The sequence below is a fragment of the Aegilops tauschii genome, chromosome 3 (genome assembly GCF_002575655.3).
Source record: "Aegilops tauschii subsp. strangulata cultivar AL8/78 chromosome 3, Aet v6.0, whole genome shotgun sequence".
In the NCBI taxonomy this organism is placed as follows: domain Eukaryota; kingdom Viridiplantae; phylum Streptophyta; class Magnoliopsida; order Poales; family Poaceae; genus Aegilops; species Aegilops tauschii.
Genome location: NC_053037.3, coordinates 463,519,937 through 463,592,025, shown reverse-complemented (window position 1 = coordinate 463,592,025; position 72,089 = coordinate 463,519,937). Strand labels below are relative to the sequence as shown.

The window sequence follows — 72,089 nt, the reverse complement described above, 5'->3', positions numbered from 1 at the left end:
GTGTAAGTACGAAACGAAATTCTTTATTTAACGTACCAGTGAAGAAAACTACTACTCCCTCTGTTCCTAAATATTTTTCTTTCTAGAGATTTCAAAAAATGACTACATACGGAGCAAAATGAGTGAATCTACACTGTAAAAAATGTCTATATACATCCGTATGTGGTAGTCCATTGCAAACCACTTGAAAGACAAATATTTAGGAATGGGGGGAGTAATTCCGATGAACTAACGATCCACACGTCCTGGTCGCACTTCCTGTCCTTCACGTGCGGTACACTACCCTCCCTTAAGTGAACAACCACACATGCGCCAAATTATCGGAAACGTGTGAGAGTGTGTACAAATAAAGAATTTTAATTTCAATTATCGGAAAGGTTTGAGAGTATGTACAGTTTACCCTCTCTAATAATTATGGTTTGTTGTGTTCGACCTAAACTTGGTCAAACTTTACAAAGTTTGACTTCAGTCAAATCTAATATGCGGAGTAAATAAAAATGGAGGGCTACTACGTCCATCCGGGTTTTTAGTCCACACCATTTTTTTAATCAAAGTTAATAGCTGGACAAATAAAATTACAGGGGAGCTGGAGACAAAGTTGTGAGAAGGCTTAGAAATCAATACAAAACTTATGCTCTTAGTACCAACGTTGATCCTTCTTCAAGGAAACATTTGGTTCACAGCCAATTGTGTGATAAAATTGCACCAACGTGAAAGACGACTGCGTCTCCAACGCAACCAAGGTGAACTGACGAAGGACATCATCTTTGTGGGTAACAAGCAAAGAGCACTGATGGAAGACAACTTGTTTTTCATTGAAAATCGATCAGCTTCACCAGCCCACGCAACCATGAGGCGCAACCATGAGCATCGATAGGTCATCGTGGTGATGCATCATCCATTTGGCATCAAGTTTGGGTGAGGCACCTATGAAGTTCGACAAACCCTCACTGTGGTCTGTTTCTTCTCAGTAGTCAAGATCGAGGAAGGAAGAACCACGTGACAGAGGACAGTGAGGCGGAACAACAATGGCCATCCAATTTTGTGCAGTTCCACTAAAATTGGGGAAGACATGCGCGGGTATGGAGATACGCATCGCTGTTTCCAAAAATATAAAAAAGGGATATAGTGTTGTTACTTTGTTTTACAAGATTAACAACGACATCTCAATTGTCAATAATAATTATGAAAAGTACACCAACAAACAGAAGCATCATGATTATCTTGATGGGAACTAAACCAGGATACCCGAGAAAAAAAGCATTTCTTCATTTAACCAGTGATAGTATTAGATTAGCAGCAACAATAGGAGCATATGGACAATGACCGCACAACCACCATGTACTTTTTGTCAAAACAAAATGTATACCTCCACCGAGGCATAAATCAGGACAACTTTTCGAATGGCATTTCCTCTATAATAGTAGGTGATGTTGGACCAGTCGACGAACCCTAGCTACTACACATGGGGAGCTGGGGAGTAGTCGCATAGAAGAAAACCCGCATGCAACGACCTGGGGAGCTGGACCAGTACAAGAAGTTATACCTCAGGTGGGCGAGATGTCTCTTAGGCGGGCGTGCGGGATCTGCCCACACGACGACAGCGAACAAGGGCGCGGAGGACCTTCGTCCACACCAGCGCCAGCTCCGAGAGGACGGTGCGCATCGGCTTCCTCCATCGCCGACGGTGACAATGTCAACGCTGCACCTCCTCACCTCCCGCAGCGGACGGGATTCGGCCGGATCTGTGACCACCGGTGAGGAGAGAGATAGTGTGGACACTGTCATCTTGTTTTGATATGGAGTAAAACAATCTCTCCATAGCAGTGGTTTTAAATAGAATACGCGCGTTCCCGGAAAAAAGAAATGAAAACTGGCGGACAATTTTTTAACGTACCAAGAAAGAAAACTCGATCAAAAACACGCCCCCGCTTCCAGGTCATGAGAGTCGTCGCGCACACACACATAGACATAGACATGCATATCCGTGTTTACGTAAAATTCCATTTTCATCTCCATCTCCAATCATATTTGTCCAACTGGCACATTATTTACGTTGTTAATTATATACGCGGCAATATTAACATACATCATCTCTTGTTTGCGGGCGTCCGGACCGCTGCCACGGCCGCTCCTGACCAACCCGAACCCTCTTCATCACCCGCGCGTGCTTCCCGCCCGAAACGGTCAGTGCCGCGTTCATGCCCGGCCAGAGCGGACGCGACCTCTCACTGGCGCCGGCATTGAAGTGGCGCGCCGGCCGAGAGAGCGTCGCCCGCCGCTTCCTGGTGCACGCGACTTCTCCGCGTTAAAAGGTCGCAATAGCCGGCCACAACATGCATGTAAAAAGTTCTTGGGAGTCCGTGCTACAGCTAGCTGTCCTCCCCCAACTCGTCAATCTCTTCCAGTAGTACTAGTACTCCATGGCGCAATCCATCGACAAGCAGGCGGGAAAGTTATCGTATACTCGGTTTGCGGTGAGTGGCATGCCGAGCGACCGTGTGGGGTAGAGCCGTGGAGGAGGGTGAGACACGAACGCGACAGACGTGATTTAAACATTGGTTTTTCTCGATGGCGCGATCCAATGAAACGAAACGTTGGTTTCTCTCCGTTTCCATTTTTTCTCCGGAAAAACGGGAACTTTCCACTCCATTTTCATTCCTACTCCAAGGTTGCCCCATTAAAACATTCCATCAAATACAAAGGAAAACTAACACGCATGCTGATGCATCTCAATGATTCACAGATCATAGCCAATATTTACTTCACAACTAAAGACAAAAGTTGTGAGAGCGTGTACGAAAGAAAAACTACTGATGGGGTCACTACGACTTAAACCCTAAACCCTAAACAGGATTTAATTTCCTGGCCAGGTAGAACCTGGCGAAGGAAAGACGGCTAGCACCCTCGGATCATACGATGCTTTTGTGCAGTTCCACTAAAATTGAGCTGAGCATCCCTGATGGCAAAGATATTGAAGAAGTGTGATTAGAATAATAGTACTGGCACTAGTTCATGAGACATAAACTCATCACAAGTAGAAGCCGGTAGAAGTAGAGAAAGATCGACATGGAGATGGAGCTACGTGGGGAGCTACGGCAGTGGAGCAAGCCGGCTCCAAAAGGAAGATGGACTACCTGGGACGTCGGGCTGTAGCTAGAAGGGCGGTCGGCACGCGGCATCGGCGCATACCGTGGTGACCCCCGATTGGGACGCACCGACTGTGGATTTTCTCCCTCGCCGATGTCGACCGCGTCTAGCAGAACATTGTTCCCTTCCCCTAGCCGCGGGATCAGGCCGGATATGTGACCAGTGGTGTGGCCATCGTCGTTCTATGCTTGTGAAGAGAGCAACCCAAGTAAGAAGGCTTGTAGCTTAGGCTCCTGCTAGTGTATATATAGTGGGTTTTTTTTTCTGTCCATATCAACCATTTTATATTGCGTACGTGTCATTGAAGAGTGAAATGATGGTTGCTTCTTCCGACTAACTTACTGTGTGATTTGACTGCTCCTTTAGTGGCCCCTACACGTACTCCCCCTACGTGTATGCAACAGTCACACGTACACATGGACGCAAAAACACGCGCGACGCCCTAATGCATGCATGTCCGAGCACACGACGGAACACACACGGTCACGCTCAAGTGCTCAACTTACACGTGCATGCACACACATACTTAGCCAGGGTGAGCTAGTGACCGTATAAACACCGGAAAAATGTATATATTGAGCGCAATGAGCGTATTATGAAGTCCACTGACCGTATTTTTACAATTATACAGTGACAGACAGTGTATTTATCTCGTTTGAAATTAAGCCTTTTTAACCGGAGAGGAGGCAGTATGGACTAGCATTACTTTGCTGTGTCCCGTCAACTTGCCGAACGAGGAGAAGCTTGCAGGACGGGAGAAGCTTGCGCGCGGTGGCTCGCAGGACAAGGAGAAACTTTTGACTAATGCAAGCTGTCCTTCGCTCAGGCGGTGGACGTGCAACAGTTAATTCGGTGTCAGATTGCCAGAAGCATACACTATACTAGTACTATTATTGTTGCACTTCCCGAAGAGGCGAACAGCCAAGCGCACAGTTTACTAGTACTAGTACTACTGTATAGTCTATAGAGGTACTATACTAGTACTAGGAACCGGATGGAGGAGCGTCTGCACTCTTATTATATTTTTAAAATGTGATAAAGCAATCTTCAACACATTTGGTTCTCTTCGAGGGTTCTCACATGTGATAATGGAAGTTGATTGCATGGAACACTCGCCACAATTCTCGCTTAATTCTGGCTCATATCCTGTTACAAATAGGAGCGCTCGGTAATATTTCCTCTTTTTTTGTTATTCAGCATGTAAACAGGTCAGCAAACCTTGCGGCGCATCTTTGTGCGAACCGTGCTTGCTGCACTTTGAATGTGGCCGAGAGCTGGCTTGATGAAACACCTCGCTTCCTACTTCTTTTTTTGCGGGGTACCTCGTTTCCTAGTGACTAGTGTCTTGGCTGATCGTCCTAAGAATGCTTATATATGAATAAAGCTCTCTCATTTACCCGCAAAAAAGATTAAGCCATATTAACCGGAAAGGAGGGAGTATGGACTAGCACTACTTGTTGGTGTGTCCCGTCAACTCGCAGAACGAGGAGAAGCTTGCAGGACAAGGTGAAGCTCGCTTATGCCTTTTGACTAATGCAACGTACCCTCGCCCAGGCGGTGGACATGCATCAGTTCATTCAGTGTCTGATTGCCAGAGGCATACACTGTAGTACCGAACATGCGGAGTACCATCATTGTTCGACTTCACGAAGAGGCGAAGAGCCAAGCGCAAGGTTTAGTAGTACGAGTAGTACTACTACTAGAACCGCATGGTGGAGCCTCTGTACTCTTATTTTTCTTAATCTCTGATAAAGTACACATTTATTCCGGAGAAGGGCGGAAAACGGCAGCCCAACATGTAATGATGATATCGATCAACCATGCTCGAATATATCTTGGCCTCCGTGCGAGCCCGTCTGTGTGTTCTCACTCCTCGCCTCTCTCAAGGAACGGCGGGTTGGCCATTTTGCCGTCAATTGAGATCGGTTTGCTCACACTCCGGTCCCACATGTCAGTGATATGCCAAGAGGAGGTGCGTTGACCGACTGGCCATACGCGTACTTGGTTTTGCACCTTCATACTACTCCTCCCTCCGTCACAGTTTACAGGGCGCGCTTCATTATGATGCATTTCTCTCAATGCATTTCCACCACCAGAGAGACTTTAGACGCGTTTGGTTTAATGCTCAATTAATTAGGGCGTGGTAACCGCAATTTTCTCTCGATGTAGTACTACGGAGTGGAGTAAGTGCATGCATGTGTGTACCCAGGGTGGAAGCACTGCATGCATGTGTGTACGCATTATTTCCTCTAGTAATAGACGCCATGCAATAACTACCAATGCTATTTTTCAGGCCGATCGCTAGTCGCCTTGGTCCCAGAGATTTTCTCTTTTTCTGAAGCGCGCTCTATAAACAATGACGGATGGAGTAGTATGAGCGGATTCAAAGAAGAGCGTATTGATGGTTGCTTCTTCCGAGCAACTTACAGTGGGAAAGGTGGGGCTTATGATTTGACTGCTCATTACTCACTATTAATGCGGCGCAACGACCGGTCTGAGTCTCCCATGCGGCTGTGCACTACCTCCTCGGTTCTTAAATATACTCCGGAGTATTGGTCTTTCTAGAGATTTCAACGAGTGACTACTCAAATATTTCTCTTTTTAGAGATTCAAATGGACTACTACATACAGATGTATATAGACATATTTTAGAGTGTAGATCCACTCATTTTGCTCCGTATGTAGTCACTTGTTGAAATCTCTAGAAAGACAAATATTTAGGAACAGAGGGAGTAACATACGAAGCAAAATGAGTGAATCTACACTCTAAAATATGCCCATTTGAAATTTGTAAAAAGACAAATATTTAGGAACGAAGGAGTATAATTTTGTGCATGGCACATGGACCCGGATGCCAAAGAGGCTTCTGGCAATGCTATCAAGCTTCCAGCATTTGTTTACATAATTGACGTACTATACAAATAATTTTCCAGCGACATGAAATTGTACAATGGTGTGAGCTTTCAGCTTTTGTTTTGTGTGTCTTGCCATTGATGCTCTTTCGGAAACAATAAAAAACTAACTTCCTGGCTAATCAGAGCTAATATTTACACCACAACTGAAGACAAAGTTGTGAGAAGGTGTTAAATTAAAATTGATCCATGCTTTCATTGGCAGCAACGTCCCCCCAGCTCTATCTAAATCAACAAGGCATGTTGGGAAAAAAGTAGCTGTCTAGAGCATGCAACATTCCGATCATTTTGTGCAGTTCCACTAAAATAGAGCTGAGCGTCCCTGTTCCAAAGATATTAAGTGTGATTACGATAATAGAGGACTGCTGATGAAACAATAAACACACAAATAGAAGCCGGTCACCTTTGCAGTCTCTCTTAAGACTAACTAGTTGGAGAAGATTAGGCTCGGAGTTGGATGAGGAGGATAGAGCAAAACCAATCTCCCTTTGTGCTGTCGCACTGAAATGTAGAGACGTTGCCCGTGTGACATTTTGGTAGAACTGCACAAAACACTCTTAAGAAAAAAGTGATTTGTGCAGTTCACCAAAAGGTCGCAATAGCAACGAGGTGAAATGGATAGCCCTGTTTGCAAAAAAGAGGTAGAAAGGAAACAATTACTGGCCAATAACAGTTGATGACACATGCGACGACAAAAAAGAAGCATATTCCTTGTCCTAAGGGAAGATAACAACATGGTTGTGTTTGTCTAAAACGGTGTGAGGACGAGATTTCAATATGGAAAGTACGCCGGACAAGCTACGTTTTGGGCAAAGAACTATGGAAGATCCACATGCAGCGACGTGGGAAGACAGGCAGTGGAGCAAGGCCGGAGGGGATACCTGGAGGTCGTCGGGGTGTAACTAGGTGAGCGGCGGTGGGCGGAATCTGCCGCAGGTGGCGTAGGCCCTACCACGCCAGAGCTTGGTCAGAGAGAACGGCGTGTACTGCAGATCGGGACGTGCTGCCTCGGCGCCGTCGAACGGAGAAACGATGCACGTCCTCCCTTTCCGCCGGCGGACGGGATGCGGCCGGATCAGTGACCAACGGTGAGAGAGAGAGAGAGGCCACTGCAACCTTGTGTGAGATACTCTGAAGAGAGACAAACCAGGCAGGCAGGCTCCATTGTATATAGTGGAGCGGAATACCTTTTTCTCCATAAAAATCATTTTATATTCTGTGTACGTGCCATTGAGCGATATAACTTTATTTAAAAATAACGCGCCAATGCATCAAGTCGAACTTTGTTTCGTGCACGCGTGGTACACAACCTCCGTAGGTAAACAACCGCTACGCGCGTTAGCACGTGGGCTGCCATTTCGTACAGAAATGAGCTCCACCATGTACCCGCGCGGGTGTGGCTGGGCACGAAGTGTGAGTACGTGCACGGTGCACCTATTCTCTTCTTGTATACGTACACCACCTACGTGGGGTTGCGTGAGAGAGATACAAACGTAGAGAGATATAGTGTGTGGGTTCGTGAGAGTTTTTTGGGGGGGGGGGTGGGGTCAATCAAAAAATGTAACATATGCAATGTGTGTGAAATAGAGTCCTGGATATATCATATATATAGCGGAGGCGATCCACGAGAAGAGAGTGGAGGTATCATCGGCTTGAGGTGTCCATAGAATCGAAGAGAGGGATGATGTGTGTGTGTGTGTGCGCGCGCGATCGATAAAGAGTGCCATCGAATTTGTGTGTGCCCACGTCAAAGATATAGAGTGGCTGGCCTACTGGAACGTGAGAGGGGACAGGTGCAGTTTGTCTCTGTGGCATGGATACCTACCTACAGTGCTCGACTATCGGTGTGTGGTGGGGGGGGAGGGAGGCCTAATTAACTATAGAGGTACAATGGTTGGTATATGTGTGGAGGAGGAGAGAGGCCTACCTCATGTATTAAGGGAGATCGATCTACCTCATGTATTAAGGGAGATTGATCGGCATCCATGCATACGTGTAGGAGAGGAATAAGGTTGGGAGAGAGATAGAGCTAGAGTATTGGAGGGGGTGGTAGTGGAGTTGCTTCTAACAAATGGTGGGATAGGCTTGCTAGACAACCGGAGGGCACGCCTGCAATATCAATAAGAGAGGGGATGGCTGCCTGTCTGTGCACGTGCGTGTGAGAGACGAGTCAGGAGGCATGCACGAATGATGAGGGGGGCGATATGACTGTGGTAAGCAGACATAACTACATAGGAAGATCAATCGTCCTTTGTCAGAGAAAGGAGAGACATAACTTGTGAGGTACGTCGATCGATGGGGGGGAATAGTTAAAGTCGACCTAGGTATATGTTGGGAGATCGATAGGTATACATGCATGTGTGTGTTAGAAGCAAATGAGGCACGGGGAGAAGGATAGAGAGAGAGAGGGATGCATCTAGGAGGTGGTGCGAGAGTCATACTATATCGAGAGGGGAGGAGTGTGCGAGTACGAGATCGATGAAAAGAATGGTGGGAGTGAGGCATGGACGGTGATAAGAGAAGAGGGGAAGCTTGTGTTTTGTGCTAGGCACACCTGGCTAGAGAGGCATATCGATCGATGTGTGCCATAAAGAAGGAGCTGGGGGGGGGCCTACACACACCGTGGGTGAACGACCTAAAGTGAAAAGATGAATTTGCGCGATGGAGCTAGAGAATGCTGAGGGAGGGTGAGAGGGATGCGAGCATCTGCATGCACGAGAGAAAGTTAGCGCTAGCTAGCTACAAAGATAAGAGAATTGTGTGGGTGTAAAAGACGAATAGAGATCATACTTCATTATAAAAAGTGAATTCGGATATTTGAAGAATTTATCATAGTGTTTTAAACCGACGCATGTATGAATATATATAATAGTGATACACATGGTGTGGTTATGATCATGTTATACTACATATAATATATTTTATCTCTACTCTTATAAAAACAGAGTTGTTGATGATGGTGCCATCCTGCAATATAGGCCGTCTGATTTATATCTGACGGATAGGAAGGAAACTATGGCAATTTTGAAAGAAGATACCCACACCCCTCTCCATATTTGCAAATTATGCCTCCCCTTGATCATGTTGATGTTCTGTGGAACGCATGGGCATCTTGCTAGTACTATGTATAACATATAGAACATTGATCATAATTTGGGCTAATGTGTGGCTTTTGCAGCTCAGGTCTAAATACTTGTCATAATGTAGGGGGCGGGGCACTATACTATGTGTGATAAACACGGTGTACATGTATGGAACATGGTTTACATTATGAATATATAGTTAGTACATCAAATGTACTATTATTTGGAATCAACATCAAGTGTATTCAAAAAATAGAATTCGAGTTCATGTAGTACACATAGTTCATATCTATCTCTATAGTAATCATGTGGTGTGTTATTAAGGTAATACGTGAGTGATGGTTGAAGTTGGCAACAATCATGATTGTAGATTCTTATTGAAATAGAGAAACGAATTCAAATTCAGTTCGAATTGCAGCGGTAGTATAGACATTTGGAATGCACTAAAATGTTGGTATGAGTAGGTTACATGCATTATACAGCAAGCAAAAAAATTTAATTGGACATAACATGGATTCATACTCCCTCCTTCCATCTATATAGGGCGTAATGCGTTTTTAAGACCGCCTTTGACTATTGACAAGATTAATAGTACATGACATGCACAATGTGAAAATTATATCATTGAAAGAACCTTTCACAGACGAATTTAACGGTGTGCTTTGTGTAAGTTGCATGTCATATATTATTGCTCTAATATTTGGTCAAAGTTAGCACTGAAAAACGCATTAGGCCCTATATAGATGGAAGGAGGGAGTAGCTTTGAATAGCATTTTTTATAGTAAAACGGGGCAAGACTCTCTCTTTGTGCGGTGTGAATAGTTTTATTTTTTTCGTTTTCTTTTTGGTTGAGGGAAGTGCGAATTGATTTGGTACGTACAAGTACAATATTACACGTTAGACTTGTCCCTAAAATTCAACCCGCTCCTTGTTATATCCCGAAAATTCAGATATCGTGCTCCCAAAACTGGCACCTTCACAACCCGCGCCTTGCTATCCCGAAATTACAATGCGCGCGAAAACTCCCTCCAGCTGCCAAATCCTGACACGCGAAATCCCCCTTCTAACCCTGAGCCGAAAGGGCCGCTAGTTCAAATCGGTGGGGGGTACTTTTGTAACACACCCTACATTTTGGACAAGTGCGTCCCTAAGTCATGGTTCCCCCTCCCATCGCCTCCTTTTTGCCATTCGAAATCCCAGGCCGCCATAACCTCTCCGCTCCAGCCACGAAACCCCACCCTCCTCCATCTGCCACCTCACCGCTGCCCAGCCGGAGCTTCTTCCCCGACGACGTCGTCCACCGCAACAGCTCGACGTCCCTCGTCCACCTCCCCGGATGAGGATCCGTCGTCCATCTCGTCATCCCGCCGGTTCAGCCGCCCCGTCCTCCACCTCCAAGGAGCTGCTCCGACGATCGCCTCGTCTATCGCGGCTGCTCCATCCCCACAGCACCGCCTTAACCCGCTCCACCAGAACCGCAACATCCTCACCGACTCCTTGGATGAAGCCGAGGCCTACTCGGCGCCACCAAAGAGGTTGTACACTCATCGCATCGCACCTTCTCCTTAGCTCGACCTCCCGGCACCGACGGTGCTCCATCCCGCACCCCCATGGAGCGGCTACCTTGAAGCCAGCGCCATAGGTGACATCTCCATGGCGGCTCTCCCCTAGTGTGAGGCCCCTTCGGCGGCGGCGGCTGTCGGTGTCAAAACCGATGGATCTGGAGTAGGGGGTCCCGAACTGTGCGTCTAGGATCGATGGTAATAGGAGGCGGGGGACACGATGTTTACCCAGGTTCGGGCCCTCTCTATGGAGGTAATACCCTACTTCCTGCTTGATTGATCTTGATGAATATGAGAGTTACAAGAGTTGATCTACCACGAGATCGTAATGGCTAAACCCTAGAAGTCTAGCCTATGAGTATATGGTAATGAATCTCTCCTATCCGGACTATGCTCTCCGGTTTATATATACACCGGAGAGATCTAGGGTTACATGAGGTCGGTTACATAAGAGGGAATCTTCATAATCGATCGCCTAGCTTGCCTTCCACGCCAAGGAGAGTCCAATCCGGACACGGGTATAGTCTTCGGTCTTCATGTCTTCACAGCCCATCAGTCCGGCCCAATGAGTAACAGGCCGGACACCCGAGGACCCCTTAGTCCAGGACTCCCTTAGTACCCCGTGAACCTGACTTCAATGACGAGGAGTCCAGCGCGCAGATTGTCTTCGGCATTGCAAGGCAGGTTCCCCTTCTTCCAAACTCCAAGATAGTCTTCGTATGCGATGATTGTATCCGAACCTGCAACGCATTCCACACACAACCGCAGAGAGAATATAATATTTGCACGAGTCTAATCTGCTGGCAGTTTTTATGACGCTACGCCTGTCCGGTTATAATCTTGAACCATTTTCATCTGCCACCCCATGTTGCGAGACGCGGTTGCTATTGGCACGTCTTGTCGAAGCAGAGATCGTGTCCCCTTATTGCGGAATTCTCATCAATGCGGGCATGGGTAACCCAACCGCACCACTTGCACGCCCATTGGGAATAGGCGAATCTTAAGGCGATCGAGGAGGCATTTAATGTTTGCTGCCTTTATAAGAGGATAAGGATCCCCTCTTCCTCTTCTCACGCTTTCTCTTTGTCTCCGCCTTCCCGATCTCGAGCTCCAGCGCCCAAGTTCCAATCTCCTTTCCACCCCAGCAACCATGTCCGGATCCGGTGGTCAGGGCAAGTGGATGGTCTCCTCCGTCACGGAGGAGGACATTGCTGAGCTCCGGGCGGCCGGATATTTGGCGAAGGAGATCGCCCATCGTATGCCGGCCGAGGACAGACCGTCCCCACGCCGGAGCCCACCGAGAGGGTGGTATTCATCCCCCATTTCTTCCGCGGGATAGGGTTTCCACTTCACCCCTTCGTCCGCGGGCTAATGCATTATTACGGGGTAGATTTCCATGATCTGTCCCCGAATTCCTTCCTCAACATTTCGGCGTTTATCGTCGTATGCGAGGCCTTCCTCCGCATCCACCCCCACTTCGGACTGTGGCTCAAAGTCTTCAACGTGAAGCCGAAGGTGGTAGATGGCCAGCACGCAGAGTGCGGAGGGGCAATGGTGAGTAAATTGTCCAACGTCTCTTGGCCCAAAGGCACCTTTGTGGATACGGTAAAGGAGTGGCAGAAGCAGTGGTTCTACGTCACAGAACCACGCGGCACCACCTGGGCCGCGGCTGCTGAATTCCGCTCCGGCGCTCCTGTGCAACTCACCTCCTGGGTCGAGAAGAGTCCAGACTGGTGTTCTCCTGACAAGCTGATAGCGCTGCAAACGCGTGTTCAGAGCATGGTAACCAAGAGCGTCAAGCTCGTTGATGTGATCCAGGTGATGTTAGTTCGCCGGATCCTTCCATGCCAGCGCCGAAGCCGCCCGCTGTGGGAGTTCAATCCAAAGAAGCACCGGACCCTGGTGAGGCTCTTCAAGACTACGCACGAGGGTGCATGGAAATTTCTCTTCAAGGGCAATGAGAAAGCAACGGCCACGATTCGGACCATGGTCACGATTGTACACACCCCGCCAGCAAGGTATGTTGTTTCGAACGAGTCCCCAACCTAATTGTTTCGAGGATAATGTCTGAGCCTTTGTTATTTCTCTTTCAGGACTGGATGGAGAGGGCAAAGCGGATCCAGTGTCCGGCTCCGCTGCCTGAGGAACCAGTCATCCCGCGTCTAGCGGAGATGCTGGTACCGGTGCCGTATAAGGCGCCGGAGAAGAAGGCCAAGAAGAAGGCAAAGGGGGCCAAGAGCGGCCTCCGTTGTAAGGGTACTTCGGATGGCGTCCGAGGACGACGAAACTCATTCCTCTGTCCCTGAGGACAATGACAGGGAAGAGGAGGAGGAGGAAGAAAACAATTCTCACCCCGAGGAGAGGAAGAAGAAGAGGGCGGCTCCGGCGCATCTGGAGGCGGAGGCGCCCAAAAAGGGGAAGGGCGTTACCGCGGTCAACACCGCGTGGGACGTTGACAGCAGTCCGGAACGACGCCCCTACACTAAGCCCCAGGCCGCGTCGTAAGTGACATGGCTTATTTATGCGCACATCCATCCCTTTCTCTTCATTATCTTGACGTGGTTAACCGTACCATTGCAGTCCAGCCCGCGACCTGATCCAGCGATCCTCGTATGGAAGTTCGTTGGCCCCGTCGGAGATGGCGAGCCAGTCGCCACCGCCCGCTTATTCCCCCGGGGCCGGGGAGGACACCGAAGTGCTGTCCCGGGGGGCCGATCCGAACCGGGGAGGAACCCAGGACGCTGTCCGGGAGGCGCCACGAGGCGAAGCCTCCACTGCCGGACATATGGAGGGGACGATCCCCATGGAGACTGGCGAAGAGGTCCGCATCCAGCTTGGCCCTCAGCCGAATACGATTCCAGAGGCCCATATGGCTCCGGAGTCGGGCGGGCAGCCCCCTTTGAAGGAGGGGGGTGCACCGCTTCCGCCGGTGGTCCCTGTCCATCCAGGGGCACCGGATAACCTGATGGAGGCGCTACGAGGCACCTCCGTTATGGAAGAGCATCGTGTCCTTATGGGCACGGTGATTGAGAAGGTTCAGTCTGCCAAGAGTGGACTGAACGAAGCCTGCAGCAACCTGTTGACAGGTTTCGAGGTAAGTGACATAGAAAGAGAAAAACCCCATGTAGTCCGTAGCCTCTGAGACACTGTCCGGTGTTCGGCGACAAGAACCGGACAGAGGATCAATCTTTTATTGTAGGAGACTAACGTGATATGTATGCATAAGCAGGCGTCGCTGTTGGCCGCAACCTCGCATGCTGCCGAAGTCTCTGAACTGAAGCAGAGGTTGGAGCAGACCGAGAACGATCTCGGCGAGGTGACAATTCGGCTCCGGGAGAAGCAAGGTCAATGATGACGTGTTGTGTGTTCGAAAATAACAAGCGTTGTATACTGACCGTAGTGTCGTAATATGTGCAGGAGCCGCAACCGAGGTGGAGGCCCTAAAAAAGGCCTTGGCCGAAGCCGAAGGGAAGGCCGTTGAGCAGCAAGCTGCCCGAAAAAAGCTCGAGGCCCGAGTCAAGGAGGTCCAACAGGAGCTCCAAGACGCGGTGAAAAATGTGAGATCTTGGAGAATGATGCTTCGGCTCAAAAGGCCAAACTCTCCAAGGCTCGTCAGAACGCGGAGACCGCACGGAATGAGGCCCGGGCCGCCCTCCAGGAGATCCAGGAGGCTAGGAAGATCACGGCGGGTAAGGCTTTTAAGATGCAAAGCAAGTATGCGGAGAAGCAATACCTTTTACGAACCCGGGTTCGGAGTTCCCCAGGGGCTTTTGCGGATTTACCACGTAGCGTATCAGACGCTGCAGAGTTCTACCAAGCCGAAGGAGGAGGTTCGACGGAGAAGTTATTCTGGATGCAGTATGCGACGCCAGAGCCTCCCGTGTCCTTCACCGATCAGCTGAAGCAGCTGGTGGAGCTGCACAGGGTGGCCGAACTAGCCATGAAGGATTTAACAATCCGGCTATGGCTAGCCGAAGCTATGCCCGACAGCTACTTCGGACTTGTGAGGCGGCTAGTGGAAGCCTGTCCGCGGCTGGATGTCATCAAGTGCTCTGTATGTATTGAAGGTGCCCGTATGGCCTTCGCTCGCTGCAAGATGTGGTGGGCGAAGATGACCGCTGTTGAAGTGGCCGGCGGGCCGCCAGAGGGCAAGGAGCACCGCACACCCGAAAAGTATTTTGTGGATGTCCTAGAAGGGTCGCGACTTGTGGCAGCTCAATGTTCGAAGGACATTATTCTCGAATGAATACATTCATGTTGTCCTTTGCCTTGTATTATAAAGACAAAGCTTGTTTTGTAATGTAGTTTCGTTTATGCTTCAAATTGTTTCCTCCTGTGCGGCCGTGTTATATGCAATCTGAGGGTTGGCCAGTCGTCGGCTTCTGCCCTCATGTAATTAGTACGGAGGTGTTCGGGATGGGATCTAAACAATCTTGATCCAATTATATGGTCCTTGAAGGAGTTGTTTAGCGCAACGAACAAGGCAATCAGACTATACGGCTTAAACACCCTCACTTAGCCATAGGAGTTGTATAATTAAGCAAGTGCGTAGCCCCTGGTCCAAGCTAGGGTGCTGTCAGCATCTGATCGGGAAGTGCCGACCCTTCGTGTGACGCGGAAAAAATCTCCAACGATTTTGTAACCCTCGAACAGCTGACCGGCTCTCGCCGTATCATGACAGTCAGTTTTCGGCTTTCTCTACTGAGGTGCTCATCCGGTCAAGGCCAGGGCACAATCGCAGTAGTTCTCCCTTTACTACCCTAGCCGATAGAGCGGAACGTAGGGTAGCAAGCACAGGAGCCGGGCAACCCAACTATTGACCAAAGACATGATTCGGAGCCAATGCATATAATGCTAAATTTCGGGGTGCCGAATTTTTATACAAGAAGTGTTCAGACTTTGTTGCCGTGTTATGGGGCGATAAGCAGCCCCTAGCGAATATGAAATGTACAAAAGAGTACCGATGTAGCTGATAAGCAGATCGAAATAAAATGAAGTAAGAAGCGAAAACCACAGAAACTGGGCCGCAAATCATTTTTATTATAACTGAATGTATACGTCAAGGCGTATCTTATACAAATAGTGCGTTAAGCACCCGGGCTATTTAACATGTCGGGATCAAAAAGGGGCAGCGTGCGGGTCCTGGGAAATAAGTAAAAATACCGTCAAGAAGAACGTATGGAGGTTACCCTACGCACCTATGCTGCATGCCCCCTTTGTATGCCGATCCTTCGAAGGGGCTGGTGATCAGGCTCGCGAGAAAAGGAACCTGAAACGGAAAGCAAAAAGTGTGTCCGGGGTCATTCTAGCCGAACTGGAGATCCCGGGTTAGCTTGTGCCTCCGTCGATGTCCATGGAATTTCAAGTGCGTAATTATGTAGGCGTGGTACGAATGCCACTACTTCATCGGGACTCGGACGGAGGCCAAATTGCTAGTCAAGCTCTTGACGAGCCTTGCTGTCCTGCTGCAGTGTAGTTCGGAACTTCTTTATGGTGTCCAGGGGCTCGGCAGCCGCACTATGGTGCTGCTTGAGAAGGCCGCTCTGTACCTCTGCTGCTAGGGCGGCGGTGTGCTCCTCTGTTCGGAGGGATCATTCCGTGTTGCCATTGACTGTTATGACGCCGCGTGGGCCGGGCATCTTGAGCTTGAGATAAGCGTAGTGTGGCACTGCGTTGAATCTAGCTAACGCTGTTCGTCCGAGCAGTGCGTGGTAGCCGCTATGGAATGGGGCGATGTCGAAGATTAACTCCTCGCTTCAGAAATTGTCCGGAGAACCGAAGACCACTTCCAGCGTGATTGAGCCCGTACAGCGGGCCTCGATGCCTGGTATGACTCCTTTGAAGGTAGTCTTTGTTGGTTTGATTCGTGAGGGGTCAATGCCCATCGTCCGCACCGTGTCTTGATAGAGCAGGTTGATGCTGCTACCACCGTCCATCAGGACTCGTGTTAGGTGAAATCCGTCGACGATTGGGTCGAGGATCAATGCGGCCGAACCGCCATGACGGATACTGGTTGGGTGGTCTCGACGATCAAAGGTGATCGGAAATGACGACCATGGATTGAAAAATTTGGGGGCGACTGGCTCTACCGCGTAGACGTCCCTGAGTGCACGCTTACGCTCCCTTTTGGGGATGTGTGTAGCGTATATCATATTCACCGTTTTGACCTGAGGGGGAACTTTCTTCTGCCCCCCAGTGTTCGGCTGCCGGGGCTCTTCGTCGACGTCCTCACTTTGTGATCCCTTTTCTTTGTTTTCGGCGTTTAACTTGCCAGCCTGCTTGAAAACCCAACAATCCCTGTTGGTATGATTGGCTTGCTTGTCCGGGGTGCCGTGTATCTGGCACGGACGGTCGAGTATGCGGTCCAGGCTGGAAGGTCCTTCATTATTTCTTTTATAGGGCTTCTTCCGCTGGCCGGACTTGGAGCCAGCGAATCCGACGTTGACTGTGGCGTCGTCGGTGTTGTTGTCGTTGCTTCGGCGTTTGTGTCTGTTGCGCGGGAGCTTGCCAGTGCTATTCTTGGCCTCCGAGGGGCTGTCTCGCTGGCTGTGTTGTTACTATGGGCCAGCCAACTGTCCTCTCCCGCGCAAAAGCGGGTCATTAGTGCCGTGAGGGCTGCCATGGACTTCGGCTTTTCTTGGCCGAGGTGGCGTGCCAGCCATTCGTCACGAATGCTATGTTTAAAGGCTACTAAGGCCTCGGCATCCGGACAGTCAACGATCTGGTTCTTTTTGGTTAGGAACCTAGTCCAGAATTTTCTGGCTGATTCTCCAGGTTGTTGAACTATGTGGCTTAAGTCATCGGCGTCTGGTGGCCGGACATAAGTCCCTTGGAAGTTGTCTAGGAAAGCCTCCTCCAAGTCCTCCCAGCTGCCGATAGAATTTTCAGGCAGGCTGTTAAGCCAGTGCCGAGCTGGCCCTTTGAGCTTTAGTGGGAGGTATTTGATGGCGTGGAGGTCATCTCCTCGAGCCATATGTATGTGGAGAATGAAATCCTTGATCCATACTGCGGGATCGGTTGTGCCGTCGTATGATTCGATGTTGACGGGCTTGAACCCCTCGGGGAATTCATGGTCCAGTACTTCATCTGTGAAGCAGAGAGGGTGTGCGGCGCCTCTATATCGGGCCGAGTCATGGCGTAGCTCTGATGGAGTCCGTCTGCGCTATTCGGCCCGGGCGTGGTTAGATTTATCACGTCCGAATAGGTAGCCTTCTTCGTGCCTCGAGGCACGCCCTCGCGATCCATAGATCGATCTTGTGTGTCATGTTCTATCGTCCAGGATTTGCCGGAGGTCGTATGTGTGACCCCGAACTCTTCCGTCTCTATTTTTACGAGGTGGTGGGGCAGGCTGCTGTTCGGCCTGAGTTGCCACTTTGTCCCGGCCGCGGGGTGGCCGGTCAGCCGCCCTGTCTCGACCACGCGGTGGTCGTTCCGCATTACGCGAGGGAGATGTGTCCTCCGATGCCTCCTCATCGAATTGAGGTAGCAGTCTGCGTTTCGGGTAGCTCTTGGCTGGGCGCTTGAGGCCGTATTCTTTCGCTGTCAGGACGTCAGTCCATCTGTCGACGAGCAGATCTTGTTCAGCTTGAAGCTGCTGCTGTTTCTTTTTCAGGCTCCTTGCAGTGGCTATGATTTGAAGCTTAAAGCGCTCCTGTTCCAGAGGGTCCTCAGGCACGATGAAATCTTTGCCGAGGCTTGTTTCCTCTTCGGTAGGTGGACGATAACTATCGTCCCCCGAGTCATCTTCTATGGCCTGCTCATCAGGGTTGTCTTGCCTGTCGACATGTTCCTCCTGTTCAGATGCAGCACCGACAGGGTCTTCATTGTTTTTGGCATCGCCCGGAGTGCTATTTTCTCCGGTGCCAGTGTTGTTGTCTTTTCAGCGGCGAGCTTAGAACGGCGTTTGGGGCGCCGGCGCTTGGACTGCGTCTCAGAAGGTTTATTCTTATCTGGCTCTTCTTTGTCGTCGCCAGATCCCTTGGGTGTATCAACCATGTACACGTCGTACGAAGTGGTGGCCGTCCAGCGTCCAGTGAATGGCGGGTCTTGGCCTTGCTCATTGTCGGCATCGTCGTCCATACCAATGATGTCTTCGGAGCCATAGTCAAGCACGTCAGTTAAGTCATCGACGGTGGCTATGAAGTGGGTGGCGGGTGGGAAGCAAAATTCCTCATCATCCGTCTCTAGCTCGAACCGGACATAGTTCGGCTGTGAGTCCTCCACCAAGGATAATTTCTTCAAAGAGTTTAGTACGTCACCCAAAGGCGAATGCTGGAAGATGTCTGCGGCGCTAAATTTGAAAATCGATAACCGATCCAGCTCGGTGTCCGCAGGTGCATCTGGTCCGGAACATATGGCCGGATACAAGTCCGGAGTCCCATTGGCGCAAGCATTGCAGGGTGTCGAGTCCGTGTGCGGCTCCAACGCCGTAGGCTTCGTGGCTTTGAAGGGCACAATCTGCTTCGGTTCTGAAGTCGTTGCAGCAACAGGATCCGTCTTCTGGACGTAGTACGATAACAGATTTAAGTCATGTTCCTCGGTGCACGGGGAAGCAACTGCCGCGGTCTCGAATCCATTGAAGATCAAGTCTCCACGGATATCTGCGACGTAGTTCAAGCTTCCAAACCTGACCTGGTGGTCAGGGGCGTAGCTATCGATCTGCTCTAGACGGCCAAGCGAGTTGGCCCGCAGTACGAAGCCGCCGAACACAAAGATTTGTCCAGGGAGAGAGGTTTCTCCCTGGACGGCGTCATTACTGACGATCGAAGGGGCCATCGAATCCTTTCGTCGACGGCACAGTGGAACTCTCAATGAAAGCACCAATGTCGGTGTCAAAACCGGCGGATCTCGGGTAGGGGGCCCCAAACTGTGCGTCTAGGATCGATGGTAACAGGAGGCGGGGGACACGATGTTTACCCAGGTTCGGGCCCTCTCTATGGAGGTAATACCCTACTTCCTGCTTGATTGATCTTGATGAATATGAGTGTTACAAGAGTTGATCTACCACGAGATCCTAATGGCTAAATCCTAGAAGTCTAGCCTATGAGTATATGGTAATGAATCTGTCCTATCCGGACTATGCTCTCCGGTTTATATAGACACCGGAGAGATCTAGGGTTACATGAGGTCGGTTACATAAGACGGAATCTTCATAATCGATCGCCTAGCTTGCCTTCAACGCCAAGGAGAGTCCAATCCAGACACGGGCATAGTCTTCGGTCTTCATGTCTTCACAGCCCATCAGTCTGACCCAATGAGTAACAGGCCGGACACCCGAGGACCCCGTCCAGGACTCCCTCAGCGGCCATACCAGCCGGATCTGCTGCCACTGCTCCGGCTCTCGCTCGCTCGCTCTACTGCTGCTGCTCCGGCTCTCGCTCGCTCGCTCGCGCTGCTGCTGCTACTCTCTCCCTCGCTCGTGTTGCTGCTCTGCTCTGATTTAGCTACACTTCAGTTGATTGAATCGACTTTTGGGTCAGTCGATTTTTAGGGGGTGGGGGGGGGGTTCGCCGGAGTTAAGGAAGAACCACCTGCAGTGGGGACGGGGGCTCGCCGGAGAGGTACCCCACTATCTATCTTAGGGTTCAGGGAGGGGGCAGGGGGCCTATAGGGCTGGCCGGGGCGGCGGCGGACCGGCGGTGGGGAGTTGTTTTGGGGCGGCGAGGCGGCGCTGGGGCCGGCGGTTCGTCCGGTGGTGGTTGGCGGCTCAGGGGGTGCAGGTTGAAGATGAACTGCAGGCCCTCCCTAAACTACATGTCAAGTGCCTCTCTGCTACCATTGCGTTTAGTTTCGACAGTAACATTCAGATTCCACAGTAAATTTCAGTTTCGACAGTTAAGTTCGGAGTCAACAGTTTTTACCTCATCTGTTGTAGTCAGGTGGTTTTTGGGGATGGAAAATTTACATCTATTTTACATCATATATTGGAGATGCTATTAGAATCCCACTTGAGATTGACGATGTCTGTCTTGTGCTGCTTCAGCCTTGACGTCTTACGGCTCACCAAGGCTGCTCCAACGACAGAACGATCCATCACAACAGAGCAGTGCCCTGGATGCCATCTACAGATTCCTCAGATCTTCCTCCACACCTCCGACAACCACCTCTGCCTCAACTGCTTCAGCGACCAACCCAATGATGCCGAGGTCGACACGGCTACGGCAAAGAGGTTGTACACTTGTTGGATCACTTATTACTATACATTCATGTCGATCCATTAGTGCTATTTTGGTTCGACGGAAAAACATAGCAATAGGGAATTTTCCAATGGCACTCTACTATTCAATTATTCATGCATTTTGTTGAAAGGAATGAAGCAAAACATCCACCTAGACCTACTTTTCAAAATCCTATGCATGAAAACAAGACCAAGTGCATTAGTGGCAGAATAACATTCTAACTGTACACACTTTCATATGGTTTCACTTTATTTTGGCCATGTTTCTTTGCATTCCTCTGCTCTTCCAATTCCTGTAAACCAAACACCCAAGTTGACAGAAATCCTGTGTTTACAAATGCTCTGTTTACCATGTGCATTCCTATCCTATTCCGGTGTTTTTCCTATCCCCGCGTTTTTAGAATCATGCAAGCCAAATGAGCCCTTACATAATTACTTCAGTTACAGGTAGGTGTCGAAGGGAACTTTGTGTGGTTTGTCCTGCTCCTGCCGCGACGTTGTCCACCTCACCTGAGGTGCTCCATCGACAGAAACATCCACCAAACTAGACATCACGACTCCTGACCATCTTTCGCCGCCTCAGATCTCCTTCCCTGCCGCCGGCACCCACTGCAACGGCATCACCATCATCGACTCAGCAGATGAACCTGAAGAGTACACGGGTCCACAAGAGAGGTCGCACTCTTTTGATTCTGCTTATGTTATGCATTGCTTAAAATTACCTGCTACTTTATCGTCCTGTTCACCTCTTGGACTCCAAGTCAGGTCCAAATTAATGTTCAAACTTGAGTTCTAAATTAGTTGTGGGGCACATATCGAGGAAGCAATGAATAGTATCTCTCTCTAATATCTGGTTCACCTAGGGTATGCCTATGTTGTTCATCTTGGGTGGGAAACAAATAGTAAGCAATCATCATCTGTCTTTTTATTAAATTAAAGCAATCATCAGCCTGCTATCATTATTTTTGGATCCATCCACTGGTTGTTACCATCACTCTAAATTTCTGCATGCTCTCCTTACATAATCTCACCATATTTTTTTCGTATGCATGTCAGATATTGTACACAGTCATGCTGAACATGTAGAGAAAAAGAGAAGAGTTTTGCGCGGCAATACAATGTCATGCAGACATCGCTCCATGGTGGGTTCAATGGCAAACCCTCCCCACCCCTCTCCAGATTGTAATCCAGAGGAAGATATCTGTTCTGAGGCGGATTCAGACGCCGCTGACCACTCCTATTTACCCCCAAGGTGTTTCCTCTACCTTGGCATGATGATGTTAGTCATATCATGCATATGTTGCCTTGCAGTGCCTACTTTTGACATCATATATGTCATCTGCTTAGTTTAGACATGTTCTGTCACCACCTGTTTAGTTTCTATATCATATATGGGAATTATGCAGTCTCATGTCTTTTAGCCAGCCATAATATATGTGAAATGTGCAATGCCATCCTGTTTAACCAGGCATCATATATTTGAATGATATCTTGCCCATCCTTTTCTTCATTACATTTCCATTTGTCGACAATGTTTGTACATTAAACTACTCTTCCTGTGAATCAGCCATTTGGGTGGGAGATTGAAAAATCTGGAGTGAAAATAAGGCCTTCAGAGCAGACAGTGCTACCTGTCGAAGCAGATCTCTTGTTGGGTCCTGATAGCTCCTCAGAGATGGATTCAGAGACAGATGACCAGTCCTATTCCCCCACCGAGGTGTATGCTCTAACTTGGCACGACGTTTTAGTTATTCATCATATCTTTGAATTATGTTATGCTATGCTATCCAGTTTAGATAGACATCATATATGTGAAATTAAGTCATGCTATCCGTTTTAGTTAAACAATATACATGTCAACTATTTCATGTCCTCTTTTTTCCACACTATCTATTGCATCTGTCTCTCATACAATGTCTGTACATTCAACTATGTTTCCTGTTTATCAGCCATTTGAATTGGAGCGGGTGATGCCAGCATCTAGCGGACTAAAAACACGGTCTTCAAATAAAATAGTGCTACCTCTTGGTGGAGATAGCACCCCGGTTGTACATGCACGAGAACCAGCCCTACCACACATAACCCAAACTCTCGCAGATTGTACCCCTACTGCGATGGACAGAGAACCAGCTTCACCCAATCTAACCCCAACCCCAGCAGATAGTAACCCAGTTCCTATTGACACAGCACCATCTCCACCACAGAGCTCCCAAACAAGAGCAGTTAGTAAGGCAGCTCCAGTGCCCAAAGGGCCAGTACTACCACGGCGAACCCCAACTCCACCAGTTAGTACGCCTATTTTTGTGGAGGAAGCACAACCAGCTAGTCGTAGTTTAGCATCTATCGCATTTGATGTTGTTAAATCGTATGTGCGTATCTTCCCATCTTGGAAATATTATACTGAAGATGAAGGAAAATGCTAGTTGCAGGTGTTTGTCCAGGAGTTATGTGTAAGTAATGTTATTCATGGCAATTACTTTGCTTTGTTCCATACATCCTACCTCCATGATGGTTATAATACAACAAATTTTCCCATTTTTCTATATAGAGAAGGACCGATTTGGAAACTCGGGATGAGGTAACCTGTGCTAATACCTCTGCTATCTTCAAGAATGCTTGGTGGCAGTATCGGAATTACCTGAAGAAAACGTACTTCACCGGCAAAGAAACTCATCAAATTCCCTTACGTTCTCCTGAGACACATTTACTGGACGATGACTGGGAACGCCTTGTTCTGTACTAGTCCCGAACCAAGAATGTGGTAAGGTCTATGAGCTCATTTTCTATTTTTAAGTACTATATTCTTGTGTCTTACTGTACTCTGTTCATGTAGAACAAGTGCCTAAACCTGAAGAACAACTGTTCTAATTTAAGATTACATTGCTATCATAGTTCCAAAAAGCGCTAGGCGTTAATTGTGTGTTTTGCCACCGCCTTGCGCTTTACTGACCAAAGCGCATGCTTATGCGCATTTATGCACAGATTAAGCGTAGTTATGCGCAATGCGTTTCGCCAATGCCTAGAGCCTAGGCGCACTTAAGCGCTCGCTTAGGCGCGCCTTTTTTAACTATGATTGCTATCGTGCATACTGCTTTGCTCTTGTATCACTGTATTTACTCATACAAACTTATTTTTAAATTGAAGGATCCAATCGAAACTCCAATGGCACAACAGGTATGTTCACGCATGTTTCTTTAACAGGCTTGCTCTTATCAATAGCTCTGTTGATTTCAATTTCAATTGTGTATACAGTTGACTTCTCATATCATGCACATTACTAGCATCACAACAGAACAAATAGTGTTGTTGTACATGTAGACCCGTGGTACCCATCTGAAATCTTGTTGTGCCGTGTAGTTTCCCACGCTTTGTATTCTTTCACTGCTGCTTTGTCTTGAACTGATATGATTTGAACCGTGTCTCTATTTTGATTTGGCAAGAGAATGCAGTGACCATAGGACATAGATATATGTTTGTTTGATGCTTTTATTATGTACTAGTACTTGGCAATAGAAGACTTGGTAGTTTAATCCTGTCCACCTTACTAATGAACTGGTTCACCGAAATGAGTTTCATATACTAGTACATGCTAAACCTGTTATGTGTCTGCTTGTTTCTTCTTTCAGAATGCTGATAGACTATTGGGGAAGAGTGCCTTATTAAGCAATGGTAAAGGAAGTAATGCAGATAAGGTTCAGGATAGTGACACATCCTTGTTGGTCTCCAACAAAGCTGATAAAACAGCTAAGGAAGACTATCTTGATGATAGTGAGACAACCCCAAAGTCCTGTCTTGGTTTAGTGTTCGAGTTACTGGCCACTACCGCTTGCACAAGCTATTCAAACTCACTGTCTGAATCAGTTCGGTTTCTTGAGTCTCAACTACAAGCTGAAAGACATCGATCAGTTGTGCTGCGACAAGAAGCGGAAGGACTACGGAAGTCCCTGGAGCATTCAGATGCATACTTTCTGGTGCAACAACAAGCGTTGGAGGATTTTAGCGCCAAACAGGACAAAGCTAATAAGCTTGCTAAGCTTACTGCCAGCATGGTGGATACCACGTTTCTTGAGCTCTTCTGAAGTTGTTTCAGTTATGCTCTTGTTTTGCTGCCGCGTTTATTTGCACTAGTGGCCCATTTTGACGGCCAGTGTATGTAATATGCTGCTTTGTTCCCTATATTTGCACTGGTGGCGAACTTTGATGCCCAGTGGATGTAATATGTGTAATAGCGGTAATAGGCTAGCGTTAATTGCTTGCTTATTTATTTCCTTATTGTCTTGTTTAGTTGTTTGCTTGTAGTCACTACAGTTCTTTTTCTGTGTTTTTCTAGTGGCCACAATAACCTATCTTTGGAAACTAGGCCAAAATAATCACGGCAACACACAGACGGTTGTAACCATGGGCCTCCTGCGGGCCGTATGATCCATGGGCCTTCTATGGGCCGTAGGATCCATTGGCCTTCTATACGGGCCGTACGATTCATGGGCCTTTTACGGGCCGTAGGATCCATGGGCCTTCTACGGGGCGTATCATCATTTTGCCAATCATGGGTCGTACTATTCGTGGACAATAATGGGTCGTTAATAGGCCGTATTTGATAACTCTATGAAAACAACCCAACGGGTTTTTTTGACATGAAAACGGCCCAACGTATTAACGGGCCACAAATGGGCCGACTGTAACCACGGGCTGAATTTGGCCCACAAGCAGAAAATGACAGTAATGGGCCGTAAGTAAACGAATGTGGAAATGAGACCAAGAATAAATGGGCCCCGAGAAGGCCGAAAGATAACATGGGCTGGAAATGGCCCAACGGAATAATGGGCCGTTAATGGGTATAAAGTGATACACTGTTCATTATGGCCCAGTTTCACCACGTGCCGTTAATGGATATATAGTGATACACTGTTCATTACAGGCCAGTTTTACCACGGGCCGTTAATGGGCCGAGAGTAATAAGGGCCTCATATGGGCCGAAAGATGTCATGGGCCATACATGGGCCGGAAGTTAAAACGGGCTGGAATTATATTGGACGGCCCAAATGACGCTACTGGGCCTAATTCGGATAGGCCGTAAACGGGCCTTGGGTTAGCGGGCTTTAAATGGGCTATATGCGAACAGGTCGTTCACAGGCTTGCCGTGGGCCGGCACGCCACCTTTTGACCAAGTCAAACGGGCCGGCTTTTCACAGGAATGGGCCTCTGTTGGGCCGTGCCATGTGTCAACGTATCATAGGCGCTTTGGGTCCAATGAGTGGATGACATCTGTCCCAACAGTGAGCCGACACGTGTTTCCTCCAGCCAATGATGATTTTACACATGGAAATCCCCATTGGTCGGGGTTGTTAACGGGTTATCGGATCCAAAATCGGACCCGATAGCTTAACGGTGTTCCGTTATGGTGGGTGCCACGTGTCGGTCACCCTTGACGAAAGCACTTCTGTGACGCGCGATTTATCGTCATGGAAGTGGACACTTCCGTGATGATAATTTTGGTAATGTTATGGAACACTTCTACGACAGCACATGTATGACTATCTTGATTCTGTCATAAATTTGTCATGGATGTACATGCATGATAGAAAACGTGACCTACTGTGACAAACACGTATCATCACAGAAGTGTATTTTTTTTGTAGTGGCTTATCATGATGTGCATTACCGAGAGGGCCCAGAGATACCTCTCCGATACTCAGAGTGACAAATCCTAATCTCGATCTATGCCAACCCAACAAACACCTTCGGAGATACCTGTAGAGCATCTTTATAATCATCCAGTTACGTTGTGACGTTTGATAGCACACAAGGTATTCCTCCGGTATCCGGGAGTTGCATAATCTCATAGTCAGAGGAAAATGTATAAGTCATGAAGAAATCAATAGCAATAAAACTTAACGATCATTATGCTAAGCTCAGGGGTGGGTCTTGTCCATCACATCATTCTCCTAATTATGTGACCCCGTTCATCAAATGACAACACATGTCTATGGTTAGGAAACTTAACCATTTTTGATTAACGAGCTAGTCTAGTAGAGGCTTACTAGGGACACTGTGTTTTTGTCTATGTATCCACACATGTATCAAGTTTCTAGTTAATACAATTCTAGCATGAATAATACAAATTTATCATGATATAAGGAAATATAAATAACAACTTTATTATTGCCTCTAGGTCATATTTCCTTCACCTCTTGTATCTTCTTGTGTTGGAATTGGACCTTTGTATCTCTCTTTGTGTGATTGGATCTAGCACATGTGTGATTGGATCAAGTCAATTTGAGGTTCCTCTTATGTTCCCCCTTTGTGTTCTTCTTGTTCTTGGGGATTTCCCCTCCAATTCGTGAAAGATCTCCATCTAGGGTTCCACCCTACCACACCCCCTCTGGTATTTCTTTTCTCCATTATTTTTTATATATTTCAAACTAAATCTCCGTAAAATTTCAGCTCATTTGGAGATGTGCAGAATATGTATCTCTGACATAGCTTTTTCAGGTCCATAATTCCAGGTGCCGACAATTTCCCTCTTCGTGTAAACCTTGCATATTATGAGAGAAAAGGCATTAGAATTACTACACTAGGTGTTATATTGGTTAAAAACACTATGAATAATAGTAGGAAAATATGATGCAAAATGGATGTATCACTCCCAAGTTAAGAGTATTTGGACATCGTTTTGTCTCATCGAGCAAATTGGTCCGATGAATCTAAATTCATGTGTTTGTTTGACTAATGCAGGTGCAATTCCTCAAGCATACTAGCTGGTCACCAAAGGCTAAATGAGAAATTATTCAACCTATTCATTGATCTGGTAAAGTATTCTATTCGTAAATGTATTTGGTGTGCTTTCAGCTCTATCCACATTTTTACCCTTCCTTGTTTTTTTTTCTGTCATGCAATTTCTATCATGTGATATTTTCGTGATGCTTTGAACATGTAAATCTACTTTAGTTTTGGCATGGCTAGCTTTTTTAGATAGCTATATATCTTTGTCAATTATTGGAGGCCAGGTGTTTGACAAATTTGTTTTTACCATCCATGGTGTTGTTGGATGGCTTGGACATAGGTTAATTTGTGAATTTTGTAATTATTAATAACATATACCAAGAAATGTTGCAAGTTACCATTCAATGGGAACAATGGGTATAATGTGCAGCAGAATCTAAATTGTTGGTAGGTAATTATAAAAAGCAAGCATCCATATTTTATTGCCATGGGATAGAAACAACATATGAAGAATCATTGGACAACTTTATCACACAAGCTTCCTAGAAGTGCTTTGATTTGTAAAATAATACTATTTCATATTTTTGTATAGGGATCTACTCTCTATATTCCCGGTCTTGTGTTCTTCTTTGTTAGATCATTAGTGGTTCTCCAAGAAAACCCATGCACATAGCTGCATATTTTATGGATTATTTGGAGCGACTAATTTTCATCACTGTTGTCAATTCACTCAATAGTAGTGTCATTTCAATTAGTATTGTGTTAGTTGTTACAATTACATATTTTTTTACGTAAGGCCTTTCCCAAGTTACTTTTCCCTCACAACATTATTGAGAGTGTCGGAGAGGGTGTGATCGAGCTCATGACAAGTGATTATGTCCTGCCAATGTTCACTGGCCAGTGCAAGGAGTGTGCTGACTGTAACCTTGGTGACCTCCTTAGGATAAATATCAACCAGGGCATGCTGATCGACGATGGGCCATCCCGCTTCACCATCAGCTGGAAACTGGTATTCGTCTTCGTCCGGACCTCTAGCTTCAGTGATTGTCCTGATGCTGTTATTTCCTATCGAAACACCATATTTAGATTTAGAATGCCTCGTGAAACCAACAAAAGGTTTGACTGTGGTGATTTTCGGCCTTGGAGTTGTAAGCCTTGTTGTAAGTGAGACAGGATATTTTATCTTCCACAATATACTATTAGAGGTTGATGAGAATTATTCCTATGACCATCAGTAATTGTTGTATATCTTTTTCACATGATCAGGCTATGGAAGGGGCGAGGGTGGATAGGGCATCTATTATTATCAGTGTGGACTTGAACCCTACAAAATAAGAACAAGGTACAATCTATAGTTATCTTTAGAAAGAAAAAATACATTTCGATAAATGTTTATGGACACACACTGAACTTTTGAAAAGAAAAAACCAGCTAAGAAACCAGCTAAGGATCACACCAAGCCAGTGCAAGAGTTCTTTGCCTGTGCATACATTAATCCCTTTATTTGTCCATGTGATGCAATATTGGATCAAATGCTCGCAATTGAATTATGCTTCCCGTGCATGTCGAGATGACAAACAGTGGACTCAAGAAAGTCGTGGCTCGCACTTGTGCCATGTCGACGCCATGATATCTTCCTTTGAATGCATTCATGATTTATGTTCTCAACACACTTGTAATTTGATCACTATGAGCATTGATGTGTCTTCTGCTTTGAACTGAATCATGAAGTCTGAGTGCAGGGGTGGGGCGTGGTCAGGCTGGTGGGTGTCCCGCGCAAGGATGCGACGTACAATACCCACCTGATGAACTTCCTCAATGAGAAGACCTTGAAAGGTGCCTTCTTTGGAAACTACAATGCACCGACCTCCCAGACATCGTCAAGATGTACATGAGGAAGGAGCTGGATCTGGAGCTGGAGAAGTTCATCATGCACATTGGACCTTTATAACAGATCAACTTGCGTTCATCATTCTAGAGAGGAGGGACTGTGCCGCTTCACGTGGATGGATGAGTAGATCGAGCTTCTTCATGTCCCTTGCTGCTTTTAAATTTGGTGCTTGAGAAACATAAGAAAAATGCTTATAAGATGGTAGGGGCCATATGGCCGAATTTTGGTTATAAGAACTTCTGTCATGTCCCTTGCTACTTTTAGTGCTGAGACACCATGTGTTGAGCTTTTTTTCACAAAGGACGAACAATGTATTGTGTTGTCGTACAGTTTGGTCTTTATTTTAAGTGTGTCTTTAGCCAGCAATCTATAGTTAATTTGTAAATGAACGTTTTGGACAGTAATGGTCTACAGTTTCTCTTGTTTATTTTTTTGCACAACAACTTCTCTATTAATGTCGATGTTTTCCTTTTTGAACTGAATACTGGCGTCTCCATTTCACATTGCAGATCAGTTATGATGTTTTGTCATCTTTTTGTTTGCAGGAAGCCATTCTTTTACTCACCAATCGTAAAAATTAGTAGATATTCGAAGTCCAAATTCTACTGGCAAAGTGGTGATCATAAGAAAAAACCATATCTAGCTAGCCAAGTGGAGTGTCCTTTGTAGTCGTAAAGTTCAAGAGGATCTTGAGAAAAAATAGCCTCTTGCTCCTTGCAAATGGCATTTGGTCTATTGTAATGACCATCTTATGCGACAAATGCGAACAAAAATATCACAATAAACTGTACATATACTTCAATGTTTAGGTAAAATAAATAGTACTACATAATTACATACCAGAGCAATGATATGGCTCATACTTGCATATAGTACTATTATTTGGGTTGTTGAATTGGCTTGATTGGTAGGTGTGTGAGCATTGAATGAGGCTGTGGCTATTTGCCACTTTCGATATCGGGCTTTGCAATACTGCCACTCTCAAAATTGGTTTCGTAAAAATGCAACCTAGCTCACGTGCACTTTGATTACCATGCCATTTTTTCTTTTTTCATTACTTCTCCTTTTCTTTTTAATTTTATGTCACATGACAGGACCAAAGTACCCTTGCCTCTTTCTCGCTCAGGCGTGGACAAGCTAGGTTGGCGAGTTAGGGTAGCTCGCGCAGGAATCAATGCCGTATGGCGGGGATCAACCATGATGACATTGGATAAGGTAGAAAGAGGCGTGATGGCACTAGCCGCTGGAGGTGGAGATGGATGCGTGTGAAGTTCTGAAGATGTTGAATGCAAGCAACATGTAAGTGATGTTTGCTGTAATTTTTACTTGATGTTGGATGCAATTTGGCAATTACATCAAGAATAGCATGTCATGTTTAGTTTCACGTCCAGAATCAACTGAGCAACAATACGACAAATAAATAATGCCGCAAATTTCAGCCATAAGATACTTGCTGCAATATCTTCTTTTGCATTTACTGTAGCTTATTCAGAGATAAGAAATGGAATTGTGTCTAGAAAAAAGTATGTAAACCTCAAATTTTAGTACATGAGCAAGGGGGGAGACATATAGACACTTCAACCATGATTGATAGATGAATATGAAATGAGTTCACTTCTCACAAAATAAAGTGGTGAGTTCACATAATAAGTTCACAGCTCAAAAAATATATGAGCTCACAGCTGAGAGAAATTGGAGAAATTGAGTTCACATAGAAGAAAACTACTTGTGGAGTTTGTTAGAAGGGAGAGAGGGATTGGTGGCATATGATGGATTGTATTGCTTGAGCCTCATGGGCATATATATAGGAGTGCATGATCTACTTGGAGTACAAGACAAGCCAGAAATACTTTCCTAGTCTATCCTATGTATCCAATACAATCACGTTACTCAACACCCCCCCGCAGTCACAACGGTAGCGACGCAGATGGTGAGACTGAGAAGAATCCGAAGGCAAACCGACGGACACCCCCCCCACAGTCGTAACAGTCGATGCGTCGTGTAAGTCGTGGCTGGAGTGGAAACCCGACGAGGTTGCTCAAGCAAGGCGGTAGCCCTTTGTGCCGTTTATCGAAGTAGCCGAGAGCGTAGGTGGTGTAGCCGTGGTCGAGGTCGCCGTGCGAAGAACGCCGTGGTCGATGTCGAGTCGGGGTAGCCAGGATCGAGGAAGTCGCCGTGGAGCCGCAGGCGCAAGGGGGCGCCGAGTTAGCATGGGCGTGCTACCTCTTGATCACTGTGTTGGTTTTTTCCTTGAAGAGGAAAGGGTGATGCAGTAAATTAGCATAAGTATTTCCCTCAGTTTTTGAGAACCAAGGTATCAATCCAGTAGGAGGCCACGCTCGAGTCCCACGCACCTTACACAAACAAATAAGAACCTCGCAACCAACGCGATAAAGGGGTCGTCAATCCCTTCACGGTCACTTACGAGAGTGAGATTTGATAGAGATGATAAGATAATGTTTTTGGTATTTTTATGGTAAAGAGTAAAAGTAAAGAAAGCAAAATAAACGGCGCCAGAAATAGCTTGTTGACGGGAGATTAATATGATGGAAAATAGACCCGGGGGCCATAGGTTTCACTAGTGGCTTCTCTCAAGATAGCATAAGTATTACGGTGGGTAAACGAATTACTGTCGAGCAATTGATATAATTGAGCATAGTTACGAGAATATCTAGGTATGATCATGTATATAGGCATCACGTCCGTGACAAGTAGACCGACTCCTGCCTGCATGTACTACTATTACTCCACACATCGACCGCTATCCAGCATGCATCTAGAGTATTAAGTTCATAAGAACGGAGTAACGCTTTAAGCAAGATGACATGATGTAGACGGATAAACTCATGCAATATGATATAAACCCCATCTTTTTATCCTCGATGGCGACAATACAATATGTGTCGTTTCCCCTACTGTCACTGGGATCGAGCACCGCAAGATTGAACCCAAAGCTAAGCACTTCTCCCATTGCAAGAAAGATTAATCTAGTAGGCCAAACCAAACTGATAATTCGAAGAGACTTGCAAAGATAACCAATCATACATAAAAGAATTTAGAGGAGATTCAAATTTTGTTCATAGATAATCTTGATCATAAACCCACAATTCATCGGATCTCGACAAACACACTGCAAAAGAAGAGTTACATCAAATAGATCTCCAAGAGAATCGAGGAGAACTTTGTATTGAGATCCAAAGAGAGAGAAGAAGCCATCTAGCTAATAACTATGGACCCGAAGGTCTGAGGTAAACTACTCACACATCATCGGAGAGGCTATGGTGTTGATGTAGAAGCCCTCCGTGATCGATGCCCCCTCCGGCGGAGCGCCGGAAAAGGCCCCAAGATGGGATCTCACGGGTACAGAAGGTTGCGGTGGTGGAAATAGGGTTTTGGCTCCGTCTCTGATGGTTTGAGGGTATGTAGGTATATATAGGAGGAAGAAGTAGGTCGGTGGAGCTACGAGAGGCCCACGAGGGTGGAGGGCGCGCCCAGGGGGTAGGTGCGCCCCCTTGCCTCGTGGCCTCCTCATTCGTTTCTTGATGTCCACTCCAAGTCCTCTGAATCACGTTTGTTCCGAAAATCACGTTCCCGAAGGTTTCATTCCGTTTGGACTCCGTTTGATATTCCTTTCCTTCGAAACACTGAAATAGGCAGAAAACAGCAATTTGGGCTGGGCCTCCGGTTAATAGGTTAGTCCCAACAATAATATAAAAGTGTATAATAAAGCCTATTAAACGCCCAAAACAGAATATAATATAGCATGGAACAATAAAAAATTATAGATAAGTTGGAGACGTATCAAGCATCCCCAAGCTTAATTCCTGCTCGTCCTCGAGTAGGTAAATGATAAAAACATAATTTTTGATGTGAAATGCTACTTAGCATAATTTTCAATGTAATTCTCTTATTTGTGGCATGAATGTTCAGATCCGAAAGATTCAAGATAAGAGTTTAATATTGACATAAAAATAATAATACTTCAAGCATACTAACAAAGCAATCATTTCTTCTCAAAATAACATGGCCAAAGAAAGTTCATCCCTACAAAATCATATAGTCTGGCTATGCTCTATCTTCATCACACAAAGTATTTAATCATGCACAACCTCGATGACAAGCCAAGCAATTGTTTCATACTTTTGATGTTCTCAAACTTTTTCAATCTTCACGCAATACATGAGCGTGAGCCATGGACATAGCACTATATGTGGAATAGAATGGTGGTTGTGGAGAAGACAAAAAAGAAGAAGATAGTCTCACATCAACTAGGCGTATCAATGGGCTATGGAGATGCCCATCAATAGATATCAATGTGAGTGAGTAGGGATTGCCATGCAACGGATGCACTAGAGCTACAAGTGTATGAAGCTCAACAAAAAAAACTAAGTGGGTGTGCATTCAACTCGCTTGCTCACGAAGACCTAGGGCATTTTGAGGAAGCCCATCAGTGGAATATACAAGCCAAGTTCTATAATGTAAAATTCCCACTAGTATATGAAAGTGACAACATAGGAGACTCTCTATCATGAAGATCATGGTGCTACTTTGAAGCACAAGTGTGGTAAAAGGATAGTAACATTGTCCCTTCTCTCTTTTTCTCTCATTTTTTTATTTGGGCCTTTTCTCTTCCTTTTTTATGGCCTCTTTTTTTTCGTCCGGAGTCTCATCCCGACTTGTGGGGGAATCATAGTCTCCATCATCCTTTCCTCACTTGGGACAATGCTCTAATAATGATGATCATCACACTTTCATTTACTTACAACTCAAGAATTACAACTCAATACAAAAATATGACTCTATGTGAATGCCTCCGGTGGAGTACCGGGATATGCAATGAATCAAGAGTGACATGTATGAAATTTTTGAACGGTGGCTTTGCCACAAATACGATGTCAACTTCATAATCATTCAAAGCAATATGACAATGATGGAATGTGCCATAGTAAACAGAATGGTGGTAAGTTGCATGGCAATATATCTCGGAATGGCTATGGAAATGCCATAATAGGTAGGTATGGTGGCTGTTTTGAGGAAGGTAATGTTTGGTATATGGTACCGGCGAAATTTGCGCGATACTAGAGAGGCTAGCAATGGTGGAAGGGTGAGAGTACGTATAATCAATGGACTCAACATTAGTCATAAAGAACTCACATACTTATTGCAAAAATCTATTAGTTATTGAAGCAAAGTACTACGCGCATGCTCCTAGGGGGATAGATTGGTAGGAAAATACCATCGCTCGTCCCCGACCGCCACTCGTAAGGAAGACAATCAATAAATAAATCATGCTCCGACTTCATCACATAACGGTTCACCATACGTGCATGCTACGGGAATCACAAACTTTAACACAAGTGTTTCTCAAATTCACAACTACTCAACTAGCATGACTCTAATATCACCATCTTCATATCTCAAAACAATTATCAAGCATCAAGCTTCTCTTAGTATTCAACGCACTTATAAGAAAGTTTTTACTAATCTTGAATGCCTATCATATTAGGACTAATTTCACAATTAAAGCAAACTACCATGCTGTTTTGTAGGACTCTCAAAATAATATAAGTGAAGAATGAGAGAACACCAATTTCTATAAAATAAAACCACCACCGTGCTCTAAAAGATATAAGTGAAGCACTAGAGCAAAAACTATATAGCTCAAAAGATATAAGTGAAGCACATAGAGTGTTCTAATAAATTCCGAATCATGTGTGTCTCTCTCAAAAGGTGTGTACAACGAGGATGATTGTGGTAAACAAAAAGAAAATACTCAAATCATACAATACGCTCCAAGCAAAATACATATCATGTGGTGAATAAAAATATAGCTCCAAGTAAAGTTACCGATGGACGAAGACGAAAGAGGGGATGCCTTCCGGGGCATCCCCAAGCTTTGCCTTTTTGGTGTCCTTGGATTTACCTTGGGTGCCTTGGGCATCCCCAAGCTTAGGCTCTTGCCACTCCTTGTTCCATAATCCATCAAATCCTTACCCAAAACTTGAAAACTTCACAACACAAAACTTAACAGAAAATCTCGTGAGCTCCGTTAGCGAAAGAAAACAAAAAACCACTTCAAGGTACTGTATTTAACTCATTCTTTATTTATATTGGTGTTAAACTTACTGTATTTCAACTTCTCTATCATTTATAAACTATTTTACTAACCATAGACTCATCAAAATAAGCAAACAACACACGAAAAACAGAATCTGTCAAAAACAGAACAGTCTGTAGTAATCTGTAACTAACACAAACTTTTGGAACTCAGAAAAATCTACCAAAATAGGACGACCTAAATAATTTGTTTATTGATCTGGTTCAATTGGAATCAATATTTTATCACGTTCTGGTGATTTTAAACAATTGTTTTCGTGAACAGAAAGTTTCTAGAATTTTCAGCAAGATCAAATAACTATCATCCAAGAAGATCCTATAGGTTTAACTTGGCACAAACACTAACTAAAACATAAAAACACATCTAACCAGAGGCTAGATCAATGATTTATTACTAACCAGAAATAAAAATCAAGAAAATTAAAATAAAATTGGGTTGCCTCCCAACAAGCGCTATCGTTTAACGCCCCTAGCTAGGCATAAAAACAAGGATAGATCTAGGTATTGCCATCTTTGGTAGGCAATTCTTCAATAAGACACCTATAACCCCTAGGAGTCTCTTTCTTTTTATTAATTATCAAACTCCTGGGCACAAAATCAAGCAAATCATTTGTAGCAAAAGGTTCCTTAAGGATAGCAAGAAAGATGGGGTGAACACTTATGGATTTGAGGTCCGCATTCCCCTTACTAGAAGTTTCACCCTTATTTTTAGGAACATACAATAATTTGGCAATCTTAGCACTAGAAGGAGTGTTTTTCACGGAAGAAAAGCAGACCCTAGGTTGGTAATAATATCCTCAATTTTATCAATTCTAGTGGAATCTTGATCTATCTTTTCATTAACCATAGGTTCCTTTTCTTTAAAAAATTTAAGAGCAACTCCTACCTTAGATCCGTATTGGGTAACTTGGTTGTGGATCTTTCTATCCAAATTTTCAATCAACTCTACGGTAGCAACTTTATTTTCAATAATTCCAAAGTTAAAGTAGTTCCATTAACCAAAAGAGGTGGTGGGCCAAACAAATCTATCATAGCATTGTAAGAATCAAAAGTATGGCTACCCAAGAAATTTCCTCCGGTAATGGTATCAAGAATATATCTATTCCAAGGAGTGATGCCTACATAAAAAATGTGAAGAAGAACGGAAGTAGATTGCTTCCTAGTAGATCTATTTTGCGCATTGCAAATTATGTACCAAGCATCTTTTAGATTTTCTCCCTCCCTTTGTTTAAAATTAAGAACTTCATTCTTGGGAGACAAAGGAGTAGATAAAGGACTAGCCATGACGGTGAAGCAAGCGAAAAAGAAGTGGACGGAAAAGAGGGCGAATAAAACGGCAAGGGTGAAGTGGGGGAGAGGAAAACGAGAGGCAAATGGCAAATAATGTAATGCGGGGGATAAGAGTTTGTGATGGGTACTTGGTATGTCTTGACTTGTCGTAGACTCCCCGGCAACGGCGCCAGAAATGGCTAGTTGCTGGGAGTCAAATCTTGACTTGACTTGGCGTAAGCCTCCCCGGCAACGGCGCCAGAAATCCTTCTTGCTACCTCTTGAGCACTGCGTTGGTTTTCCCTTGAAGAGGAAAGGGTGATGCAGTAAAGTAGCATAAGTATTTCCCTCAGTTTTTGAGAACCAAGGTATCAATCCAGTAGGAGGCCACGCTCGAGTCCCACGCACCTACACAAACAAATAAGAACCTCGCAACCAACGCGATAAAGGGGTTGTCAATCCCTTCACGGTCACTTACGAGAGTGAGATTTGATAGAGATGATAATATAATATTTTTGGTATTTTTATGGTAAAGAGTAAAATTAAAGAAAGCAAAATAAACGGCGCCAGAAATAGCTTGTTGACGGGAGATTAATATGATGGAAAATAGACCCGGGGGCCATAGGTTTCACTAGTGGCTTCTCTCAAGATAGCATAAGTATTACGGTGGGTAAACGAATTTCTGTCGAGCAATTGATAGAATTGAGCATAGTTACGAGAATATCTAGGTATGATCATGTATATAGGCATCACGTCCGTGACAAGTAGACCGACTCCTGCCTGCATCTACTACTATTACTCCACATATCGACCGCTATCCAGCATGCATCTAGAGTATTAAGTTCATAAGGACGGAGTAACGCTTTAAGCAAGATGACATGATGTAGAGGGATAAACTCATGCAATATGATATAAACCCCATCTTTTTACCTCGATGGAAACAATACAATACGTGTCGTTTCCCCTACTGTCACTGGGATCGAGCACCGCAAGATGGAACCCAAAGCTAAGCACTTCTCCCATTGCAAGAAAGATCAATCTAGTAGGCCAAACCAAACTGATAGTTCGAAGAGACTTGCAAAGATAACCAATCATACATAAAAGAATTCAGATGAGATTCAATATTGTTCATAGATAATCTTGATCATAAACCCACAATTCACCGGATCTCGACAAACACACCGCAAAAGAAGAGTTACATCAAATAGATCTCCAAGAGAATCAAGGAGAACTTTGTATTGAGATACAAAGAGAGAGAAGAAGCCATCTAGCTAATAACTATGGACCCGAAGGTCTGAGGTAAACTACTCACACATCATCGGAGAGGCTATGGCGTTGATGTAGAAGCCCTCCGTGATCGATGCCCCTTCCGGCGCAGCGCCGGAAAAGGCCCCAAGATGGGATCTCGCGGGTACAGAAGGTTGCGGTGGTGGAAATAGGGTTTTGGCTCCGTCTCTGATGGTTTGAGGGTACGTAGGTATATATAGGAGGAAGAAGTAGGTCGGTGGAGCTACAAGGGGCCCACGAGGGTGGAGGGCGCGCCCAGGGGGGTAGGCGCGCCCCCTGCCTCGTGGCCTCCTTGTTCGTTTCTTGACGTCCACTCCAAGTCCTCTGGATCACGTTTGTTCCGAAAATCACGTTCCCGAAGGTTTCATTCCGTTTGGACTTCGTTTGATATTCCTTTCCTTCGAAACACTGAAATAGGCAAAAAACAACAATTTGGGTTGGGCCTCCGGTTAATAGGTTAGTCCAAAAAATAATATAAAAATGTATAATAAAGCCCATTAAACGTCCAAAACAGAATATAATATAACATGGAACAATTAAAAATTATAGATACGTTGGAGACGTATCAGGGCGCAGAGGTCTTGAGTTCAAGACCCGGCTGGCGCAATTAAATTGCAACCCACTTTCGGTCCATGTTTAGGCCTGAGGGAGCCACACGTGAGGGGGAGTGTTGACGTATAATGTGCTGCCTAGTCTCTCCATCAGATTGGTCTTTTGGTTGCATTGGCTAGAGCATGCACTTCTACAGAGTTCACATCTCACATAACTATAACATTTATTTTATAGAGATCATTCATCCAATTTGTAGCTTCCTCTTTGGAGTCAGCTTCTTTGCTGGAGCTGCAGTGGGCATCCTCCCTAGAGTCAGCTTCTTTGCTGGAGCTGCAGTGGGCATGTTTGCTGGAGTCAGCTTCTTTGCTGGAGCTGCAGTGGGCATGTTTGCTGGAGTAGTTGTGGTTTGTAAAGTACCCTCTCCCAGCAAGAAAGCAAGTCGACTGCACGTATATATGTTATTACATTGGGATTAATATTTTGCTTCTCATTTTTCCATTGTAGAACGAATAACTATTTGTCATTGCTGATTACATTCTAGTGACCATGCCTGGGTTGTCTTGTACTCCCTCCGTCCCATAATGTAAGACACTTTTTGACATCAAAAAGTGTCTTACATTATGGGATGGAGGGAGTAGTATTTGTTCTCTAGTTGGCCTTTAAGGGGTGCTAGCTTCAGCTGGCCTAGCTTTCGTAACATTCTTTCTAGGCTTCCTCTTCCCGCAATTAAACAAAAAAGTTTATTTTCGGCATGAGTTGATAATTTGAGATTTGATTGAAAGAATAACACTTGTCTTTTTTGGGTTCAATTCTACCTTCATCATCATGTGTCTCTATTATCTGTAAGTTATCCCAGTCAACTTCAAGGATAGGTGGTGTTGGTTGTACAGTTGAAGAATCCTCAACCAATAAATCCGGATTATCAGTACTAGTACTGCTGCCAAGCGCGACCTCCGAATCATGCCTATTCCAAACAATTAGGAAAACATGAACACAAGACTGAGTTAGTGATCAAATTTCTACAATGCATGTATCTAGCTCAATATGTGTAATCATCCTCTAGTTCCTCAACATAATTTACTACTTCGCATCTTAATTAAGTTTACATTATGAACACTGCTTCTGTTGTAAATTGACATCCTATCACTGCCACCAGGATAACAATGAAAAAACTACCTCTATTTAATTAATCCTTACATCCTGAGCGCTACTTCTGTTGTAAATTCCTTCTCAATAAGATGGTGTCGGGGATATACCCCGCGGTGTGACCTGGCCGGAAGTATGACCCGACCGGATTTGGCGATTCACTGGTGACCCGCCCTGAATTGGTGACTCACTGATGACCTACCCGGATCTCTCCACTCACTGATGACCCGTCAGAGCCAGGTGACTCATTGGTGACCCGGCAGGCGGGTCAGAGGACCGGCAAGACCCAGAGGCCCAGAAGGCTCAAGGCCCAGAAGGCCGGCTTGCGTTATGATAGGCCGGCTTAAGATGAAAGGCATAAGGAATATTCTCCTACAAAGGAAGTAAGACTAGGACTCCACTTGTAATAGAATAATCCTAATCCTACTAGGACTAGTCATGTAACCCGCCCCTCCAACTTATATAAGGAGGGCCAGGGCACCCCAAGAGGGAGGAGTTTTCACAAGTTAGGTTTAGACAGACAAGTCAATAGCTCTCGAGATAGAGCACCCTTGTAATCGTGATCATCATCATCAATATCAATGAAGCAGGATGTAGGCTTTTACCTCCACCATGAGGGACCGAACCTGGGTAAAACTTTGCGTCTCTCGTCCCACTCAACCCCTCTCAAGCTACCACATAGATGCGTTGGCCTCGCGACTAAGTACTGACACTAAGGACATCTGCCGTGACATATCCACGACAGCTGGTATATCATAGTTCGGATTTATACATCAAGCGAAACTCATACATCAATGTGTATCAAGGGAGGAGATCAAGGATGATGACTGTACTTCCCATGGATTCCATACGTCACATGAGGAGCTTTGTTGAACTGGAATCAAACGAACAAACCAAGGGAAAGGTAAAACATAATACCATCCAGAAAGATTGGGTTCCATGTCGCCACTGCGGTACTAGGCGACAGGCAGCATGGGACATCGAGGAGATTGGCGGTAAGCGGCGTCAAGGAGATCAGCGACGTCATGACGTCCAGGAGATGGGGATGGCATCGGCAGCGTCACGACGTTCCGGAGATGGGGGCGCCAGCGGTGGTGTCACAACGTCGAGGAGATGGGGGCGGCGTCATGACGTCCAGGCGATCAGAGATGCGGCAAGCACGGTATTCTCGGCTGCTAGCATGCAATTGCCCGCTTCAAGTGTTGATCTGATGCCCAAGTAGGTGAAGATAGCATCTGAAGGAAATATGACCTAGAGGCAATAATAAAGTTGTTATTTATATTTTCTTATATCATGATAAATATTTATTATTCATGCTAGAATTGTATTAACCGGAAACTTGATACATGTGTGAATACATAGACAAAACACAGTGTCCCTAGTATGCCTCTACTAGACTAGCTCGTTAATCAAAGATGGTTAAGTTTCCTCACCATAGACATGTGTTGTCATTTGATGAACGGGATCACATCATTAGGAGAATGATGTGATGGACAAGACCCATCCATTAGCTTAGCATAATGATCGTTAAGTTTTATTGCTATTGCTTTCTTCATGACTTATATGTATTCCTTTGACTATGAGATTATGCAACTCCCGAATACCGGAGGAACACCTTGTGTGCTACCAAATGTCACAACGTAACTGGGTGATTATAAAGATGCTCTATAGGTATCTCTGAAGGTGTTTGTTGGGTTGGCATAGATCGAGATTAGGATTTGTCACTCCGAGTATCGGAGAGGTATCTTTGGGCCCTCTCGGTAATACACATCATGATAAGCCTTGCAAGCAATGTGACTAATGAGTTAGTTGTGGGATGATGTATTACAGAACGAGTAAAGAGACTTGCCGGTAACGAGATTGAAGTAGGTATGAAGATACCAATGATCGAATCTCGGGCAAGTAACATACCGATGACAAAGGGAATGACGTATGTTGTCATTGCAGTTTGAACGATAAAGATCTTCGTAGAATATGTAGGAACCAATATGAGCATCTAGGTTCCGCTGTTGGTTATTGACCGGAGATGTGTCTTGGTCATGTATACATAGTTCTCGAACCCATAGGGTCCGCACGCTTAATGTTCGATGACGATTTGTATTATGAGTTATGTGTTTTGGTGACCGAAGATTGTTCGGAGTCCCGGATGAGATCACTGATACGTCTCCAACGTATCTATAATTTTTGATTGTTCCATGCTATATTATATTCTGTTTTGGACATTACTGGGATTTATTATACACTTTTATATTATTTTTGAGACTAACCTATTAACCGGAGGCCCAACCCAAAATTGCTGTTTTTTGCCTATTTCAGAGTTTCGCAGAAAAAGAATATCAAACGGAGTCCAAACGGAATGAAACCTTCGGGAACGTGATTTTCGGAACGAACATGATCCATAGGACTTGGACCCTATGTCAAGGAAGCTACCAGGAAGCCACGAGGTAGGGGGCGCGCCTACCCCCCCAGGCGCGGCCTCCACCCTCGTGGGCCCCACGTTGCTCCACCGACATACTCCTTCCTCCTATATATACCTACGCACCCCCAAACGATCAGATACGAAGCCAAAAACCTAATTCCACCGCCACAACCTTCTGTACCCACGAGATCCCATCTTGGGGCCTGTTCCGGAGCTCCGCCGGAGGGGGCATCGATCACGGAGGGCTTCTACATCAACACCATAGCCTCTCCGATGATGTGTGAGTAGTTTACCTCAGACCTTCGGGTCCATAGTTATTAGCTAGATGGCTTCTTCTCTCTTTTTGGATCTCAATACAATGTTCTCCCCCTCTCTCATGGAGATCTATTCGATGTAATCTTCTTTTGCGGTGTGTTTGTTGAGACCGATGAATTGTGGGTTTATGATCAAGTTTATCTATGAACAATATTTGAATCTTCTGAATTCTTTTATGTATGATTGGTTATCTTTGCAAGTCTCTTCGAATTATTAGTTTGGTTTGGCCTACTAGATTGATCTTTCTTGCAATGGGAGAAGTGCTTAGCTTTGGGTTCAATCTTGCGGTGTCCTTTCCCAGTGACAGTAGGGGCAGCAAGGCACGTATTGTATTGTTGCCATCGAGGATAACAAGATGGGGTTTATATCATATTGCATGAATTTATCCCTCTACATCATGTCATCTTGCTTAAGGCGTTACTCTGTTCTTATGAACTTAATACTCTAGATGCATGCTGGATAGCGGTCGATGTGTGGAGTAATAGTAGTAGATGCAGGCAGGAGTCGGTCTACTTGTCTCGGACGTGATGCCTATATACATGATCATACCTAGATATTCTCATAACTATGCTCAATTCTGTCAATTGCTCAACAGTAATTTGTTCACCCACCGTAAAATACTTATGCTCTTGAGAGAAGCCACTAGTGAAACCTATGGCCCCCGGGTCTATTTCCCATCTTATTAATCTTCCAACACTTAGTTATTTCCATTGCTTTTTTACTTTGCTTTGCATCTTTATCATAAAAATACCAAAATATTATCTTATCATATCTATCAGATCTCACTCTCATAAGTGACCGTGTAGGGATTGACAACCCCTTATTGCGTTGGTTGTGAGGATTTATTTGTTTGTGTAGGTGCGAGGGACTCGCGCGTAGCCTCCTACTGGATTGATACCTTGGTTCTCAAAAACTGAGGGAAATACTTAAGCTACTTTGCTGCATCACCCTTTCCTCTTCAAGGGAAAACCAACGCAGTGCTCAAGAGGTAGCAATCACGGACATGACGAGGAGTCTCTAAATGGTTGAGAGGTAAAGATTGATATATTGGACGATATTATTTGGACACCGGAAGGGTTTTAGAATATATCGGGTACATATCGGAGTAACAGGGGGTTACCGGAACCCCCCGGGGGAAATATATGGGTCATATGAGCCATAGGAGGGAGGCAAGGCAGCCCACAAGGGGTGGCGCCCCCCCATGGGGAGTCCGAATTGGACTAGGGGAGGGGGCGCGGCCCCCCTTTCCTTCTCCTCCTCCCTCTCCTTCCTCCTTTCCCCTTCCGGTAAAAAGAGGGGGGGGGGGCGAATTGGGCTAGGGGTCCAAGTGGGACTCCTCCCACTTGGCGCGCCCTAGGCCGGCCTCCTCCCCTCTCCCTCCTTTATATACGGGGGCAGGGGGCACCTCTAAGGCACAACAATTGTTCTTAGCCATGTGCGGTGCCCCCTCCACCTTTTACTCCTCCGGTCATATTGTCGTAGTGCCTAGGCGAAGCCCTGCACGGATCACTTCACCATCACCGTCACCACGCCGTCGTGCTGACGAAACTTTCCCTCGACACTTTGCTGAATCAAGAGTTCGAGGGATCATCGAGTTGAACTTGTGCTGAACTCGGAGGTGCCATACGTTTGGTACTTGATCGGTTGAATCGCGAAGACGTTCGACTACATCAACCGCGTTAAACTAATGCTTCTGCTTTTGGTCTACGAGGGTACGTGGACACACTCTCCCCCTCTCATTGCTATGCATCTCCTAGATAGATCTTGCGTGATCGTAGGAAATGTTTTGAAATTGCATGCTACGTTTCCCAACAGTGGCATCCGAGCCAGGTCTATGCATAGATGATATGCACGAGTAGAACACAAATAGTTGTGGGCGATGATAGTCATACTGCTTACCACCAACGTCTTATTTTGATTCAGCGGTATTATTGGATGAAACGGCCCAGACCAACCTTACATGACCACGTTCATGAGACTGGTTCCACCGACAGACATGCAACTTGTTTTGCATAAAGGTGGCTGGCGGGTGTCTGTTTCTCCAACTTTAGTTGAATTGAATATGACTACGACCGGTACTTGTTGAAGGTTAAACAAAAAACTTGACAAAACATCATTGTGGTTTTGATGCGTAGGTAAGAACGGTTCTTACTAGAAGCCCGTAGCAGCCACGTAAAACTTGCAACAACAAAGTAGAGGATGTCTAACTTGTTTTTGCAGGGCATGTTGTGATGTGATATGGTCAAGACATGATGTGATATACGTTATTGGATGAGATGATCATGTTTTGTAAAAGTTATCGGCAACTGGCAGGAGCCTTATGGTTGTCGCTTTATTGTATGAAATGCAATTGCCATGTAATTGCTTTACTTTATCACTATGCGTTAGCGATAGTTGTAGAAGCAATAGTTGGCAAAACGACAATGATGCTACGATGGAGATCAAGGTGTCAAGCCGGTGACGATGGAGATCATGACGGTGCTTTGGAGATGTAGATTAAAGGCACAAGATGATGATGGCCATATCATGTCACATATTTTGATTGCATGTGATGCTTATCTTTTATGCATCTTATTTTGCTTAGTACGACGGTAGCATTATAAGATGATCCCTCACTAAAATTTCAAGGTATAAGTGTTCTCCCTGAGTATGCACCGTTGCGACAGTTCGTCATGCTGAGACACCACGTGATGATCGGGTGTGATAAGCTCTACGTTCACATACAACGGGTGCAAGACAGTTTTGCACGTGCGGAATACTCAGGTTAAACTTGACGAGCCTAGCATATGCAGACATGGCCTCGGAACACTGAGACCGAAAGGTGGAACGTGAATCATATAGTAGATATGATCAACATAGAGATGTTCACCATTGAAAACTACTCCATCTCACGTGATGATCGGACATGGTTTAGTTGATATGGATCACGTGATCATTTAGATGATCGAGGGATGCCTATCTAAGTGGGAGTTCTTTAGTAATATGATTAATTGAACTTAATTTATCATGAACTTAGTCCTGATAGTTTTTGCATATCTATGTTGTAGATCAATGTCCCGTGCTACCGTTTCCTTGAATTTTAATGCGTTCCTAGAGAAATCTAAGTTGAAAGATGATGATAGCAACTACACAGTCTGGGTCTGTAACTTGAGGATTATCCTCATTGTTGCACGGAAGAATTATGTCCTTGATGCACCGCTAGGTGAAAATTCCCCTCCTGCTAATGTAGACGCTTTGAACGTTTGGCAGACGCGGTCTGATGACTACTCTATAGTTCAGTGTGCCATGCTCTACGACTTAGAATCGGGACTTCAAAGACATTTTAACGTCATGGACCATATGAGATGTTCCAGGAGTTGAAGTTAATATTTCTAGCAAATGCCCGAGTTGAGAGATATGAAGTCTCCAACAAGTTCTATAGCTGCAAGATGGAGGAGAACAGTTCTGCCAGTGAACACATACTTAGAATGTCTGGGTACCAAAACCACTTGACTCAACTGGGAGTTAATATTCCAGATGATAGTGTTATTGACAGAGTTGTTCAATCACTGCCACCAAGCTACAAAGGCTTAGTGATTAACTATAATATGAAAGGGATGGATAAGACAATTCCCGAGCTCTTCGCTATGCTCAAAGCTACGGAGGTAGAAATAAAGAAAGAGCATCAAGTGTTGATGGTTAACAAGACCACTGGTTTCAAGAAAAGGGCAAAGGAAAGAAGGGGAACTTCAAGAAGAATGGCAAGCAAGTTGCCACTCCTGGGAAGAAGCCCAAGTCTAGACCTAAGCCTGAAACTGAGTGCTTCTACTGCAAAGGTACTGGACACTGGAAGCGGAACTGCCCCAAGTATTTGGCGGATAAGAAGGATGGCAAAGTGAACAAAGGAATATTTGATATACATGTTATTGATGTGTACCTTACTAATGCTTGTAGTAGCGCTTGGGTATTTGATACTGGTTCTGTTGCTCATATTTGCAACTCGAAACAGGGGCTACAGATTAAACGAAGATTGGCTAAAGACGAGGTGACGATGCGCGTCGGGAATGGTTCCAAGGTCGATGTGATCGCCGTCGGCACGCTACCTCTACATCTACCTTCGGGATTAGCTTTAGACCTGAATAATGGTTATTTGGTGCCAGCGTTGAGCATGAACATTATATCTGGATCTTGTTTGATGTGAGACGGTTATTCATTTAAATCAGAGAATAATGGTTGTTCTACTTATATGAGTAATATCTTTTATGGTCATGCACCCTTGAAGAGTGGTCTATTTTTGTTGAATCTCGATCGTGGTGATACACATATTCATAATATTGATGCCAAAAGATGCAAAGTTGATAATGATAGTGCAACATATTTGTGGCACTGCCGTTTAGGTCATATTGGTGTAAAGTGCATGAAGACACTACATGCATATGGACTTTTGGAATCACTTGATTATGAATCATTTGATGCTTGCGAACCATGCCTCATGGGCAAGATGACTAAGACTCCATTCTCCGGAACAATGGAGCGAGCCACTGACTTATTGGAAATAATACATACCGATGTATGCGGTCCAATGAGTGTTGAGGCTCGCGGCGGGTATCGTTATTTTCTGACCTTCACAGATGATTTGAGCAGATATGGGTATGTCTACTTAATGAAACACAAGTCTGAAAAATTTGAAAAGTTCAAAGAATTTCAGAGTGAAGTGGAAAATCATCGTAACAAGAAAATAAAGTTTCTACGATCTGATCGCGGAGGCAAATATTTGAGTTACGAGTTTGGCCTTCATTTAAAACAATGTGGAATAATTTCACAACTCACGCCACCTGGAACACCACAGCGTAAGAGCATCTCCAGTCGTGTTGCGCTCCTGAGGAGGCATTTTTTCGCCGCTTGGGGGGCTGCCGGCAAATTTTTTGGCCTGGGTGCGGAAAAATCTCCACTCGTTGCGCCCCCGGAGCAGGTGCGCGCCCGCGCCCACGGCCATCTTGTGCTCATCGCCGTGCTTCGCCTGCAACCCAGTGGAGTCGCCACCAGAAGCAGCGACGGCCGCCATGATTCCTTCGTAGTGCGGCAGCGCCTTCGTCGACCATCCGCCCGGAGGCGACGGCGCCAGGGAGCGGGCAGGAGAGGAGCGCGAACACGCGCTCCGGCAGTAGGCAGCTCGCCGCCCTTGGACTGCAGCCGCGGGGCGATGAAGAAAGGCGAGCCAGTAGGCGAGGAGGCCGAGCCGGCACAGCTCGTCATCCTCGCGGATTTGGCAGAGCCGCTAGAGTCGTCCGTGGAGGGCTTGAGCATCTTCTCGTCGGCTCCGGGCACGTCGAGCGACAGTTTCTGGCCCTTGCGGCAGCGGCCTGGGGCAGCGCTGGTGAAGTAGGCCCGCCCGGGCTTGGTGAGGTTGAAGACGGAGTTGCCGTCCTCTAGCTTGAGAAGCGGGCCAGAGACGTCGCAAGCGGCGAAGGCCTTGGCAGTGACCTGGACGGCGCTGTCCTGGCTGGGCGGGTAGAGGAAGAAGAGGGCATCGCCGAGCTTGACGGGGACGGACATGGCCCACCGCATGTACACGTTCGGTTTGGTGGATGGCGAGATCCCCCCACGCATCCAGCCCACCCACCTTGTACTGCGTTGCTAAGCAATTGGACAAGGAGGACATGGAGACGCACAGCAGCAGCAGCGCCAGAGCCGCTAGAGTCGCCGTCGGCATGCCCATCGTCCTCTGCTTGCTTCTCACACTTTGCCCAAGCTCAAGCTCGGGTTGGAATTGGATGCTGCTCTGCCCTGCTAGGGGCTTTGTACCGAATTGGGTGTGGCCAGATGTGGAGGAGGAGGAGCTCAGCAGCACAGGTTGACAGCGGCCGTGGAGGCCGCGATGGCGACGCCCGCGGCGCGGAGGACGGGCGCGGAAGGTGGTGGCCTCCTCGGCCGCCGCCTTGGCGTCGGGCACGAGCAGGTCTCTGGCGTCAACGAGGACCAACGACGATGCTGAGGCATGCTAGGCGGCAGCGACAGGAGCGGTGGAGTTCGGTGCCCGTGTGTGTGTGGAGGGAAAGAGAGAGGAGGGAGCACGTGGGTGGGCCAGTGCCCACAAAAGTGAGTTAACATGAGAGAGACGCTGGCTGGTGGGCCAGCGCCCACAAAAAGGCGAGATTAGGCCTCCCAGGAGCCCCCCGGTGCGCTGGGTGTGGTATGGGGTCGCCGGCGCGAATTTTTGCTCTTATCGGCGAAAAACAACGAGTTGGGGTCCTGACTGGGGCGGTTTTTGCCCGCCGGCGCCCAAAAAGTGGCTTGGGGAGGCTTCTTGGGGGACTAGTGGAGATGCTCTAATGGTGTGTCCGAACGTCGTAACCATACTTTATTAGATATGGTGCGATCTATGATGTCTCTTACCAATTTACCACTATGTTTTGGGGTTATGCATTAGAGACTGTCGGCGTTCTAGGAACGGGGGTCCCCAGACTTGCCGGCCTGCGGCCCACAGCGTGGCCAAGCAGCAGGCCATACGGCCCATCTTCGTCAACAAGGCACCCAAGACCCTCGCGAGGGTCCAAGCCTCGCGAGGCGGACAACGCAAGACCTCCTCTGGAGTGGCCTAGCCAGGTAGGCTCACGAGGAGCGGAGATATCAAGGAAAGGAAAACCTCATGAGGCTCTCGTGACGTGAGCCATGACGAACGGTACCAGGCGAGTGCCAGGCGGGCGCCAGTGCGCGCAGCGTCCCTATTTCCTCTTCGGTGCTAAGGAGGCCAGCGCAGGCGAAGAGTACCGAGGCATCAGGCAAATGTTGCCATATTGGTGCAATGAGACCAAGACCAGGAGGACGGCAAGGCGGAGGTCATTGTGGAGCCCAAGACAGCGTCACCCCAGAGCTTTTCGCAGGCGAAGACCGCTTTTGTCAGGATAGCTTGTACTAGCTGCCCCCTTCAAATTTGCCCGCCGTTGTTGGATCCCTTCCCGCTCGATATTTGGGAAGAGGACCAAGGACTCTATAAATAGGACTAGCCACCACAGTAGGAGGCAACTAATCCCGAACTGATCCCGAACTGCTTCAGATCATCCTCAACTACACAAGCACAAGAACACCCCAACCTCAGGAGGCTGTTCTTCCCTTGTACTATTCATCATCAGCCCAAGAGGCAATCCACCACCACCACACTGGAGTAGGGTATTACACCACAATGGTGGCCCGAACCAGTATAAACCTCGTGTCTTTCTGTGTTGCGAGTTCGTCGAGTTCGTCCGCGAGATCTTAGCGAGCTAGAGCGTAGATCGGTAGGAGGGAGAGACTTCGTGCGCACCCCAGTGTTCGAACCTTAAGGTTTTGCCGGAACCCCACATCCGACATTTGGCGCGCCAGGTAGGGGTGCACCGTAGTTTCCCTTCCATCAGTTCGTTGATCCATCGCTCTGTCGTTTCCATGGCAGACACTCGTCGTGCTCGAGCTGAGCGTCGGGCTGCCCTCTCCGCCCGCGTCGCTCAGACGGCCCCTGTAGGCGGGCCACCTCGTCGTTCTCCGTCTCCCGCCGCCAACGCTGCCACCGGCCCGGCGGGGAACGAGCAGCAGGCGTCCTCGCTGCATCCTTCGGTGCGGCAAGACGGCCACACCGCTACTCCATCACTTACCCCTGCCGGTTCTTCGTCTCACGCGCACCGCACTCTCATGGAGGCACGGGCCGCGCTCATCGCGGCGAACGAGCTCCTGTGTTACCGCCCCGTGGATGACCTCTATGAGGAGTGGCTCGACCGTGTCGCCGAGCTCGTCCGCGCCGCAGGGGGCTCTCCGGCGCCGTCCCACTCTCTGCCTCCCCCTCAACCAGCCGCGGGCGATGGGGCTCATGGCATGCCTCCACCACCTCAACCCCAGGACGGTGCCTTGGCACCAAGGCGCGCGCCTCCGCGGCGTGATCCACCGCGCCCGGCGCCCGCGCGTGAAGAAAGAAGCTGCCAAGAAATCCCGTGGCCGCGAGAAGCTGCACCGGCGCTCCTCGTGCCACCTCGTCAAGACCGCGTGCCGCCTGCAGTGGCGCAGCGCGGACCTCGCCAAGACAAAGCTCCACCTCAGAAGCGGGCCCCGGCGACCACGGCCGGCTGCCGCGCCTTCACCCCCGAACTGTGTAGCGTCGCCTGGCCAGGCAAGTTCAAGTCAGATCTGCCTCCTCGCTACGACGGCACCGCCGACCCCGCGGAGTTCCTGCAGCTCTATGAGCTGAGCATCGAAGCGGCCAACGGCGATGAAAAAGTCATGGCGAACTGGTTTCCCATGGCTCTCAAGGATGGGGCCCGCTCCTGGCTCCTGAACCTGCAGCACGGCTCGATCTCCTCCTGGGACGAGATGCGCGACCGCTTCGTCACAAACTTCCAGGGCACTCGTGACCGCCCACCGGCAGCGGGTGATCTACGCCGCATCAAGCAACAACCAGGAGAGACCCTCCAGAAGTACATCTAGCGCTTCAACAACACCCGCCTCAAGATCCCCAAGGTCACGGACGAAGCCATCATCTCCGCATTCTCGGACAGTGTCCGTGACGTCAAGATGAAGGAAGAGCTCGCTATCCACGAGGAGCTCTGCACATCTCAGGAGCTGTTCAACCTGGCGACCAAGTGCGCAAGAGCTGAGGAGGGGCACCTCTCTCTCCTTAAGCTGCCAGCTGCAGGAGCGGAGGAGAAGAAGGCCAAGGCCAAGGCCAAGGACGTGAAGCGCAAAGAGGCAGTAGTGCTCGCAGCGGAGCCCGACACCAAGCGAGGCAGAGATCAGCCCAAGTCATCCAAGAACGACCGACCGTTCTGCGCCTTCCACAACCTGAACACCCAGAACACCAGCGACTGTCAAGAGCTCAGAGCCATACGGGAAGGACGCTACGGTCGACGCCCCGAGCGCAACGACCGGGGCTACGGCCGCGGAGGCGGACGCTGGGACGACCGTGGCCCGCGCCAGGAGTGGCGCGACCGGCCTCGTGAGGACCGCTGGCAGGACCAACCTCGTGAGGGCGCCTGGAGGGACCCGCCTCGTGAGGATCGCCCCCAGGGCAACACCGGTCTTCCCCCGCTGCCGCCACCAAGAAGGAACGACGACCACCACCAGGACGAGGGGGCTGGGGGCTTCCAGGAGCCGCGTGCGATCGCCTGCATCTTGGGCGGTGCCCAGGCCCCAGCCTCTCAGCGCATCTTCAAACAGTTCGCTCGCGAGGTGAACGTGGTGCTCCCCAAGCTCGAGGCCACACGCCCGCTCAGGTGGTCCCAATGTGCCATCACCTTCAACTCGGCAGATCAGCTCAAGTGCGCAGCCACCGCTGGTGCCCTCCCTATGCTGTGCTCCCCCATCATCAGCAATGTGCAAGTCACCAAGACTCTTATCGACGGCAGCGCAGGGCTCAACGTCTTGTCCATCGACACGTTCGACAACCTCCAAGTGCCATATGAGCAGCTCCAGCCAACCAAGCCTTTCTCAGGAGTGACCGACGGTTCCACCATACCAATAGGGCAGGTCCGCCTGCCTGTCACCTTCGGGGAGCGCAAGAACTATCACACCGAGCTCATCGACTTCGACGTCGCGCACATCCGCCTGCCGTACAATGCCATCCTCGGGTATCCAGCCCTGGCCAAGTTCATGGCAGTCACGCATCACGGCTACAACGTTCTCAAGATGCCAGGAAGCGGAGGGATCATCACGGTCCCGTGTGAAGAGAGGGATGCGGTGTGCTCCCTTGAGCGCGCCTTTCAAGCCGTAGCAATCGACGACCCCGACAGCAGAAGTGAAGGCCCTCCGGAGACCATCCCTAAGAAGAAGCTGCCGCGCCGCACAGGACCCCAAGAGGATGGCGTCGCGGCAGGAGCCTCATCAGGACCAGCGCCCGCTCTAGGGGCGCCTCCCTCCACCGCATAGGAAAGCGCGCCTGGCGCCCTCCTCAGGCGGGGCTCGGGGGCTCTCTTCCGGAGAGCCTCAGACCTTGCCAACCTCACGAGGGAGGCGCTTGGGCACCACTTGGAAGCGTGCCTCACGGCACACTTTCCTCAGGAGGGCACAGGGCAAGGAGTGCCCACCACCCAGGAGTTCATCACCAAGGCCACCCAGGAACTGCAAGAAGCAAGAGCCATGCGCGGCCACAGCCGCTCACAAGGCGCAGCTCCCCATCCAGGCAAGGATGCCGGTCTGCGTGTCGGCGTCGATGTCCCAGGGCTCAACAGGGCCGCATCTCAGGAGTGCTTCTGGCCATCGCGTGTGGGCCACTGTGAGGGCCCACCACACAGCTACGTTCGCATGCCCTTCAGCTTGCTGAGCGTGGCGACGGCCTATCAGCGCAACATGCGGCAAGTCCTGGCGGCTCAGGAGGCCAGGTTCCACGTCGTCCTGGAGGAGATGGAGACGGTCTTCAGGGAACCTCCTGAACCTCCAGAGCCTCCCGAAGCTCAGGCTCCCGGTGGCTCATGAGGAGCCATTCCTTCAACGCGCGACTTCAGCTGCACCAACTCTACTTCGTCTAGAGAACCATGTGACATCTTCCAAGTTCGTTTAAGCTCGGAGCGCCCCTTGGGCTGCATTATTCCCAGGCCACATGGGTCCGTCCCTGTGGCATGTATCCCTTTTGCTTAAGTCTTTAGCTTACCTTGCTAGGGGCGCCCCTCGGGCTGCATCATCCCTGAGCCGCTCGGGCCAGACCCGGTGGCGTGTATCTTCCTGTATTTATCCAAGTTGATCTGCTCTTCATGCTTAACCTGCCAACGGCTATCGCCTGCTCGATCATCGCCTCCCCCGGGGCCTTCACACAGGCACGGCGCTGGTGCATGGGTCCGTCCCTGCCATGCCGACAAATCTGAGTGCTCGAGCTCTGGCTCGCGGCACGCGCCGTGCACGTCACCTCACCAGGCCCTCAGTGCCTTCACCTCACCCAGAGCAACCAGCGGCAGGCTGACAGCTGTAACGGCAAACCATGTTTCTTCTTGTGCCTGCTCACAGGGATCCCGAGGGAAGGATAGCAGGTGGCACCGCGAGTCTCTTTTTCTCTCGTGCAATTCGCTTGCGCGTTAAAAGGGGGGCTCCTGAGCATCGCGACTCAGGAGCCCTTACTGGCTCTCCAGTCCTCACCCCTGGCCTTGACCACGGCATCGCGACCTGGCATACCAGCGGCGGCTGAGATCACTCGAGGGCCGGGACCTGATGACGTAGAGCACTAAGGAGAGCATGAGGGGAGAGGAACTCGTATGGGCCGACCCGGCTATGCCGCGCGAATTGGCGCGTAGCCCTAGCACAACATCAGGAATCACCGTGAAGTCAGCAAGATAAGTTTCGCCCCAGGATCGGCTAAATATCTGGGCCTAATGGTCATTCGCGCCATGCCACAGCCCCGTTGTGGCCAAGTCATTTTCCTTTCTTGCCTTACCATGGCTGCTTGAGCGCTAAGGGGGACCTCCTGAGCATCGCGCCTCAGGGGCTCTTACTGGACCTCGGGCCGCACACCTCCTGGCCTTGACCACGGCACGCGACCTGGCATACCAGCGACGGTTGTAGCCTGCCTGGGGACCGGGACCTGTCAGCGTAGAGCAACAAGCCATCGCGATGAAAGAAAGGGGGGACCAAGCCTTAATGGGACATGCACTCACCAAGTTTTCATAACAAGGAAGATAAGCGCCAAAGACATTACAAACCCTTACATGCCCCCATGGGGTGATTCATGATTCTTCGCAAGAAACAAAAGCCGATACTAAGGGGAATCCTATCTACACCCTTCCGTGGTAGACGCCATCATCAACAGTGGGCCACGGGAGGCCGGCGCCAACCCCATCCAGATCAGTGGCAACGGCCGGACGCCGCAGCCCTGCTCCGAGTGCGGCGAGAGCTCGGGGGCACGTAGCTATCGTCGGTCGTCTCCGGAGTCTTGTAAAGCTGAGGAGAGCTGCCGGACTCCCAAGGGCTATTGCTGTTAGAGTAGCTGCGGGCGGAGCGCACGTCGGTCTGGCGGTCCTCCCCAGGGCAGCACTCCAGGCGGCGGCCCTCGGCGTCGAAGACCTTGAAGAAGAGCGTGGAGGCGCCATCGTACTTGAAGTGAATCGCGAGGGCTCCCCTCACACGACAGACCCGCGCGATCTCGCCCCAGCCGCGAGTCATGAAGATCTTGCCGGTGGGAACCGCTTCGATCTCTGCTCCGGTCGCCGGAGCGCTGCAGTCGGCATGCTGCAGCCAGAGCTCGAGAGGCCCCCTCGGCGGCATCACATCGGAGAAGAACCGCGGGTAGCGGATCCAGGAGCTTGAAGGCATCGGCACCCACAGCACCAACTCGCGCGAGGAGTCCGTGGCGTGGACCCCAGGGGCGACGGCATGTGTCGCCGTGGCACAGCGGCCCCGGATGTGGCGCGGGCGGCGCTGCTCGTCGCTCCAACCTCCCGAGCCCTCGGCTCGGGCGTACAAGGGTAGCGGGTACCCCGGAGGAGGCTGCTCGCACCAAGGCCTCATCACCACCTGCATCGCCGCTTCATCACGGCGATGGATCGACCTCTTCTTCGGTGGAAGTGGCCCCAGATCGTCACGGGGAGCTTTTCCTTTCTCTTCGGCGGAAAACCTTCTAATGGGCGCCATTGTCGTCAGCAGTGGAGCAAGGAGGACGAAGCAAGCAAGTGAGGAAGAGATGGGCAACGGGGCTCCGCCCCCTCCCCATTTATAGCAAGAGAAGGCCAACCGGCGTCTCCCACGATCGCAGGTAATGATGGTTTTCCTTGCATGTCGCAGGGACTTGTCAAGTCGTGCATTTGCCGAGGCAGCGTGGGGAAGCGGAGACGCCCACGTCTAATCAACCGCCACGCGTCGACCGTGGCTGCCGGCCTGTTGGGGCCCGCGGTGCTCCGAACTTGACCCTTGGCATCGCCGCGAAGCCAAGCCCGAGCGCACCTTGGGCCCGGGGGCTACTGTCGGTGTTCTGGGAACGGGGGTCCCTAGACTTGCCTGCCTGCGGCCCACAGCGTGGCCAAGCAGCAGGCCGTACGGCCCATCTTCGTCAACAAGGCACCCAAGACCCTCGCGAGGGTCCAAGCCTCGCGAGGCGGACAACGCAAGACCTCCTCTGGAGTGGCCTAGCCAGGTAGGCTCACGAGGAGTGGAGATATCAAGGCAAGGCAAACCTCACGAGGCTCTCGTGACATGAGCCATGACGAACGGTACCAGGCGGGTGCCAGGCGGGCGCCAGTGCGTGCAGCGTCCCTATTTCCTCTTCGGTGCTAAGGAGGCCAACGCAGGCGAAGAGTACAGAGGCATCAGGCAAAGGTTTCCATATTGGTGCAACGAGACCAAGACCAGGAGGACGGCAAGGCGGAGGTCATCGTGGAGCCCAAGACAGCGTCACCCCAGAGCTTTTCGCAGGCGAAGACCGCTTTTGTCAGGATAGCTTGTACTAGTCCCCCTTCAAATTTGCCCGTCGTTGTTGGCTCCCTTCCTGCTCGATATTTGGGAAGAGGACCAAGGCCTCTATAAATAGGACTAGCCACCACAGTAGGAGGCAACTAATCCCGAACTGGTTCAAATCATCCTCAACTACACAAGCACAAGAACACCCCAACCTCAGGAGGCTGTTCTTCCCTTGTACTGTTCATCATCAGCCCAAGAGGCAATCCACCACCACCACACTGGAGTAGGGTATTACACCACAACGGTGGCCCGAACCAGTATAAACCTCGTGTCTTTCTGTGTTACGAGTTTGTCGAGTTCGTCCCCGAGATCTTAGCGAGCTAGAGCGTAGATCGGTAGGAGGGAGAGACTTCGCACGCACCCCAGTGTTTGAACCTTAAGGGTTTGTCGGAACCCCACATCCGACAGAGACAACTGCATTCACGTTAAATAGGGCACCGTCTAAATCCATTGAGACGACACCGTATGATTTATGGTTTGGCAAGAAACCTAACCTGTTGTTTCTTAAAGTTCGGGGTTGCGATGCTTATGTGAAAAAGCTTCAACCTGATAAGGTCGAAACAAAATCGGAGAAGTGCGTCTTCATAGGATACCCAAAAGAAACAGTTGGGTATACCTTCTATCACAGATCCGAAGGCAAAATCTTTGTTGCTAAAAATGGATCCTTTCTAGAGAAGGAGTTTCTCTCGAAAGAAGTGAGTGGGAGGAAAGTAGAACTTGATGAGGTAATTGTACCTTCTCTTGAATTGGAAAGTAATTCATCACAGAAAACAGTTCACGTGATGCCTACACCAATTAGTGAGGAAGCTAATGATGATGATCATGAAACTTCAGATCAAGTTACTACCGAACCTCGTAGGTCAACTAGAGTACGTTCCGCACCAGAGTGGTATGTGTCGTGGATTTGTCACGGCAGAGTGTCAGGACTTAGTCGCGAGGCCAACGCATCTATGTGGTAGCTTGAGAGGGGTTGAGTGGGACGAGAGACGCAAGGTTTTACCCAGGTTCGGCCCCTCACGGTGGAGGTAAAAGCCTACATCCTGCTTCATTGATATTGATGATGATGATCACGATTACAAGGGTGCTCTATCTCGAGAGCTATTGACTTGTCTGTCTAGACCTAACTTGTGAAAACTCCTCCCTCTTGGGGTGCCCTGGCCCTCCTTATATAAGTTGGAGGGGCGGGTTGCATGACTAGTCCTAGAAGGATTAGGATTATTCTATTACAAGTGGAGTCCTAGTCTTGCTTCCTTTGTAGGAGAATATTCCTTATGCCTTTCATCTTAAGCCGGCCTATCATAACGTAAGCCGACCTTCTGGGCCTTGAGCCTTCTGGGCCTCCGGGTCTTTTCGGTCCTCTGACCTGCCTGCCGGGTCACCAATGAGTCACCTGGCTCTGACGGGTCATCAGTGAGTGGAGAGATCCGGGCAGGTCATCAGTGAGTCGCCAATGCAGGGCGGGTCACAAGTGAATGGCCAAATCCGGCAGGGTCATACTTCCGGCCGGGTCACACCGCGGGGTATATCCCCGACATTAGCCCCCAGTTTAATTTGGATTTATCCATGTTAAACTGATCCTGCAAAATAAACACAAGAACAAACTCGACAGGTTATGCTCCGGGTTAACAGTTCTTATAAGCCGGTACCTGATCATCCTTAAGTCCTTGTTATTTCCTCCTTCTGGAAAGTCTGGGTCAATAGACCAGCTTCATAATCAATTTGCTGACATTGGTTTCTCACAGAAAAGTATTGTGAAGAATAATTCGTTTGAGTCGGCCTTCAATGCTGTGACTTGACAAAAAATATTGGTCTTGAAATACTCATCTGATTTTCATCCGGCTTGAAGATGTAGAACTTGCTGGTTTATGATTACCAAAATCGCCGGGTTATAAACAGATGATGCCGAGTCAGAATTGTTGCCGACGCCGGGTTATAATTATTGGTGACGTCGGGTCATGATTGATGCAGACACCGGGTCAATCTGGTTTGCTCAAAACTGAGAATTTGAAGATATTTTCCCCTTATAACCATATTACCTGTAGCCCCCAAGTCTTGAGCAGAGCAAAGTGATGACTGAAGACTTGCTTCAATATAAATACTGCCACTTTAAAGAAATCCATGCTGTTCATCTAAGTCACTAGTAAAAACTGAATACTCCATATATGTAGCCCCCAAGTGCCGGGTTGTCATGCTTGCAGCAACCTGGGACTTGTAATTGCATGATGCCCATAAAAACTTCAACCAGTGTAGCCCCCAAGGGCTGGGTCATTATGCAATAATTAGCAGGGACTTTGTAAATATGATCATGTAGATTTGAGCAACAACGTGTAGCCCCCAAGGGCCGGCTCAGTAAGATAATACTGAGCTGGGACTTTATATATACACTTAATTTGAAAATAACATCATATGATGTGGCCTCCATCGTAGGGCTTGAACCCACGTCCACAAGGTTAAGAGCCTTGTGCTTTACCAATTGAGTAGTGGACCTTTCAATATAATAGATTAAGACTTGTGTACCTTGAATTTTTGAGAGGAGCAATTAGTAGCCCCCAAGGGCCGGCTCATTACGATGTGATGAGTCGGGTCTTCAATAAGGCAAGTAAAAAGAATAACTTAGCCCCCAAGTGCCATGGTGCATGTTGGCAGTGACATGGGACTTGTATATTTGATGTAATCTCAACTTGAATAATGTAGCCCTCAAGTACCGGGTCGTAAGCCTGCCGCGACTCAGGACTATTCCTTCCATTGTAGAATAAATCATATCCATTGATAAAATAATAGCCATTGCGCTAAAGCGACTTTGAAAATCTCAATCATAATACTGGTTATTGATAACCATAATTAAAATCCAGCCATGTCGGCTATTCAAGATTTGAATAATATAATCCGGTATGAAAACCTCAATCATTCAATATTATCATAAAAATCCAGCCAAGTTTGGCTATGAAAGATGTGAATACCTTATCGGTTGACAAGTAAATCTGGAGTTTAAATACTCGGCGGCTCTTGGCCGATGGCGACTTAATGCGCATTCATTGTAAGCCGGAATTTTTATAACCCGGCGGCTTATAGCCTTTGAGAAAATCCAAAATGGATAACCCTTTTGAAACATCAATTTTGATGATGAGCTTGAACTTAATCATTTATATAAGTCATAGTTCTGCAAATCCTGCATAGAGTTTAAGCAACATACGCCCTGGCGACTTAACGTCAAAAACCAGGGCGGGTTATCAAGCCTCACATATTCATATAACCATGGAAAACATACCTGTAGGATTGATTTTTACTGCTGCTTACATCGCCATATCTAGTGAGGGTAATAATCCAATGATTCATAAGCGCATGAATTCCAATGGCGCAATCCAAAATATACTGGCGACTTAACGTCCAAATCCAGGGCGGAGTCCCAAAGATGCTCAATGATGATTCATATAATGAAGGCAACATGGCATGTGAAATTGGTTCACTCTGCCGGCTTACCATGCCAGACGCAGCAAAGGGTAATAACCCCAACAAGGCCTCAAAGCCTAAACTCCAAGTGCACAGTCATATCATACTGGCGACTTATAGTCGGCCATCATGGCGGGTTGCAAAGACCCAAAGATGCTTCAAATATGAGCCATAAGTAGGGCAGCCTGGCCCGATGTATAAAAACCAGATGGCAAAAAAAATCATACAAAGAAAACAAAAAATTCGAGGCTGTTGACGGCCGCCAAGCCAAAGTGTCTTCTTCGATGAAACTAGCCTGAGCCACTGGAAGGTACGAGCTTTCCGTGAGCCTAACTCACAGTACCCAATCGACATTTGAACCCAGATAAAGTCAGGTCTTGCTTAAAGACTTATCAGGAGTACGCGGGGTCAGAGTAACAACATACATCACAGGCCGATTTATCCAAGTTTTAAGGAAGGCGGTTTATGAAGCCTGGATCTATCCTAACTATCTGGAAGCCGTGCTCCCGCATGACAAGCTGCCATTTGAACCTTAACAAGCTCAGATCTTGGTCGAATACGCCGTAAAGATTGATCGTTAAGAGTTCGACGGGTCAATCGGGATCTGGTATACAGGTAGGATGACCCAGAAAGGTTATGTCCTCTTTGGTCGAATACGCCTATGTTTGGACAAGATAACCTGGTCAAGAGGGTAGTAACGCTATGTTCTCTTTGGTCGAATACGCCTATGTTTGAACAGGAAGCCCCCAAGTGACATATTGACAAGTCGTGCTCAGCATGGACCTATGTTTGAGCTGTGCTGTGCATCCAACTCTCTTTCGTCCCTGAAGTTTGGGCGTCAAGCCTCCAAGTGATTTGTAATAAGGCGTGTAAGCAGGATCAGATACCCATTTTTGAACAGTGCATCATGGCAACGATTTCTCTTTGGCAACCTTTAATTTTTCCTGAGAACTCGAACTTTGCGAGAGATAATTCCTCTTGAACTGGGATTTTAAACCGGATATTGATAGCTTCGAAGCTTTATGGGAGAGAGATGTCTCTTGAGCCAGATTTTAAACCGGAATCTTCATTTTGAGCCAGAAATTTTCTGACGGCCTTTAAATTTTCATCAACATAGCAGTAGTCTCCAGGACCGGGTTATCTTCCCTCCACTGACCCGACGTTTTTGACTTGTTTTAAACTGGAAGGCTTGCTGAGTCATATCATTGTAGCCCCCGAGTCTTAAGATGACTCAAGGAGTTTGTCTTGAGATTCTCCATATTTAACCGTGATATAAACCGGCATATAGTTGAACAGCGGACCGCTGTCATATGTTGAAGTTGGAAGCAAGGTGGCGAGTTAATGATCTTCGCAACACTCATTGTATATCCCTCGTGTTGATAACGCAATGTGACTTCACATAAGGTTGAGGCTGATCATGGCGGGTTATAAATGATCCCGTATGATTTGATGTGGACTGGATCACGAGAAACGGGCGGTAAAGACAACTGTAGCATCAGAAGCGGCACAGACAGACGAGTCGGCCTCGGCGTTGTAAGCCGGCGCGGGCGGGAGAGTCGGCCGCGGGGGCGGACGGGTGAATTGTCTGTGGTGTTGTAAACCGGGGCAGACAGATGAGCCGGCTGTAGTGTTACTGAACCACCAAGGCGGCGGCTTGTACACACATTTATTGAACAATGCGATGTGGTTAGATGCTGGTGCTTGATAATATTGGCACGAGCTTTATACCCGTGACATAACGATCTTTCTTTGCAATGGATAATTGTCCTGCATAGAAAACATCGTGGGCCAAAGCAATTGTTCTTGGATAAATTAATATGTACTTAAAAATAGATAGAAAAAATAGCACTTGGTATTTTTGTCGGATGAACCCGGATACTGATAATGGATAAACTACTTGGCGACTCAATACAACCCCGAAGTAGGAGCGGCTCAAAGTGACGCATCCGTGGCTGGTCCCTCCTTTTTGATGGCAGACTAGGTTCCAATTTGACAGAATTTTCATATGTGCAAACAGCACCCCAGCAGTATAAATGTGGAACCTTGTATTGTACGTTCACATCATTGCAAAAATGATGCTGGCGCATGCTCCGTATCCGCGGTATAACAACTCCTTTGTAGTGCATATTGTCCTGCACACAAAAATACCACAGGGCAGAGTAGTGTGTTTGTCGGAGGAAAAAAGTGTTTTAATAAAATAAATGTGAAGATAGCATCTGATATTTTTGTCAGATGGCTGCAAACCAAGCAAACCAAGCTTCGACATGCAGATCAAACCATTCTTCGTCTTTTTTACTCAATCAGACACCTTGGTCTTTTGTTCTCTAGTGGCGTCCATACCCATAAATATCTCTGGGGGACGTAATAGTTGTACTGAAACCAGATTATCACCAACAACAACTTGATCAAGTGATGCCATCAAGTGCTACTTTAGATCCAGTCAAATCAATGGAATTTCCTTGCCACAACTCGCCAAGCAAGTGCCAGCTTCACGTCTAATAGTATTGGAGAAAACCTGGAGATAAGAAGTGAATAACTCTGGTGACAGTTGAAACAAGTCGGCAACTCAACAGCAGGAGAACAGCGGGGTCAGAGCCCCGTGATAGAGGTAGGGCGACTCGTGGCCGGTGGCTCGGCCGTGGCGAGTCACGGCGAGTCAATGGAGAAGGGGGCGGCTCATCCGCAACGGAGGTAGAAAGGGGGCTCAAGGGAGCAGCGTGGCGGTTTAGCGAAGACAGCCATGGGGCGGTGGCTCTAAAGGCCGCGTGTGTAGCAGAAAATAGTGTATCAACCAGAGGCGGCTCAAGGCCGCAGTGGCACGGCGGCTCTCCGCAAGGATGAGACGGTAGCGGAGGCGCGAGGCACCGGGCGGCTCGGGAACAAGTATGGGCCGGCAGAAGTGGATCCAGCGGGTCAGCTCACGGAGGCATGGGCGGAGCCGTAACCGGTCCGGAGCAGGCGGAGGTGACTTAACGGGGCCCAGCAGAGGAGAGCACGGCGGCGACTCTGTAGTGATGGCGATTTGATGCAGCGGATAGATTTTGACAGTGGTGTCTCTCTCTGCAGTAGTGGTGGATATGCGTGGTACTCTCGAGCCGCTGCTGAGCTTGCTTCGTTCATATACACAAGAAAAAACCTGGCCGCAATGGCAGAGGCGACACGGCCGCCGAGGTGGCAAATCCGGCTCCCTTGACAACTCTTGATCTCCATATTTCTATCTTCCTCAATCCGTGTGTTTGTCAGGCAATTGCATGAGAGAATAAAACAGATCCATAGTACTCAACAGTACTAATCTTCATTACGTACTAGTGGAAGTACTTTTAGAGTTGATTTGTCCTCCACGCTCAAAATAGCAGGAGCAATAGTTGATTCCCTCGGGACTCGTAGCTTGGGATTTCTCTACGTGGAGCAGCAATATTCCGGCCGATTGGACTGCTTCTTGTCGATACAATAGCAATCGGACCCGACCACTGATCCTGCAGCGGAAACTGCTGATAGCTTCGGTTGACTGTCGTAGTAGTTTGGCTTCGGCAGAAAAAATCTCCTCTCGATCTCGGCAAGTTATGGCAGTTGCACTGATGCAACCCTAATTTCCTCTGGGTCTTAAATATTGAACACGCCGTTTTGACTAATTGGCAGGTCTTGACGGATTGGTACTGCTGCCTCCGATTAGACCACAAGTCGTACGTACAGATATGATCTGCGGTGGAAAAACTCCTTCGCCTTAGGAACGTGCTCCAAAATTTGATCTGGCGGCGGATCGTCAGATCACAAGCACACGCCGTGCCGCGCCATGCAACCCTAACTTTTGATGTAATTTTTTTTCAAACCGGCTCTTCTTCATCAGAAAAATTGCGAACTTCTCGATCCCTGAGACCTCCAAGAACTCAACACCACCGTGCGCAGGCCCCACGGTGGGCGCCAACTGTCGTGGATTTGTCACGGCAGATGTCCTTAGTGTCAGGACTTAGTCGCGAGGCCAACGCATCTATGTGGTAGCTTGAGAGGGGTTGAGTGGGACGAGAGACACAAGGTTTTACCCAGGTTCGGCCCCTCACGGTGGAGGTAAAAGCCTACATCCTACTTCATTGATATTGATGATGATGATCACGATTACAAGGGTGCTCTATCTCGAGAGCTATTGACTTGTCTGTCTAAACCTAAATTGTGAAAACTCCTCCCTCTTGGGGTGCCCTGGCCCTCCTTATATAAGTTGGAGGGGCGGGTTACATGACTAGTCCTAGTAGAATTAGGATTATTCTATTACAAGTGGAGTCCTAGTCTTGCTTCCTTTGTAGGAGAATATTCCTTATGCCTTTCATCTTAAGCCGGCCTATCATAACGTAAGCTGGCCTTCTGGGCCTTGAGCCTTCTGGGCCTCCGGGTCTTGTCGGTCCTCTGACCCGCCTGCCGGGTCACCAATGAGTCACCTGGCTATGACGGGTCATCAGTGAGTGGAGAGATCCGGGCAGGTCATCAGTGAGTCGCCAATTCAGGGCGGGTCACCAGTGAATCACCAAATCCGGCTGGGTCATACTTCCGGCCGGGTCACACCGCGGGGTATATCCCCAACAATATGGTAATCCTGTTCTGGAAGTCATGTTACTAGACCAGGACGAACCTACAAACTATGAGGACGTGATGATCAGCCCAGATTCCACGAAATGGCTTGAAGCCATGAAATCTGAGATGGGATCCATGTATGAGAACAAAGTATGGACTTTGGTTGACTTGCCCAATGATCGGCAAGCCATAGAGAATAAATGGATCTTCAAGAAGAAGACTAACGCTGATGGTAATGTTACTGTCTTCAAAGCTCGACTTGTTGCGAAAGGTTTTCGGCAAGTTCAAGGAGTTGACTACGATGAGACCTTCTCACCCGTAGCGATGCTTAAGTCTGTCCGAATCATGTTAGCAATTGTCGCATTTTATGATTATGAAATCTGGCAAATGGACGTCAAAACTGCATTCCTTAATGGATTTCTTAAAGAAGAGTTGTATATGATGCAACCAGAAGGTTTTGTCGATCCTAAAGGTGCTAACAAAGTGTGCAAGCTCCAGCGATCCATTTATGGACTGGTGCAAGCATCTCGTAGTTGGAATATATGCTTTGATAGTGTGATCAAAGCATATGGTTTTATACAGACTTTTGGAGAAGCCTGTGTTTACAAGAAAGTGAGTGGGAGCTCTGTAGCATTTCTAATATTATATGTGGATGACATATTGTTGATTGGAAATGATATAGAATTTCTGGATAGCATAAAAGGATACTTGAATAAGAATTTTTCAATGAAAGACCTCGGTGAAGCTGCCTATATATTGGGCATCAAGATCTATAGAGATAGACCAGGACGCTTAATTGGACTTTCACAAAGCACATACCTTGATAAAGTTTTGAAGAAGTTCAAAATGGATCAGTCAAAGAAAGGGTTCTTTCTTGTGTTACAAGGTGTGAAATTGAGTCAGACTCAATGCCCGACCACTGCAGAAGATAGAGAGAAAATGAAAGTCATTCCCTATCCTCAGCCATAGGTTCTATCATGTATGCTATGCTGTGTACTAGTCCTGATGTGTGCCTTGCTATAAATTTAGCAGGGAGGTACCAAAGTAATCCAGGAGTGGATCACAGCTGGACAGAGGTCAAGAACATCCCGAAGTACCTGAAAAGGACTAAGGATATGTTTCTCGTTTATGGAGGTGACAAAGAGCTCGTCGTAAATGGTTACATCGATGCTAGCTTTGACATTGATCTGGATGACTCTAAGTCACAAACCAGATACATATTTATATTGAATGGTGGAGCTGTCAGTTGGTGCAGTTCCAAGCAAAGCGTCATGGCGGGATCTACGTGTGAAGCGGAGTACATGCTACTTCGGAAGCAGCAAATGAAGGAGTCTGGATGAAGGAGTTCATATCCGATCTAGGTGTAATACCTAGTGCATCGGGTCTAATGGAAATCTTTTGTGACAATACTGGAGCAATTGCCTTAGCGAAGGAATCCAGATTTCACAAGAGAACCAAACACATCAAGAGACGCTTCAACTCCATCCGTGATCAAGTCAAGGAGGGAGACATAGAGATTTGCAAAATACATACGGATCTGAATGTGGCAGACCCGTTGACTAAGCCTCTTCCACGAGCAAAACATGATCAGCACCAAGACTCCATGGGTGTTAGAATCATTACAACGTAATCTAGATTATTGACTCTAGTGCAAGTGGGAGACTGAAGGAAATATGCCCTAGAGGCAATAATAAAGTTGTTATTTATATTTCCTTATATCATGATAAATGTTTATTATCCATGCTAGAATTGTATTAACCGGAAACTTCATACATGTGTGAATACATAGACAAAACACAGTGTCCCTAGTATGCCTCTACTAGACTAGCTCGTTAATCAAAGATGGTTAAGTCTCCTCACAATAGACATGTGTTGTCATTTGATGAACGGGATCACATCATTAGGAGAATGATGTGATGGACAAGACCCATCCGTTAGCTTAGCATAATGATCGTTAAGTTTTATTGCTATTGCTTTCTTCATGACTTATACATATTCCTTTTACTATGAGATTATGCAACTCCCAAATACCAGAGGAACACCTTGTGTGCTATCAAAAGTCACAACGTAACTGGGTGATTATAAATATGCTCTACAGGTATCTCCGAAGGTGTTTGTTGGGTTGGCATAGATCGAGATTAGGATTTGTCACTCCGAGTATCGGAGAGGTATCTCTGGTCCCTCTCAGTAATACACATCATGATAAGCCTTGCAAGCAATGTGACTAATGAGTTAGTTGCGGGATGATGTATTGCGGAATGAGTAAAGAGACTTGCTGGTAACGAGATTGAACTAGGTATGAAGATACCAACGATCGAATCTCGGGCAAGTAACATACCGATGACAAAGGGAATGACGTATGTTGTCATTGCGGTTTGACCGATAAAGATCTTCATAGAATATGTAGGAACCAATATGAGCATCCAGGTTCCGCTGTTTGTTATTGACAGGATATGTGTCTCGGTCATTCTACATAGTTCTCGAACCCGTAGGGTCCGCACGCTTAACATTCGATGACGATTTGTATTATGAGTTATGTGTTTTGGTGACCGAAGATTGTTCGGAGTCCCGAATGAGATCACGGACATGACGAGGATTCTTGAAATGGTCAAGAGGTAAAGATTAATATATTGGACGATAGTATTCTCACACCGGAAGTGTTTCGGAATGTATCGGGTACATATCGGAGTACCCGGGGCGTTACCAGAACCCTCGGGGGAAATATATGGGCCATAGGAGGGAGGCAAGGCAGCTCACAAGGGGTGGCTGATACGTCTCCAACGTATCTATAATTTTTGATTGTTCCATGCTATTATATTATCAACTTGGATGTTTTATAATGATTTTATATCAGTTTTTTGGTACTAACCTATTGACATAGTGCCAAGTGCTAGTTGTTGTTTTCTGCATGTTTTTTACATCGCAGGAAATCAATGCCAAATGGATTCCAAATGCAACGAAACTTCACGGAGATTTTTTTGGACCAGAAGACACCTAATGGGCCAAGGTTGTGCCTGGGGGGTGCTCCGAGGAGAGCACAACCCACCAGGGTGCGCCAGGAGGCCCAAGCGTGCCCTGGTGGGTTGTGCCCACCTCGGGTGCCCCCGGACCGCCTCTTTGCTCTACAAATACCCCAATATTCAAAAAACCCTAGGGGAGTCGACGAAAATCAATTCCAGCCGCCGTAGAGTCCAGAACCACCAGATCCAATCTAGACACCATCAGGAAGGGGTTCACCACTTCCATTGGTGCCTCTCCGATGATGCGTGAGTAGTTCTTTGTGGACCTTCGGGTCCGTAGTTAATAGCTAGATGGCTTCCTCTCTCTCGCTGAATTCTCAATACAATGGTCTCTTGGAGATCCATATGGTGTAACTCTTTTTGCGGTGTTGAAAGCACAAGTGCTCCCTGGGTGATTTTGGTAATTAATGTCAACATATCTCTTGTTGGACTAATACTTTCATTTAGTATATTTCAGATAAGTCCAACAGTGGAGTGGCATGGACAAGAGGATGTGGAACCCCTTCAAGATGATAAGGACAAAAGGATTGGCTCAATCTCAAAGCTCAGGACTCTACATTTTTCATTTTAGTGATCCAAGATCACATTGAGTCCATAGGAAAGCCAATACTATTAAGAGGGGATGAGGTGTTGCTTAATGGCTTGCTTGCTCAAAGTGCTTAGTGATATGCTCCAAAGCCCTCAACCACTTTCTCACATCCACATATGTCCCAAACCAAAAGTCAAACTCGGCCCCACCGAAACTTTTCATCCGGCGCCACCGAGTTCTCTTGACATAGCCACTGCCAGAAACCCTAATCAATTCGGTCTCACCGATGGGATCTTGGTCTCACCGAGATGGGCTTGCAAACTCTCTGTTGCCTATTGCATTAATTTTGGTCTCACCGAAATATGAAATCGGTACCACCGAGTTTGCTTGGCCAACTCTCTGTTGTGCTTATTTCCCAAATCGGTCCCACCGAGTTTGTGTAATCGGTCCAACCGAGATAAGGCTTTACCCTAACCCTAGCACATCGGTCCCACCGAGTTGATGATGTCGGTCCCACCGAAAATCCTAACGTTAACATTTTTGAACTAAATCGGTCTGACCGAGTTTTCTGATTCGGTCACACCGAGTTTGGTGATTTGTGTGTAATGGTTAGATTTTGTGTGGAGGCTATATATACCCCTCCACCCACTCTTCATTCATGGAGAGAGCCATCAGAACGCACCTACATTTCCATTAACCATTTTCTGAGAGAGAGCCACCTACTCATGTGTTGAGACCAAGATATTCCAATCCAACCATATGAATCTTGATCTCTAGCCTTCCCCAAGTTGCTTTCCACTCAAATCATCTTTCTACCAAATCCAATCCTATGAGAGAGAGCTGAGTATTGGGGAGACTATCATTTGAAGCACAAGAGCAAGGAGTTCATCATCAACACACCATCTATTACCTCTTGGAGAGTGGTGTCTCCTAGATTGGTTAGGTGTCACTTGGTAGCCTCCGACAAGATTGTGGAGTTGAACCAAGGATTTTGTACGGGCAAGGTGATCGCCTACTTCGTGAAGATCTACCCTAGTGAGGCAAATCCTTCGTGGGCGATGGCCACGGTGGGATAGACAAGGTTGCTTCTTCGTGGACCCTTCGTGGGTGGAGCCCTCCGTGGACTCGCGCAACCGTTACCCTTCGTGGGTTGAAGTCTCCATCAACGTGGATGTACGATAGCACCACCTATCGGAACCACGACAAAAACATCCGTGTCTCCAATTGCGTTTGCACACTTCAATCCCATCCCTTTACATTCTTACAACTTGCATGATTTACTTTCCGCTGCTCATATACTCTTGTCATGCTTGCTTGATATGTATTGTGAATGTTTGAACTTGTGCTAAAACTCCACTTCAACTTAAAGAATTTAAAAACTGCAACTTTTCTTGCTAAGAGTCTATTCACCCCCTCTAGACACCTCTTCTCGATCCTTTCAATTGGTATCAGAGCATTGGTCTCCATTGCTTTGGTTTAATCACCTTTGGAGGAACATGGATGTGTCTACATTGGGGAGTCTTAGACATAGAGTGCCTATACTTGATGGAGAGTTCTTTCATGAGTGAAAAAATGAGATGCTTGAGATTTTCAATGAATATCATTTGAACAAGTACATTACTACTCCTTGTGCTCGCATTGTTGATCCTTTGCATCCCACACCTGATGAGGATCTTGACATGATCCGCAATCTTAGAACTATCAATCTTATTGTAAAAGGATTGCCCAAAAATTTGATTGCTAGCTTACCTACTCTTGATTGTGCCTACACCATATGGACATTTCTAGAGGAACAATTCCCAAATTATTCCTTGAAAAATCTAGATGAGATTCTCCATAAGTCTATTGCCTTGAATAGGATGAGTACTAGTGATCCTAAGTTTGATGATTTTCTATTTGAGTTTCGTGATCTCATGCGTACCAAAGGAGATGTTGGAATTATTAGCAATATCATTTCTGAAGTCATTAGAATACATAGATATGAACATTGTTACGGTCATACTTCTAATGAATCAGTCTCTCTAGGAATTGATCCTTCACAAGACGATGTTGAACATGGATACTATGATGAGGATGATGATAGTGACTATGATCTTGATGATGCGATGAGACACTTTGGTCTTATGGCCAATATTCCGGCTACATGGCTGGAGGAAAGGAATGGGTCCTTGATAGTGGATGTACTGATCATATGACCGGAGACAAGGATATGTTTCGTGAGCTTGCTGAAAATGACGGCCCTCGAAAGTATGTCACTTTTGGTGATAACTCAAAGGGTAAGGTGGTTGGCCTCGGTAAGGTGGCCATCTCACATGATAGCTCCATACAAAATGTCATGCTCGTTGAATCTCTTGGGTATAATTTACTTTCAGTATCTAGACATGCTGATTTCGGTTTCAACGTTCTTTTTACTAAAGTAGATTGCCAAGTGTTTTGTAGAGATAATCATAAAATGGTCTTTACCGGTATACGTAGAGGTGGTCTTTACATTGTCGATTTCACTAAAAAGGCTCAACCTAGAACTTGCTTAATTGCTAAATCCTCAAAAGGTTGGTTGTGGCATAGAAGGTTAGGTCATGTGGGCATGCGAAATCTTGATAAGCTTATTAAAGGTGATCATATCCTTGGAGTGAAAGATGTTATATTTGATAAGGATAGACTTTGTAGTGCTTGTCAAGCAGGAAAACAGGTTGGAGGAAGTCACCCCGTGAAGAACATTATGACCACGAGAAGACTGCTCGAGCTACTTCATATGGATCTCTTTGGTCCCAATGCCTACAAGAGTCTCAGTGGTAACTCATTTGGTCTAGTCATAGTCGATGATTTTTCAAGATTTACGTGGGTGTTCTTTCTTGATGATAAATCGCAGGTTCAAAAGATCTTCAAAAATTTCGCTAGGAAGGCCCAAAACCAATTTGAAGTTAAGATCAAAAAGGTTCGGAGCGACAACGGAATGGAGTTCAAGAATGCAAATGTGGATACCTTTCTTGACGAAGAAGGGATTTCACACGAGTTATCGGCTACGTACACGCCTCAACAAAATGGAGTTGTTGAGAGGAAGAACCGGACTCTTATTGAGATGGCAAGAACGATTCTTGATGAGTACAAGACTCCAAAACACTTTTCGGCGGAAGCGATTGAGACAGCTTGTCATGCAACAAATCGCTTATATCTTCACAAGCTACTCGGCAAGACGGCATACGAGCTTCTCACCGGTAACAAACCCCAAGTTGGATACTTTCAAGTATTTGGCTCAAAGTGTTACATTCTTGATAAGCATCGTCGTTCTAAATTTTCTCCTAAATCTCATGAGGGTTTCCTACTTGGTTATGGCTCAAACTCTCACACTTACCGTGTCTACAACAGTTTCACCCGAAAGGTTGAAGAGACGGTAGATGTGAAGTTTGATGAATCTAACGGCTCGCAAGTAGAGCAATTGCCGATTGATGTAGGAGACAAAGACCCTTCGAAAGCAATCCAAGACTTGTCTATTGGCAAGATTCGTCCAACGGAGGTGAAGGAGAGTACCTCATCCGTCCAAGTGGAAGCTTCTACCTCACGACAAGGTGAACCAAGAGTTGATACGGAAGCATCCACAAGTGGGACACACCAAGACGAAGAAAACGAGGAAGTACACCAAGATGAACATCAATAACCTCCTTCTCCACCGCGACAAGAGAACGACAACGCCAACAATGAAGAAGGCCAAGAAGAAGAAGGAGATGATGAAGAAGATGTTCCACCCCGACCCAAGCAAAAGCTCCCACGAGTTCGAGCAAGAGTCGCCAAAGTCCATCCCGTCAAGCAAATCTACAACGATATCCAAACTAGGAGAATCACTCGCTCTAAAACTCGTTCTGAGAGAGAGCCACCTACTCATGTGTTGAGACCAAGATATTCCAATCCAACCATATGAATCTTGATCTCTAGCCTTCCCCAAGTTGCTTTCCACTCAAATCATCTTTCTACCAAATCCAATCCTACGAGAGAGAGCTGAGTGTTGGGGAGACTATCATTTGAAGCACAAGAGCAAGGAGTTCATCATCAACACACCATCTATTACCTCTTGGAGAGTGGTGTCTCCTAGATTGGTTAGGTGTCACTTGGGAGCCTCCGACAAGATTGTGGAGTTGAACCAAGGAGTTTGTACGGGCAAGGAGATCGCCTACTTCGTGAAGATCTACCCTAGTGAGGCAAGTCCTTCGTGGGCGATGGCCATGGTGGGATAGACAAGGTTGCTTCTTCGTGGACCCTTCATGGGTGGAGCCCTCCGTGGACTCGCGCAACCGTTACCCTTCGTGGGTTGAAGTCTCCATCAACGTGGATGTACGATAGAACCACCTATCGGAACCACAACAAAAACATCCGTGTCTCCAATTGCGTTTGCACACTTCAATCCCATCCCTTTACATTCTTGCAACTTGCATGATTTACTTTCCGCTGCTCATATACTCTTGTCATGCTTGCTTGATATGTATTGTGAATGTTTGAACTTGTGCTAAAACTCCACTTCAACTTAAAGAATTTAAAAACTGCAACTTTTCTTG

The 72,089-nt window shown here is 47.3% G+C and overlaps 1 protein-coding gene and 1 pseudogene across 1 annotated transcript; one reads left to right on the top strand and one right to left on the bottom strand.

Annotated features, from left to right (window-relative positions):
• The first annotated feature begins 12,878 nt into the window (after window positions 1-12,878).
• On the top strand, window positions 12,879-29,558 carry LOC109739274 (alcohol dehydrogenase 3-like; annotated as a pseudogene).
• A 16,041-nt stretch (window positions 29,559-45,599) lies between these two features.
• Window positions 45,600-48,301, bottom strand: LOC120975928 (uncharacterized). Its single transcript, XM_073495949.1, has 3 exons — window positions 48,206-48,301; window positions 47,736-48,120; window positions 45,600-45,703 (listed from the first exon to the last, which is right to left on the bottom strand). The coding sequence occupies exons 1-3, from the start codon at window positions 48,299-48,301 to the stop codon at window positions 45,600-45,602; spliced, it is 585 nt and encodes a 194-aa protein (XP_073352050.1).
• Window positions 48,302-72,089: the final 23,788 nt, after the last annotated feature.

Excerpts from the sequence above, each read along its gene's own strand:
- LOC120975928 (XM_073495949.1), bottom strand. The coding sequence starts at position 48,301 with ATGGGCATGCCGACGGCGACTCTAGCGGCTCTGGCGCTGCTGCTGCTG. Across the intron at positions 48,121-48,205 it reads GCTTAGCAACGCAGTACAAG|CTCGGCGATGCCCTCTTCTT; the intron begins GTGGGTGGGCTG and ends GTCCCCGTCAAG. Across the intron at positions 45,704-47,735 it reads GCTGCCTACTGCCGGAGCGC|ATTTCTCTAGGAACGCATTA; the intron begins GTGTTCGCGCTC and ends CTTTCAACTTAG.